General features: G+C 48.0%; 1 pseudogene; it reads left to right on the top strand.

Annotated features, from left to right (window-relative positions):
• Positions 1 to 52,458: 52,458 nt before the first annotated feature.
• LOC125507523 (putative serpin-Z12) lies at positions 52,459 to 53,697 on the top strand (annotated as a pseudogene).
• The last annotated feature ends 18,392 nt before the right edge of the window (positions 53,698 to 72,089 follow it).

The following is a 72,089-nucleotide window of genomic DNA, read 5'->3' as shown; positions in this document are numbered from 1 at the left end:
CCCTCGTGGGCCCCCTGTTGCTCCACCGACATACTTCTTCCTCCTATATATATCCACGTACCCCCAAACGATCAGATACGGAGCCAAAAACCTAATTCCACTGCCGCAACTTTCTGTATCTACGAGATCCCATCTTGGGGCCTGTTCCGGAGCTCCGCCGGAGGGGGCATCGATCACAGAGGGCTTCTACATCATCATTCAAGCCCCTCCGATGAAGTGTGAGTAGTTTACTTCAGACCTAATGGTCCATAGTTAGTAGCTAGATGGCTTCTTCTCTCTTTTTGGATCTCAATACAATGTTCCCCCTCTCTCGTGGAGATCTATTCGATGTAATCTTATTTTTGCGGTGTGTTTGTTGAGACCAATGAATTGTGGGTTTATGATCAAGTCTATCTATGAATAATATTTGAATCTTCTCTGAATTCTTTTATGTATGATTGGTTATCTTTGCAAGTCTCTTCGAATTATCAGTTTGGTTTGGCCTACTAGATTGGTTGTTCTTGCCATGGGAGAAGTGCTTAGCTTTGGGTTCGATCTTGCGGTGTCCTTCCCCAGTGACAGAAGGGGCAACAAGGCACGTATTGTATGGTTTCCATCGAGGATAACAAGATGGGGTTTTTTACCATATTGCATGAAACTATCCCTCTTCATCATGTCATCTTGCTTAAGGCGTTACTCTGTTTTTAACTTAATACTCTAGATGCATGCTGGATAGCGGTCGATGAGTGGAGTAATAGTGGTAGTTGCAGGCAAGAGTCAGTCTACTTGTCTCGGACGTGATGCCTATATACATGATCATACCTAGATATTCTCATAACTATGGTCAATTCTGTCAATTGCTCAACAGTAATTTGTTCACCCACTGTAGAATACTTATGCTCTTGAGAGAATCCACTAGTGAAACATATGGCCCCCGGGTCTCTTTCTCATCATATCAATCTCCATCACTTTATTATTGCTTTGCTTTTTTACTTTGCCTTTTACTTTTCACTTTGCATCTCTATACCAAAAATACCAAAAATATTATTTATCATCTCTATCAGATCTCACTTTTGTAAGTGACCGTTAAGGGATTGACAACCCCTAAGCGCATTGGTTGCGTTGAGCTATTGTTTTTGTGTAGGTACGAGGGACTCGCGCGTAGCCTCCTACTGGATTGATGCCTTGGTTCTATAAAACAGAGGGAAATACTTACGCTACTTTGCTGCATCATCCTCTCCTCTTTGTGGAAATCCAACGCAGTGCTCAAGGGGTAGCAAGAAGAATTTCTGGCGCCGTTGCCGGGGAGTCTGCGCAAAAGTCAACATACCAAGTACCCATCACAATCTCTATCTCCCGCATTACATTATTTGCCATTTGCCTCTCATTTTCCTCTCCCCCAATTCACCCTTGCCGTGTTATTCGCCCTCTCTCTCTCTATCCTCCCTCTCTTTCTCTATTTGCCTCTTTTTGCTCGCTTGCCTTTTTGTTTGCTTGTGTGTTAGTTTACTTGTTTGTCGCAATGGCTCAAGATAATACTAAATTGTGTGACTTCACCAATACCAACAACAATGATTTCCTTAGCACTCTGATTGCTCCTCTTACCGATGCTGAATCTAGTGAAATTAATAATACTTTGCTGAATCTTGTCATGAAAGATCTGTTCTCCGGCCTTCCTAGTGAAGATGCCGCTACCCATCTTAATAGCTTCGTTGATTTGTGTGACATGCAAAAGAAGAAAGATGTCGATAATGATATTGTTAAATTGAAGCTATTTCCTTTTTCGCTTAGAGATCGTGCTAAAGCTTGGTTTTCGTCTTTGCCTAAAAATAGTATTGATTCATGGAACAAGTGCAAAGATGCTTTTATCTCTAAGTATTTTCCTCCCGCTAAGATCATTGATGTCTACTACACAACCTTATTCTTGTAGACGTTGTTGGGCCTCCAAGTGCAGAGGTTTGTAGGACAGTAGCAAATTTCCCTCAAGTGGATGACCTAAGGTTTATCAATCCGTAGGAGGCGTAGAATGAAGATGGTCTCTCTCAAGCAACCCTGCAACCAAATAACAAAGAGTCTCTTGTGTCCCCAACACACCCAATACAATGGTAAATTGTATAGGTGCACTAGTTCGGCGAAGAGATGGTGATACAAGTGCAATATGGATAGTAGATAAAGGTATTTGTAATCTGAAATTATAAAAACAGCAAGGTAACTAATGATAAAAGTGAGCGTAAATGGTATTGCAATACGTTGAAACAAGGCCTAGGGTTCATACTTTCACTAGTGTAAGTCCTCTCAACAATAATAACATAATTGGATCACATAACTATCCCTCAACATGCAACAAAGAGCCACTCCAAAGTCACTAATAGCGGAGAACGAACGAAGAGAATTTGGTAGGGTACGAAACCACCTCAAAGTTATTCTTTCCAATCAATCCGGTGGGCTATTCCTATAAGTGTCACAAACAGCCCTAGAGTTCGTACTAGAATAACACCTTAAGACACAAATCAACCAAAACCCTAATGTCACCTAGATACTCCAATGTCACCTCAAGTATCCGTGGGTATGATTATACGATATGCGTCACACAATCTCAGATTCATCTATTCAACCAACACAAAGGACCTCAAAGAGTGCCCCAAAGTTCTACCGGAGAATCACAACGAAAACGTGTGCCAACCCCTATGCATAGGTTCATAGGCGGAACCTGCAAGTTGATCACCAAAACATACATCAAGTGAATCACGTTATATCCCATTGTCACCACAGATACGCACGGCAAGACATACATCAGGTGTTCTCAAATCTTTAAAGACTCAATCCGATAAGATTACTTCAAAGGGGAAACTCAATTCATTACAAGTGAGAAGAGGGGGAGGAGAAACATAAGATCCAACTATAATAGCAAAGCTCGCGATACATCAAGATCATGCCAAATCAAGGAAACGAGAGAGAGAGAGATGAAACACATAGCTACTGGTACATACCGTCAGCCCCGAGGGAGAACTACTCCCTCCTCGTCATGGAGAGCACCGGGATGATGAAGATGGCCACCGGAGAAGAATTGCCCCCTGAGGCAGGGTGCCGGAACGGGTCTAGATTGGTTTTCGGTGGCTATGGAGGCTTCTGCCGGCGGAACTCCCGATCTATTCTCCTCTCTGGAAGTTTTAGGATATGTGGGTATATATGGGTGAAAGGAGTACGTCGGTGGACTGAAGGGGTGGCCACGAGGCAGGGGGCGTGCCCCAGGGGGTGGGTGCGCCCCTACCCTCGTGACCTCCTCCTTCATCTTCTGACGTAGGGTCCAAGTCTATCCAGTAGGTTTCCTTCCAAAAATAACTTCTCTAGTTGATTTCGTTCCGTTTCGACTCTGTTTGATATTCCTTTTCCTCGAAACACTGAAATAGGCATATAACAGCAAATCTGGGCTGGGCCTCCGGTTAATAGGTTAGTCCCAAAAATAATATAAAAGTGGAAAATAAAGCCCAATATTGCCTAAAACAGTAGATAATATAGCATGGAGCAATCAAAAATTATAGATACGTTGGAGACGTATCAATCATCTCTCTTAGAAACGATATTATGAATTTTAAGAAACTTGATCATGAACATGTTGCACAAGCTGGGGGAGAATGAAATTAATGATACGTAATTGCCCTACTCATGGTTTAAACTTGTGGATGATTATACAAAATTTTTATGCCGGATTGAATTTTGCTTCTAGAAATCTTTTAGATTCGGCCGCGGGAGGCACTTTTATGGAAATCACTTTAGGAGAAGCTACTAAACTCCTACATAATATTATGGTTAATTATTCTCAATGGCATACTGAAAGATCTACTAAAAAGGTGCATGCGATAGAAGAAATTAATGTTTTGAGTGGAAAGATGGATGAACTTATGAAATTATTTGCTAATAAGAGTGTTTCTTCTCATCCTAATGATGTGCCTTGTCTACTTTGATTGAGAATAATAATGAATCTATGGATGTGAATTTTGTTGGTAGGAACTATTTTGGTAACAACGCGTATAGAGGAAATTTCAATCCTAGGCCTTATCCTAGTAATCCCGCTAATAATTATGGTAATTCCTACTACAATTCTTATGGAAATTATAATAAGATGCCCTCTGATTTTAAATCTAATATTAAATAATTTATTACTTCACAAAAGAATTTTAATGCTTTGATTGAAGAAAAATTGCTTAAGATTGATGATTTGGCTAGGAACGTTGATAGAATTGCTCTTGATGTTGATTCTTTGAAACTTAGATCTATTCCACCTAAGCATGATATCAATGAGTCTCTCAAAGCCATGAGAATTTCCATTGACGAGTGCAAAGAAAGAACCGCTAGGATGCGTGCTAAGAAAGATGCCTTTATAAAAGCGTGTTCTTCTAGTTCCTATGAAAATAATGATGAAGATCTAAAAGTTATTGATGTGGCCCCTATTAAATCTTTGTTTTGAAATATGAATCTTGATAATGATGGGACCGAATATGATCCACCTTTACATAGAAGGCGTTCCAAGAAATCTGAATCTTTTGATCTTGATGCTAAATTTGATAAAAGTGGGATTGAGGAAATTAAAACCCTAGATGTTGCTAAACCCAGTATTATGGACTTCAAGGAATTTAACTATGAAAATTGCTCTTTCATTGATTGTATTTCCTTGTTGCAATCCGTGTTAAATTCTCCTCACGCTTATAGTCAAAATAAAGCGTTTACTAAACATATCGTTGATGCCTTGATGCAATCTTATGAAGAAAAACTTGAGTTGAAAGTTTCTATCCCTAGAAAACTTTATGATGAGTGGGAACCAACTATTAAAATTAAAATTAAAGATCATGAGTTTTATGCTTTGTGTGATTTGGGTGCTAGTGTCTCTACTATTTCCAAAACTTTGTGTGATTCGCTAGGTTTTCGTAATTTTGATGATTGCTCTCTAAACTTGCATATTGCGGATTCCACTATTAAGAAACCTATGGGAAGAATTAATGATGTTCTTATTGTTGCAAATAGGAATTATGTGCCCGTAGATTTTATCGTTCTTGATATAGATTGCAATCCTTCTTGCCCTATTATCTTCGGTAGACCTTTCCTTAGAACGGTTGGTGCAATTATTGATATGATGGAAGGGAATATTAGATTCCAATTTCCATTAAAAAAGGGGATGGAACACTTCCCTAGAAAGAAAATAAAATTACCATATGAATCTATCATGAGAGCCACTTATGGATTGCCTACCAAATATGGCAATACCTAGATCTATTCTTGCTTGTTATGCCTAGCTAGGGGCGTTAAACGATAGCGCTTGTTGGGAGGCAACCCAATTTTATTTTTATTTCTTACTTTTTGCTCCTGTTTAGTAATAAATAAATTATTTAGCCTCTATTTTTGTTGTGTTTTTTTGTGTTTAATTAGTGTTTGTGCCAAGTAGAACCATTGGAAAGACTTGGGGAAAGTCTTGTGGAACTTGCTGTAAAAAACAGAAACTTTAGCGCTCATGAGAACTGCTGTCACTTTTATTTGGATAGTGCTATTTAGTTAATTATTTTTGCAGATGATTAATAGATAAATTCCTCACGTCCAGCAATTTATTTTAGAATTTTTGGGGTTCCAGATCTTGCGCTAGCTACAGATTACTACAGACTGTTCTTTTTTTGTGTGTTGTTTGCTTATTTTGGTGAATCTATGGCTAGTAAAATAGTTTATAATCCATAGAGAAGTTGGAATATAGTAGGATTAACACGAATATAAATAAAGAATGAGTTCATTACAGTACCTTGTGTTGACACCAGATTTTGGCGCGGTTAAGAACTTGATTAAGATGGCCTCAAATAGATAAGTGATCTACATGAAAATGTTTCATATTGTCGATATGAACATCTTTGAAGTTTGGGTTATCGCCATCCGACCTCATATCAAGGGCCGAAACTATGCTCAAAATTTGATGATTTTGTATTCAGAGTATTATTCGGCCAATTAGGCCTTCAAGACGACGTCCTATGGGAAAAGTTCCTATACGGATTGTCTTCGTCTCGTCGAGACGATCGATTTCGATATAAAAAACGTCTAAATCGGAGTTTGTATGCAAAAGTTAGAGCCAAAACAGTGTGCTGCATAAGTTTTCCCCGGAAGTTCCGGGCAAAACTTCCGGGGAGGTTCCGGGCTAAACCGAAAGTTTGCACGTGGTGCGCCTCGAAAACTGAAATTTTAACATTGTTTGCAGATTTACGGGGCCTATTTCGACATCAAGATGGCCCCGGATGAAAAAGTGATCAACTGAAGAGTTTTTGTCCATTGCAAGATCTACAACTTTGCTTTTGGGACCATTGTCATCCGAAGTAGTATGCGACCTGTAGATTCAGTGCAAGAGGGCTACTTGATATAATTTCAGCCTGGAAGTTCCGGGCTGACCGGAAGTTCCGGCCCTCGTAGTCCGAGTTAGGTTATTTTTTGATGTTTTGGACGGGATTTGAGTCCTTTTCTTGTACGGAAATTCCAGCCACCTCATATATATATGTAAGGGGTGACGGCCGATTGAATAACAACACACAATCGCAACGCATCTACCACTTTTTTCATCTACGTTTTGTCCTCCCCCCGTTCTTGCTCCCTCGTTCTTCGCCGTTCTTCGTGTTGGAGAGCTGCGAATCCCGAGGCTCTAGGGGCGGCTTGACCGACCTAGGGCAGCCCATAGCCGCCGCACTCCCCGACGGGGTCCCTCCCGGGAGTGTGGGGTTTTCGGTCCTCAAAAGCTCTCTTCGGTCGTCTTGCGAATTGCGCTTCTGGTGAGACTCCTTCGACGCGAGCTGCGGTGCATCACCCCCGGCGTCGAGGGTACACGTGACGTGTTCGTGTGCGAACACACTTTTTGGCGACTCCGCTGGGGACAAAGAGCAATCATCATCATCCATCATGGTCGATCTTCCCAAGCCATATGAAGTGGATGCCGATAACATCATCAAGCCCAATTTTGAGGAATTATCGATAGAACATCGCCAAGCTTTTGAGGAATACAAGAAGGCGCGTGAAGAGAAGGAGATGCAGGAGTTCCTTGCTAAGTTCAAAAAGGAGCGCCAAGGCAACATCACTTCAATTGAAGAAATCAAGTTTCCTCCTCTTCACAATGAGCAGGTAGAACCGGCTGTAAGCAAAATCTTCTCTCTTGAACAGTCGGCTGAAATTACTACTCTTATTGCTCAGAATAATGATCTTATTTACCAAGCTATCATAGACAATAATACTGCTCGAAATAATACTCCTCAGTCATATCATGGTAGTGGTAGTATGTCTGCTGGTGTGGAAAACTTTAGTCCAACTTTACCTATTTCTTCGACGCCGCCCGTGCCGTTTAATTCTTATCCCGGTCAGACAAACCAACTTGTTGCTCCACCCTTTAATCCTGCCATGAACATACCAAGTTCAGTTAATCCAACTGCATTGCTAGGTTACGGTTCGGCAAGTCCAAGTGGATTGCTGCCGAACTATGGTACAACATACACACCACCATCTCTTCCGACTAGCACTGTACCAACTATTAGAAATCATATTCACCATGCGCCAAAACCACACGCAACATCACTCAATATGAGTGATATTTTGGCTAATGTCAGAGAGGAAATATCTAGGGTGTTTCGAGAGCATTGTGGGATTGAACTACCTAAACCACGAATTTCGAGGAAACTATATCTAGAAATTTTTGATGCCGTGCCATGTCCTCCCGGATATAAAGTTCCAGATTTTGTTAAGTTTAGCGGAGAGGGAAAAAAGACTACATGGGAGCATGTTAGTCAATACTTGGCACAATTAGGTGAGGCAAGTTCACGAGACGAGTGGAAAGTACATTATTTTCCTTTATCTTTAACCGGTACTGCTTTCTCGTGGTTTTCTGCATTACCACCCGGTTCTATTACTACATGGTTTCAATTGGAGCAAAAGTTTCATGATCACTTCTACAATGGTGACAATGAGCTTAAACTATCCCATCTTACATCGGTTAAGCAAAAGCATGATGAATCGGTCTCCGATTATGTCAAAAGATTTAGAGATACAAAAAACCGGTGCTATACACTACTAGGGAAAACCTTATACACAGAATCTTAGCAGCGGCGCGGCATAAAAACGGGTGCTGCTGCTAAGTAGTAACAGCGCGGCTACGGAAAGCTCGCTACTGGTGCAAACTTAGCAGTAGCGCATGACACTTAAACCGCGCTGCTACAAAAATCCACCGACAGTACACAACGACATAAGTTTACCAGTAGCGCGGCGCCAGGGAGCGCGCTGCTGCTAATGCCATAGTAGCAGCGTGCTTTTTTGTCACCTCGCTGCTGCTAATTTTGAAATTGTGCACAGGGTTGGCCCGTTTAGCAGTAGCGCGTGACAGGAAAGCGCGCTGTTGCTACGCTCTTAGCAGCCGCGCGCTTTCTCTCCCGCGCTACTGCTAAGACGCAGCACCCACCACCTTTTCCACCTCCCCTCCCCATCTCCTCTCCTCCCTTTCCCCTACCTCCCACATCCTCCCTCTCTCACTCTTCTTCTTCCTCAATACTTCTCCCCCCATTACTCTCCCTCTTCTACCTACCTTTATCTCTCTTCATTACTCCTAGCTATAACTACACCACCTCCATTAATTCATCTCCTTTCTCTTTTTCCTCCCCCTCCACTAGTTGAAGTTGTCTCCTCCCAATTATCTAGCTAGGTAGATGTAGCATTTTGTTAAGTGACCTATTTGCCCCCTAACCAGATCTTTCTTTGTCAAGAAGAGCTTTGTGCACTTTTGACCTCCCTACATCATCATCTCCACCGTGTGCTCGATCTCGAGATAGAGGTGTGATTAATATTTCATACTTTTGCAAAATGGAAATATATGTTCCTATTTTGTATACACACTTAATTAGCCATTATTATGCATGGGTCCAATGATGTAATATATATATGTTCCTATTTTGTATACACACTTAGCTATTATTATGCAAGGGTCCAATGATGTAATATATATGTTCCTATTATGCTGAGGAAAAGAAAAAAAGGGAAACTGGTTATAGCAGTAGCGCTTTAGTGAAAAAGAGCCACAGTTAGTCAAGGTAGCAGTAGCGGTTTCTGCAGAAAATTGCTATAGCTGCTCGTAATAGTAGTAGCGCGTTTCGTGTAAACGCGCTACTGCTACGTCCACTTAACCCAAAATTCTCCCTCTCCCTGCTTCATCCCGCCTCTTTTCCCCCAAATCCCCACTCTCTCTTCCCCGGCCCCGTCGCACCGCCGCGCCCGCCCCCGACCTCGGCACGCTCGCCCCCGACCCCGGCGCGCTCGCCCCCGACCCCGCCACGCCCGACCCCGGCGCGCCCGCCCCTGACCCCGCCGCCCCCGGCGCCGGCGCTCGCCCCCGACCCGTCGGCCCTCGCCTCCCTCCTCTGCTTCCTCCCCTCCCAACCTTGGCCGTCGTCGGGCCTGCCTCCTCGCCCTCCCAACCTTGGCCGTCGTCGGGCCTGCCTCCTCGCCCTGCACCCTCTGTAAACCACCCCCCTCTCTCTCTCTGCTAGCTAGGGTTAATTTACTTAGGTTTTAGTTATGTTAATTAGGTTATCTATTTAGTTATGAATTTAGATATGTTTCAAAATTTTCTGAATTTATATGCAAATTTGAACTGGACATGTGATATGTGGATATGTCATGTTTTGGACATGTCATGTTTTGGTAAATGATCCGAGTTGCCTATGTTATGCCGGAATGTTGATTCATTTCCGTTCCGGTGAATTTCAGGCGCTCGATATGTCCATTTTTTAGCAAAGGTCATGCCGAAATTTCCCGTGAATAAAGGCATGATTTGTGCAACATAGTTGGCATATTAAGTGCTGGCACATAGATTTATTTTTTATCTCATTTCTCATTTATTCATACTTTTAGAAATAAATGAGGACACTTAATAATAGGAAACATGTTAAACAACGAAGAAACTCGGCCTTCTGACCAAGATGCAGACGAGATGGATTATGAGGCTGAACAAGACTACCTCGACTTTTTGACTGGTAAGCAAGGTTTGCAGGTCCGCCTCGATGATGGTACTGACGCCGACACCGACACCGACGGCGCCGACACTGATGGCGGCGCCGAGACCGGTGGGGAAGGTACCGCCGGGGAAGATACTGGCGCCGATGCCGGTACCGAAAAGAGGCATAAGAAGCAGAGGATACGAAAACCTAACAAACTAGGGATTGGACGACTTGTGATCACAAAGATGGCACCTGGCAAGTTTGAGCCGTTAGAGCTGGAAGAACCTCGCAAGTGCTATGGGAACCAACTAGGATGCATCCTACGGGAATGCGCGAGCATCAATGACGATGACTTAAGGAGTAAAGAACATTTGACACAGTTGCTCCTAACGAAGTTGCACAAGAGATTCAAGTTCCCGGATCGGGATGATAACATAGAACAACCGTGGGATGATCCGGAGATGAAAAACATTAACAATCACGCCATGGGCATGTTCAGCAATGATTTGGCCTCCTGGAAATCGAGGGTGAAACGAGCTATTGAGGCTGAGGAACCCCTGTCCATGATTCTGGAGGAAAATCCGACACTTACGGAAGAGGAGTTCGAAAAGTTCAAGGACACTTGCACTACCGAGGACGCCAAGGCTAAGGCTGCGAAATTCAAGAGCCTTCAGCAAAGGAACACGGGGAAGCATCGCCTCGGCAGCCGTGGCTACCTTGGTAAAAGGCCCATATGGGATAAGGAGGACACGGAACATGAAGCCGCGGGTCTCCCAGACCCCTTCGCGAAGTTCACCAACCCCTTGGAGCATGACTTCATCAGGGCCCTCTACAAGTGGGACAAGGAGAAAAAGGTTTTTTACATGGACAAGATCACGAGGAAATTGATTAGACTACTGGAGAAGCAACACCAGCTTGCAGGCGAAAACCCTACTTCTCCGATGAGGCCCAAGTGGGACACCCCTCTCAACTGGGCCTTGAACGAACTTAAGGGACTCCCTTTGGGCCAGCGGCCGCAATATGGTCGTGTGCATGGCGCTGGAGATGGCGCCACGTGGAAGGTGTTTTACAACGAGGGCCCGGAGGCCAAGAAGCAGAAAAAGAAGTTTAGTCAGGCGGACATCGACGCGAAGGTGAAGCTTGCGGTCGAGAAAAAAGCAGCTGAAACACGAAAAAGCAGCCGAGGACAAATATGAGTTGCTACAGCAGGCAGTCAATGCAGCTGTAACTGCCTGCAGAAATGATTTTGCTACTAACTTGGTTCCAGTTATCATCAACTGGACGAAGGAAAATCCAGACAAGACGGTACATGATTTCCCGTTGCCCAGTTTCGTCGGGAGCAACTCCATGAACAACAACACCATCACACCATCACTTGCTCACGCAACTGGGCCTCCTCTCGCAGCCGCTCCCGCTCATAGCAACCCATCCTCAGTCTCTGGCGCGCTTGGTGGGCCTTCGTCTTTGGTTGAGCTCGACGCCGTCACGGTAATTACATGTCGCACCAACATATATATATATATATATAATATTCCATTTTTGTTGCCTTTCGGATGTTTTACGCCATAGACATATGTGTTTGCAGGCGAAAGAAACCCCGTGCACCATACTCTACTTGATCAAAGGCCAGAAGGTGGACGTGGGAAAGGGGATGATAATGGACCCCTTGCAACCCACGTTCCACAACCAGCCGATCCCTGCTGGGAGCTTCAGGGTTAGCTTGTCCAGTGTGAAATCGGGGCACGAGGATTTGCCTCCTCCAGTACAGCATGTGGGAGCGGGCAACGAGACCCCGCCGCGGATTGGAAGCTGCAAGGGTTGGGTGCCGCTATGGCCGAAGGATCTTATTCGTCTGGAGCCGGCCGAGAGCACACCAATAACCACACATCAACAAGCATGTGCGGAGACCACCACCCCGCCTACGCAATTACCAGCTCCTATAGTGCCGGGTGAGAGCGGCGGATGACATGATGAAGGGGGTGCAATAGTGCTGGCTGATGTAATTTGTCGTGTAGAACAGAGAATGTATGATGAGACGGAGGTCGACCCTATGGATTTCCTCAATACAAACTTGTATGACTGTGACATAGAATTGATGAGTCAACCATATGACGAATCGGGCTATCAGCTTGCTAATGAGGATATGGATGATATGCCCAGGCAGGAAGGTCGTAGCAGGGATTGCAAAAAGTCTCCCTTCATGAAATCCTCACAGGACACGCCTGAAGATGCCGCCTCAACACAGGCTCAACTATCCCAGCACGAGGGTCGTACAGTACTTAGCCCAGGAACACTGGGGCAGGGGTTAAGGAAGGGTCTAGAAGGTGTGCCCAAGAAAAAGGAGAGAAAGAGATCGGGGAAGATAGCTGCCTCCAAACAAGCCAGAGCACATAGCGGCCAAACGATGCATTCTGAAGAGCGTGTACCTGTGAAAGGTGCGGCCATGTTCCATCTCACGGGCGAGCCGATGCTACCGCCGAAACCGCTAGAGGAACTATCAAGGGATCTCAGGAGACTGCACGACCATGTGCTGTCGACTGAGAAAAGCCTACTAGCCTCAAAGGATCCAGGATATCCGACATACGCGGCTCGTGTGCCTGAGGGGAAGTGCTACGTCGAGACACGACCCGCGGAGGTGTTCTTCCTGCGGTTTGACCATATCTTTGAGATGTTTCTGACAAGGCGGCTCGATTTTACAATCGTCCGCCTTTTTGCGCTACATATGAGCTCTGTCATGAACAGTGAAGAAGTCTCGCAAATCTGTGTGGCGGATCCGTACTACATGCACGAGTCTTTCTTGAGTCTCGGCGACTTTGAGCGTGAAACTGCTAGGGCCTACCTCCAAAACTTCATGGTACAGAATAAGGACCGGGAAATTGTCCTCGTGCCTTATCATCCAAAGTAAGTCAGTTTTGAACAACCCTTTCATACATTTCAATCATTCCTTCTCTCTCTATGGGGAATAATTTGAGGTGTCTTTTCCCTGCAGCAACGGGCGCGCCGTCCTTATCGTTCTTTATCTGCAAGTCTCCCACGCCGTGTATTTTGACCCTTCCAGAGACTACGAGAAAAAAGACTACACCCACATAATGAATATTCTAGATGATGCTCTCCAAGGCTTCAGCTTTAGAGGTGTCCACATGCAGATCAGGAAACAAAGGAACAAGAAGATGGGTTTCGCGCATAAAACTAACTTCTCCTGCATCCAAGTCCCAAAACCAAGAAAGAAGGATGGATTGTACATCCTCCATCTCATGATTCAGTTCAACACGGATCACCAAAAGCTTCGCATGAGAAGCAGAAATGATGATCATATCCACAAGTGGCTAGAATCTCATGGAGAAGCGGATTATAAACTTAGAGATGACTTCTTTCGCATCCAAAGCGACATTGCGACGATCATCATGAAAGAAGTCGTCGATGAGAAGGGGATGTTCCACCACGGCCCTATATCACGAGTCGACGTCCGAACTCGCATAGGCATGCAACGTCTAGGCCTCACGCCATTCAAGAAGCTAGGGTCCATCCTCGATGATATGGAATGATGGAACTTCTAGTGATTTATGATCCCGATGATGATGATATGTGTCGGTTGAACTTGTATACTATTTGTAGCGATGCAACTTTGTGATGTCCACGATCCCTGCCGAACTTGCGTAACGCTACTTTGTTAGTTTGCGTATGATGATCTGCGTACCTCTAGTTAATTAATTTGCGTACTCTATGTTGCATCTAGTTGCTAACCCTTTCTTTTTCGGTGTTCTCTAGTATATTTTGTTGCATATATATGATTGTACATCCTCTTCATGAACATGCATCTCTAACAGGTACCTAGTTTCTTGATGGCGAGATGGAACTGCTATGTCGTGTACAAAGGGAAGGTTCCGGGGGTGTACAACGAGTGGCATGAGTGTTAGGCGCAAGTGAATGGGTTCTCGGACGCCAGCCATAAAGGCTTCAAAAGCAGACAAGAAGGAGAAGCTAGTTACTTGAGGTTCGCGCTAGCGCGAGAGAGGACTCGTAACCGCCATCTCATGTACTGCATATTTCCGCTCTCACTCATAGTGATAGATCTTCTCGCATATACCTTTGTTTAGATGGATGACATTGTAGTTGCAAGTATTCGAGACTTGCATGTATCGCTATTTTCGAGATGATCACAAGATACCACTTTGTGTTGGATGATGATTATGACGAGACTATTTGTATGTATATGCTATGATTACAGTTGTGGTCTCGCAGGCATTTGTATGTGTATCATGATGACATTTTTATGTGCTAAAGATTCTTCTATAAAGCCTGTTCAAATACAAAACAAATATGCCAAAAATAACAAAAAACTACTAAAATTAGAAGTAGCGAGTGGAGAAAAGTTAGCAGCAGCGCGGTTGTAGCAGTAGCACGCACAGGGGAAGCGCGCTATAGCTATTAGCAGCAGCGAGGTTCCTTTAAGCGCGCTGCTGCAACACTTGTGTAGCAGTAGCGCGGGTGGACCAGCGCTACTGCTATACGTTAGCTGTAGCGCCTTATTAGTAGCACCGGCCCCCGCACTACTAAAAGGCCGAAAACCCGCGCTGCTGCTAGGCTTTTCCCTAGTAGTGATAGTTTGGTGATAACCGAGAGAGATTTGGCTGATCTTGTGCTTAGTGGTTTGAGAACTCACATTAGAGAAAGGCTAGAAGGACATGAGTTTTTAAATATCAACCACGCCTTGCAAAGGGCTTTGGCTCATGAAAGCCAAAGCAAAGATCTTAAAGAGGTGCATAGATATAAAACTGATCGTCCTAACATGAATATGGTTGAGTATGATAGTGATCACTCGGACGATGAGGGTGATATTCATGCTGCTGAATTTTTTTGGCCATCTAAGGCCAAACCGTTTACTTGCAATGATTTAAAGCCGATTCGTAAGAATCGTGATGAAGAGATGAAATTTACTTTCAACATTGCTAAGTGTGATAAAATATTTGATGCTTTGTTGCAACCCAAGATTATTAGAATATCTCATACTTTACCGCCATTCGAAGAGCTGAAACGGCGTGCTTATTGCAAGTATCATAATTCTTTTTCTCATGCTACTAATGATTGTAATGTTTTTTGACGATAGATATAATCGGCCATTAATGATGGACGATTGAATTTTTCTGAGATGCAAGTTGATAAGCAGCCTTTCCCAATGAACACCATGGATTTGGAGGGGAAGAGGATGTTAATTCGGCCCAACATAGACGAATCAGCTAATAAAAATAATATTGTCATTGGTGAGCCCAGGAAAAATAAGGAGAGCGACAAGATCTTGGGGAGACAAGTTGTGCTTGACAAGCGACCCGGTGGAAAGGACGTAATCAAGATCACCGTCAAGAATCCTACACTCGGGGGGGGGGGGCAACCACAAGTGCAAGAGAACACTCATGTCAAATTTGTTAAGCCCAAGAGTCCATAGGTTCGCAAGTGCAAGACGAATGAAGCTAAAGTGCAGCGCAAGAGAATGAAGCCAACTTTTGATATGCTGTCATCCAAGTATGCCAATCAAGCGGCCGATTCTAGCTCTGACCGGGCATTAAATTTGAAGCGCTCAAGGTCACCTCCTTGGGAAGAATTTTAGCATCACGCAAGGCCATATGGATCATGGGCACCAGGACCATGGATGGCGCCACCCCCTATGCGCCATACTACATGGGAGGCTACAATGGAGGATGGGGGCAACCCCCAATAGCCCCTTATGCTTTTCATCTGGGTTGGGATGAACCAAGGAGTCCCGTTCATGAGAGGCTTTTTATCCCACACGAGGCCGTTTGAACAACGGTGTCAATCAGCCAATGCAAGATAATCATGGAAGGGTTGGCAAGCAAGTGTGGTGTGCTAAATCACCAAGTACTGAAATTTCAGAGCCTGGCAAGCAAAAGGAGAAGAATACTAGTGCTGAAACTATTATGATAGGCACTAAAGAATTAACAATCAAAGAGCCAATTATTGGTGATAATCCGGCTGATTCTAATAAAGATGTGGCTGCTGTCCAGCAGGGTCCCATGGCTAATGATCACAAAGCTAGCACAAGCAAGGCCAAGTCGAGGGATCCAAAATATACTAAGCCTAAGTGGTGTCCTTCCAGTCTGACCAAGCCGCAAAAAAGGAGATTGCATCGCATGAAGAGTCATGAGAAGGAGGAACAAGAAGCAGAAAAGCTAAGGGATAAATTTTTCAATGAAAGTCGTCCCATGGTACCCCCAAAACAAGTGTGGTGGCCAAAGAAAAAGGAAAACATAGCAGCTTCTACATTGATCATAGTAACACCTACACCACCAACGGAGGACGATGCGGCTACTATTACATCGTCCACTTTGCCTACTACTTCCTCTTCCCTCGAAGATATTTCGGAGTCGGTGAACATGCTTGCGGAAGAAGATGAAATGCTTGATTATAAGTCTACACCGGTTCATGAAGGTATGGATATTAATATGGTGTATTACTTACCCGCTGAATTTCGTGCTATAGATGAAGAAGGGGAAGTAGCTCAGCTAGATTTTGGTCCTAAAAATGCTATATTCGAGAAGCCAAAAGAACCGGTGACGCACTTGAAGCCATTGTTCCTTAAAGGTCATATTAATGGATCGCCTGTTGCTAGAATGCTTGTCGATGGTGGTGCTGTGGTTAATCTTATGCCATATTCGGTTTTCAAAAAATTGGGGCTGCATGATGAAGAGTTAATAATGACCAACATGGTGCTTAATGGATTTGAAGGCAAAGAGAAAACTGAAGCCAAAGGTGTAATGTATGTGGAGCTTACGGTGGGAAGCAAAACTTTGGCTACCGCCTTCTTTGTCGCCGAGGTGCAAGGTAACTACAATGTGATATTAGGCCGCAATTGGGTTCATGCAAACCAATGCGTGCCATCTACTATGCACCAGTTTTTAATTCAATGGGTTGATGATGAACTAGAAGTCATTCATGCGGATAATTCGGCTTGTGTTGCTTTGGCCGATGCATTGGTGGGTTGGCAACATCCCAATGCTACCTGCCTGACGGGGCGCGACTTATCAGAATATGATTTTCTTAGTGCCACGAAAAGTGGTTTTGTGCCCGTTTCTTTAAAGCCGGTTGGCGGTAATCGGCTCCAAGGTATGATGTATTTAAATGGATCCTAACTCAGAGTGGTTACAGAAACGTCTTGTAGAATATCGGTCCGATGAGAACGATATGTATGAGTCCATAGAAGAGTTAGATGATATGGATAAACTAGGACAAGGTTTTACATCGGCCGATCCATTAGAAGAGATAGATATAGGAGATGGTTCAATTCCTAGGCCGACATTTGTAAACGAAAATTTAAGAGCCGATCATAAGGCTAAGTTGATCGAGCTATTAAAAGAATATGTTTGTTGCTTTGCATGGGAATATCATGAGATGCCAGGTTTAAGCCGACAGCTAGTGGATCATCGGTTACCTATAAAGGCCGGTTTTAGGCCATATAAGCAATCGGCCAGAAAGTTTGATCCAAAAACGTATGACCGGATCAAGGAAGAGATCGGTCGTTTGCTTAAAGCTAATTTTATTAGACCTTGCAGGTATGCCGAGTGGATTTCTAACATTGTACCGGTAGAGAAGAAAGGCTCCGGCAAGTTGAGGGTGTGCATTGATTTCAGAGATTTGAATAGAGCTACACCTAAAATGAATATCCTATGCCAATAGCCGATATGCTTATTAATGATGCTTCTAGACATAAGGTCATTAGCTTTCTTGATGGTAATGCGGGGTATAATCAGATTTTTATGACCAAAGAGGACATGTCCAAAACGGCTTTTTGATGTCTCGGTTTCCTTGGTTTATTTGAGTGGACAGTGATGACCTTTGGATTAAAAAATGCCGGTGCCATGTATCAAAGGGCTGTGAAGTTAATTTTTCATGATTTACTTGGTGTTATACTTGAGTTTTATATTGATGATATTGTTGTCAAATCAGATGCTTTTGAATCTCATCTAGCCGATTTGCGCTTAGCTTTTGAAAGAATGAAGAAATATGGGCTGAAAATGAATCCTTTGAAGTGTGCCTTTGGTGTATCGGCTGGGAAGTTTCTGGGTTTCATTATTCATGAAGATGGTGTGGAAATTGATCCCAAAAAGATATAAGCTATACAAAAAGTAGAGGCTCCAACATGCAGGAGAGATATGCAAAAATTCCTTGGCAAGGTCAATTATTTGAGGAGGTTCATAGCCAATCTATCAGGGAAGGTTGATGCATTTACTCCTATCCTTTGGCTAAAGAATGATGTTGACTTTACTTGGGGGGCAAAACAGCAAGAGGCATTTGATATAATTAAGAAATATTTGTGCACTCCTCTGGTTATGAAAGCGCCCAGGCACAGGGAGCCATTTAGACTTTACATTGCAGCGGAAGAAGGTGTTATTGGTGCTGTTTTAACTCAAGAGACCGAAGGGAAGGAGCATGTTATTACTTATTTAAGACGACGCTTATTGGACGCCGAGACAAGGTATACATTTATTGAGAAATTATGCTTATGCTTATATTATGCTTGTACAAAATTGAGACATTACCTAGTGCCAAGTACTTGCATTATAGCTTGTCAAACCGATGTCATCAAGTACATGTTGCATAGGCCAATTCTTAGTGCTAGAATTGGCAAGTGGGCTTATGCTTTAATTGAATATGATTTGGCTTATGAATCTCTGAAATCCATGAAAGAATCTCTAAAATCCATGAAAGGGAAAATCATTCCTAATTTTATTATTGAGCATCGGATTGATGACAAGCATGATATTGATATAAACCTTGTCTCGTTAGTATCATGGAGATTATATTTTGATGGTTCGGTTTGTAGCAATGGCCAAGGTGTTGGTATTGTCCTCATGGTGCTGTTTTTGAAGCCTCATGACGCTTAGAATATTTTTGCACAAATAATCAAGCCCAATATTAAGCATTGTTATTCGTCTTAGAGATGTTGCTTGCCATAGGTGCTACACTTATTGAGGCTTTTGGTGATTCGTTATTAGTAGTGCAGCAAATATCCAAAGTTTTTCAGTGTTTTGACGAATCACTTAATGTTTATCTTGATAAGTGTCTAGATATAATTTCTACTTTGGATTATTTTAGCATTGCTCATATATCTATACATGACAACTGGAAAGCAAATGGGTTGGCACAACAAGCATCCGGCTATCATGTAGATCATGGCATGTTTCATATTTCTCAAAGACCGATGTCTAGTCTTGCCAACAGAGGGGAGGCCAAACCAGAGCCCACCGTTTCGGCCACTAATGAAATATTCAATGCAGGAGAAAATCAAGACTGGAGGAAACCCATTGTTTATTATTTGCGTGATCCTAGTAGAAGGGTGGACAGGGCTGTTCGGCATATGGCTTTTAAATACACAATGAGAGATGATGGTCTCTATCGCCGAACAGTTGATGCTGTTCTTCTAAAGTGCTTGGACGAGGACCAAGCGAGAGTTGCTATGGGGGAGGTCCATGAAGGTATTTGTGGCACTCATCAGTCGGCTCCCAAGATGAAATGGTTGCTACGCCGCGCTAGATTTTATTGGCCGACTATGATTAATGATTGCTTCAGATATTACAAAGGGTGTGAAGCTTGTCAAAAATTTGGTGATATTCAGTTGGCTCCTGCTGCTATGTTACATCCCATTGTCAAGACGTGGCCTTTCAGAGGATGGGGTTTAGACTTTATTGGACAAATTCATCCGTCTTCCTCAAAGGGGCATCGGTTCGTATTGGTGGCAACCGATTATTTCACTAAATGGTCTGAAGCAGTACCTCTCAAGAACATGACACATGTGGAGGTAATTAAATTCATAACCGAGCACATTATTCATAGATTCGGCATTCCTCAAACATTGACTACAGATCAAGGCTCATCTTTTATGTCACACCAAGTCAGAGAATTTGCCGAATCTTATAACATAAAGTTGCTCAATTCCTTTGCATATTATGCCCAAGCCAATGGACAAGCTGAGTCTAGCAATAAAATTTTAATCAAACTCATCAAGAAGAATATTGAGGATAATCCAAGGAGATGGCATGAGCTACTGTCCGAAGCTTTGTGGGCGCACAGAATCTCAAGGCATGGTGCTACAAAGGTAACTCCATATGAGCTCGTATATGGTCAAGAGGCCGTGTTACCAGTGGAAGTGAATTTGAATGCTTTGAGAATAGCCAAACAAAATGATTTATCGGCGGTGGACTTCTATAACTTGATGATGGACAATATTGATGAAGTCGCCGATAAACGTTTGTCTGCTTTGAATGCCATAGAGAGAGATAAGTTGAGGGTGGCAAGAGCTTACAATAAGAAGGTCAAGTTGAAGAATTTTCAAGTTGGTGATCTTGTGTGGAAGGTGATTCTACCAATTGGTTCAAAAGATAGAAAATTCGGAAAGTTGTCTCCAAGTTGGGAAGGTCCTTTTAAGATTACAAGAGTGGTTCCCAGAAACTCATATTTGGTGGAATCTGTACAAGGCACATTATTAACTCGAGCTCTCAATGTCAAGTATTTAAAGAAATATCACCCAAGTGTGTGGCAAGAAGCCTAGATAGGCAATGGCCGATATGTCACTATCGTCCTAAGCAATGACATGGCTGATAAATAGCTATCACCCTTAGCATAAACATGGCCGATATATAATTATCGCCCTAAGAAACTATAAATGGCCGATGGAGTATTGACATCGTCCTTAGAACAAATACATTGAAAATTATTTTTTCAGCACACAAGTTTTGCCGAAAAACAGGGGGGCATGTGTTGACACCAGATTTTGGCACGGTTAAGAACTTGATTAAGATGGCCTCAAATAGAGAAGTGATCTACATGAAAAAGTATCATATTGTCGATATGAACATCTTTCAAGTTTGGGTTATCGCCATCCGACCTCATATCAAGGGCCGAAACTATGCTCAAAATTTTATGATTTTGTATTCAGAGTATTATTCGGCCAATTAGGCCTTCAAGACGACGTCCTATGGGAAAAGTTCCTATACGGATTGTCTTCGTCTTGTCGAGACGATCGATTTCGATATAAAAAACGTCTAAATTGGAGTTCGTATGCAAAAGTTAGAGCCAAAACAGTGTGCTGCACAAGTTTGCCTCGGAAGTTCCGGGCAAAACTTCCAGGGAGGTTCCGGGCTAAACCGAAAGTTTGCACGCGGTGCGCCCCAAAAACTGAAATTTTAACATTGTTTGCAGATTTATGGGGCCGATTTCGACATCAAGATGACCTCGGATGAAAAAGTGATCAACTGAAGAGCTTTTGTCCATTGCAAGATCTACAACTTTGCTTTTGGGACCATTGTCATCCGAAGTACTATGCGACCAGCAGATTCAGTGCAAGAGGGCTACTTGATATAATTTCAGCCCAGAAGTTCCGGCCCTCATAGTCTGAGTTAGGTTATCTTTTGATGTTTTGGACGGGATTTGAGTCCTTTTCTTATACGGAAAGTCCAGCCGCCTCATACATATGTAAGGGGTGACGGCCGATTGAATAACAACACACAATCGCAACGCATCTACCACTTTTTTCATCTATGTTTTGTCCTCCCCCGTTCGTGCACCCTCGTTCTTCGCCGTTCTTCATGTTGGAGAGCTGTGAATCCCGAGGCTCTAGGGGCGGCTTGACCGACCTAGGGCAGCCCATAGCCGCCACACTCCCCGACGGGGTCCCACCCGAGAGTGTGGGGTTTCGGGTCCTCAAAAGCTCTCTCCGGTCGTCTTACAAATCGCGCTTCCAGTGAGACTCCTTCTACGCGAGCTGCGGTGCATGACACCCGGTGTCGAGGTTACACGTGACATGTTCGTGTGTGAACACCTTGAAGTGGTCTTTTGTTTTCTTTCGCTAACGGAGCTCACGAGATTTTCTACTTTAAGTTTTGTGTTGTGAAGTTTTCAAGTTTTGGGTAAAGATTTGATGGATTATGGAACAAGGAGTGGCAAGAACCTAAGCTTGGGGATGCCCATGGCACCCCCAAGATAATCTAAGGACACCTAAAAGCCAAAGCTTGGGGATGCCTCGGAAGGCATCCCCTCTTTCATCTACTTCTATCAGTAACTTTACTTGGAGCTATATTTTTATTCACCATATGATATGTGTTTTGCTTGGAGCGTCTTTTATGATTTGAGTGTTTGCTTGTTACTCTACCACAATCATCCTTGTTGTACACACCTTTTGAGAGAGCCATACATAATTTGGAATTTGATAGAATACTCTATGTGCTTCACTTATATCTTTTGAGTTATATAATTTTGCTCTAGTGCTTCACTTATATCTTTTAGAGCACGGTGGTGGATTTGTTTTATAGAAACTATTGATCTCTCATGCTTCACTTATATTATTTTGAGAGTCTTAATAGCATGGTAATTTTCTTAATAATAAATATGCTTGGTATTCAATATTTGTAAAACCTTCTTTTGAAGTGCGTTGAATACTAAGAAAAAGTTGATGCTTGATAATTGTTTTGAGATATGAGGATGGTGATATTAGAGTCATGCTAGTTGAGTAGTTGTGAATTTGAGAAATGCTTGTGTTAAAGTTTGTGATTCCCGTAGCATGCACATATGGTGAACCGTTATGTGATGAAGTCGGAGCATGATTTATTTTTTGATTGTCTTCCTTATGCGTGGCGGTCGGGGACGAGCGACGGTCTTTTCCTACCAATCTATCCCCCTAGGAGCATGCGTGTAATACTTTGCTTTGATAACTTCTAGATTTTCGCAATAAGTATATGAGTTCTTTATGACTAAAGTTGAGTCCATGGATTATATGCACTTTCCTTCCTTCCACCATTGCTAGCCTCTCTAATACCGCGCACTTTTCGCCGGTATCATACACCCACCAAATACCTTCCTCAAAATAGCCACCATACCTACCTATCATGGCATTTCCATAGCCATTCCGAGATATATTGCCATGCAAATTTCCACCGTTCCTTTCATTATGACACGCTCCATCATTGTCATATTGCTAGCATGGTCATGTAGTTGACATTGTATTTGTGGCAAAGCCACCATTCATAATTCTTTCAATTATGTCATTCTTGATACATTGCATATCCCGCTACACCGCCAGAGGCATTCATATAGATTCATATTTTGTTCTAAATATTGAGTTGTAATTGTTGAGTTGTAAGAAAAATAAAAAGTGTGATGATCATCATTTTTAGAGCATTGTCCCAAGTGAGGAAAGGATGATGGAGACTATGATTCCCCCACAAGTCGGGATGAGACTCCGGACAAAACAGAAAAAAAAAGAAAATGAGGCCATAAAAAAGGAGAAGGCCCAAAAAATGAGAGAAAAAGAGAGAAGGGACAATGTTACTATCCTTTTACCACACTTGTGCTTCAAAGTAGCACCATGATCTTCATGATAGAGAGTCTCTCATTCTGTCACTTTCATATACTAGTGGGAATTTTTCATTATAGAACTTGGCTTGTATATTCCAATGATGGGCTTCCTCAAAATGCCCTAGGTCTACGTGAGCAAGTGAGTTGGATGCACACCCACTTAGTTTCTTTTGTTGAGCTTTCATATACGTATAGCTCTAGTGCATCCGTTGCATGGCAATCCCTACTCACTCACATTGATATCTATTGATGGGCATCTCCATAGCTCGTTGATACGCCTAGTTAATGTGAGACTATCTTCCCCTCTTTTTGTCTTCTCCACAACCACCATTCTATTCCACATATAGTGCTATATCCATGGCTCACGCTCATGTATTGCCTGAAGATCGAAAAAGTTTTGAAAATGTCAAAAGTATGAAAAAATTGCTTCGCTTGTCATCGGGGTTATGCATGATTTAAATACTTTGTGTGGTGAAGATAGAGCATAGCGAGACTATATGATTTTGTAGGGATAGCTTTCTTTGGCCATGTTATTTTGAGAAGACATAATTGCTTTGTTAGTATGCTTGAAGTATTATTATTTTTATGTCAATATGAACTTTTGTCTTGAATCTTTTGAATCTGAATATTCATACCACAATTAAGAAGATTTACATTGAAATTATGCCAAGTAGCACTCCGCATCAAAAATTCTGTTTTTATCATTTACCTACTCGAGGACGAGCAGGAATTAAGCTTGGGGATGCTTGATACGTCTCCAACGTATCTATAATTTTTGATTGCTCCATGCTATATTATCTACTGTTTTGGACATTATTGCGCTTTATTATCCACTTTTATATTATTGCCGGGGTACTGATCCACGGACACCTATGGGACCGGCGGACCGGGTCCCTTTCGGTCCGGCGGGGGCAGAGATCGTGCAAAGAGCAAATCGAGGCGAAGCACGCGAGCGATTTACCTAGGTTCGGGCCGCACGGATGCGTAAAACCCTACTCCTACTTTGTGGTTTGTATTGATTTCTTGCTCGGGAGCGCGAAGTGCTACAGTACACTTCAGCAGCTAACGAGACCGAGCGTGAGTGAGTCTGAGATAGCTAACCCCCCTCAACGTTGCACACGGGCCTCATTTTATATGCTCAAGGGGTCATCGACAGGTGGCAACGGAGGCAAAGGGTAGAAATGGAAAGGTGCTGTGGTAGGCACAGCTTCCTGCTACAGTGTATCATACCTAACCCTGAAGGCAGGGGACAAAGGCCTTAAATGCCTGTCTGTGTCGCCTAAACAGCGCGAAAAGGGACCGCCAAGGACGCCACAGTCCACCACGATGGCGATCTTGTCAGCGCCGCTTGCCACCGCACGCCCCTAGCTGCACAGCCTCTCGCCACGTACGCCCGGAAGAGCCCTAGAGCGACACGTCGGTGGATGTGCTGGAGCGTGGGCCCAGGGAGGTGGCTTGCCGCGGCAAGTGCCTTGCCACGTTCGTTGTCTTGTCGCATCCGGGAGCTTGTCGCTCACCGGGCCTTGCCGGGGCGCGTGGTGCGCCGCGGCAAGTTCCTTGCAATGCCTTGGGTGGCCTTCCCGGCAAGCTCCTCTTCCCGGGGTCTTGGGATACTTTCGTTAGCTTTCCCGGCAAGCTCCTCTTGCTGGGGTCTTGTCTTCTTGGCTTGGACACTTTGTTCTTGAATGGCTCCAAAGGAACCACAGAGGACCTTGGCGGTCACCCGGCAAGCCTTGCCGCGGGATGCTGCGACTGCTCGTACACAAGTTCGGGATACTAGGGTACCCCTACTCTAGTACACCGACAGGAGCCCCCGGGCCTGGGCCATACACGGTGCCGAGCGCTGTTGGGCCAGGCCCAAAACAGGGCACGGGCACGCGCGGCCTAGGTTACGCCCTATCTTACTCCGTATCCACCGCGCCCTCCCTTAACGGCACGCGTCGAATGCGGCATCGTGGGAGAGATCGTGGGGGTTTCTTTATTCGGAAATGCGGAACGTCCGCCCCCTCCCCCTTTATAAGCAGGGGAAACAGGAGCAGTTCGCACATTCGCCCGTTGCTGTTTCCAATCTCGGAAATCTCCGCCGCTCCCTCGCCTCCCCGAAGTAAAGAGAGAGAGAGAGCAGCGCTTCGCCCCCCATCGCCGCCAGCACCACCAACGCCATCGACCCCCTCCACTGCTCCCGCCATGGCTCCAAAAGCCGACAAGGGGAAGGCCGTGAAGTCGACCGAGGCGCAGCGGCTCGCGGCGCTGCGGAAGGAGCGGGCCGTCTTCCCCCCCAAGCTTGGCGCCAAGGAGCTGAGGGAGAACTACTATTTGTTCTGGTCGGCGAGGACGCGCGCGCATCCGCGCACAAAGGTACTCCCCGCCGCCGCTTGGAAGAAAGCCCCAAACGGATACCCATTCTTTGCTCTGTTCTTCTACTGCGGGCTCTGCCCGCCCTTCTCTGATTTCTTCTGCGACATCATGAACACCTATGGATTCCATCTTCTTGACTTCACCCCCAATGCCGTCCTGACAATGGCCGTTTTCGCACATCTCTACGAAAACTTTGTCGGAGTCCTTCCCAACGTAGCCCTATTCCACCACTTTTTCATACCCCGAGTAGAGAGAGGAGAGCCTTTATCCGGCGGAATTGCCTGGATCTCAAGGGCCGGCAAGAAAGAGACCTATCTGGAGGGAGAATTCCGCGGCAAGTGGGAGGAGTGGAGAGCTGATTGGTGCTGGATTGACGAGGAGAGCCCGCAGCCATTCACCACCCGGCGCCAAACCCCAGTAGCACGCGGCAGCGATTGGAGTGACGTGGCTCCAGAGGACGCCAGGCTGAAGATTGCCGTCACCAGGATCCTGCGCCTTAGGCTTGCCGGGCTTACTGTTGGCGCTGTTGGCGCATACATCCTTCGCCGCCGCATCGCCCCCCTGCAGGAACGGGGGAGGCCTACTTGGGAGTTTAAGAACGTGGCAGACATCATGAGGCTGCGGCCGGGCCTCAATTTCAACTTCATAGTCCTGGAGCTCAACGCAATGCTGCAGGAGCTGTTCAAATATGACCCCCAACATCCCGAGGTCTTCAGGTTGCCGGGGGGCGTTGTCCTGTTGTGCAACAACTCCTCGCTGGTGAGGGGTCCGGCGACCGCACTGACGGCCTTGAGGCCGCAGGAGCGCCAGGCGCTACACCGACCGCCGACCCGTCCGCCGCTATCGCAGCGCCAGGCTCCGGAGAGCCCCAGCCAGGCGTCTACCTGAAGGCCGGCGACGACATCTTCATCAATCTTCCCTGGGCATCAAGCTCCAGAGCGCCGGTCGAGGGGGAGATCTTCGACGGAGAAGTGCTTGCCTCCGCGGGGTTGACGCTGGTCGACGCGCCAAGCAGCAGCAGCAACGATCCCGAAGAAGAGCGGCTGCAGCGCAGGTTGATGTCGCTCTACCGCACGCGGCAAGCCAAACTGGAGTCCCGCGAGGCGCTCGTCGCGAAGGTGGGGGCCGATATCGAGAAGCGCGCGGAGGAGCTCGGGGGTTTCCACCGGGAAGCCCTCCGATCCCTGGCGGAGGAGCGGGAGCAGCTCGCTGAAGCGCAGAAGGCCTTCCTCCTCGAGAAGGCCGAAGCCGAAGAGCGGCAGCGGCTTGCCGCTGTGAAGCTAGCCGCGGAGGAGGGCGAGCTGGCGTAGCGGAAGGTCAACCTCGACGCTCACGAGGAGGAGCTTGCCGCCCGCGAGGAAAAACTTGGCGGAGCCCTCAAACAAGCAGAAGACGCCGCCGCCGCCGAAGCCGCCAAGGAGGAATTGAAGAAAAAGGTGGCGCAGCTAGAAGCCGATCTTGCCGAGAAGGGCAGAGAGCTCAGCGCCACCAAAGTCTCCAATGTGGATCTTGAGTTGAAGCTAACCACTTCGATCAAGACTCTAGACAGTGCTAAGAAGCGGGAGGCGGCCTTGAAGGAGGAAATCAAGGACGACAAGGCGCTGCTGGAGAGTGCTGCCGCCGCCCAGAACGCCTTCAGAGAGACTGTGACGCACTGGACGGAGAGTTTGGTGAACGCCGCCACAGATATCGACAAGGAGCTGGCGCAGCTGGGGATGGAAGATCTTGGGTATCCCTCCGACGACAACCTCCTGCCCAGCGCCAAGCTCGTCCTGTTCTTCAAGGGCGTGGCGACAGCCCTCCAGCGACTCCGGGAGAGGATCCCCAAGCAGCTGGCCGATGAATCGCGCAAGATCTGCGCAGGGGCCCTCCAGAAAGTGTTGATGAAGGTGGCCTTCCGCAATCCTGGCCTCCGCCTCACCAACATCCTCAGGACCTTGCCGCCGGAGGCTGATCTAGAGGAGCTCAAGGCCCTTGTCGCACCCATTGTGGACAAGGTGAGCGGGATCAAGAGGGTCGAAGGCGATCGCGTAGATTAGGCCGCCCATTTCTCCTTTCCTTGTCGCTGTCGATCAAGTTATGAAAACGATCTGTTAGAATTGCGACAGGCTATCTTTGTAATATAACTTTGTCCTGGGTATTATTTGCAATGTCATTCCCTTTACTTGACTCTTTACTCTGAATGCTTTTACCCTACGCTTTTAGGGAACTTGCCGGTGCAGGCACTTTTGCCGCGAGCGCTGAGTGCGGAACGTCAGCAGCCTGCTGGCGGTGCCGCTTCCGGCAAGAAACCTTGTCGCGACTAGTTGCAGCTCACTTAAGTTGTCGAGCGGCCTCGAAACAAAGTAAGGGTGCTAGCAGCTCACTTAATCTGTTGAGCGGACTCGAAACAAAGTAAGGGCGCTAGCAGCTCACTTAGTTTGTTGAGCGGACTCAAAACAAAGTAAGGGCACAACTAGCTACGAGTTGGTTCCTCCGCGCACAGGTTTTCCATACAAAGTGCGGTCGTTCAAGGGAAATAACTTAAAATTTAAAAATTTGATTGCTAAAACTTTGGCAACTTAGCTTTTCTGTTGTTTGCTTCCCGGCAAGGCGAAACTTTCTTGAACGACGCCTGGTCCATACCATCATCTCCTCCTCTCCCCCCCGGCAAACTTGTGGGTGAGGGGAACCTTCCTTTCAAAAGAAAGAAGAGACAATACAGATATGGAGCTTTACGGCTCGTTATTTCTTACCGTGGAGTAGGTGCTGCACAAAGTGTCAGTTAACACATGCAAAATATAGAAGGCATGAAAATGACAAAATGTGCGGAGCACATGAGCTTTACTTATGCATGGGGTCTGCGCCCGGCTTTGTACAAAGGATTACATGCAACAGCGGCAAGACTTGTACAAAAGGTGGTTGCCGGAACAGGTTCCGGCAACCGCGCCTTACGGGTAAAACTTACGGAGATGTTCAATATTCCAGGAGTTGCTAACCGGAATTCCATCTTCGGTCTCAAGGCGGACAGCGCCAGGCCTAGTGACTCGTTTCACCCGGTAAGGGCCTTCCCACTTCGGCGTCAACTTGTTGGAATTCTTGGCGGACTGAACGCGCCGAAGAACAAGGTCGCCTTCCTCGAGACTTCTGGCATTAACTTTGCGGCTATGGTAGCGGCGCAAAGCTTGCTGGTAGCGAGAAGCTCGCACAGCGGCCTGAAGACGGTCTTCCTCAAGGAGCAGCGCGTCATCTTGTCGCAGCTGCTCTTGCTCAAGCTCATCATAAGCGAGCACTCGAGGTGACCCGTATACGAGTTCCGTGGGGATAACTGCCTCTGCTCCATAGACTAGAGCGAAAGGTGTCTGTCCAGTGGCTCGATTTGGCCTCGTCCTGATCGACCAAAGAACCACCGGCAGCTCCTCGATCCAGTTTCTTACGCACTTGTGCAGCCTTTCGAAAGTTCTGGTCTTGAGCCCGCGCAACACTTCAGCATTTGCCCTCTCCGCTTGACCGTTGCTTCTCGGGTGAGCAAGAGAAGCGAAGCAGACCTTGGCGCCAAGATCTTGGACGTACTGCATGAAGGTGCGGCTCATGAATTGTGTACCGTTGTCGGTGATTATCCTGTTAGGGATCCCGAAGCGGCAAACAATCGACCTGAAGAACTTGACGGCTGACTGTGCGGTCACCTTCCTCACTGGTTCCACTTCCGGCCACTTTGTGGACTTGTCGATTGCAACGTACAAGTACTCAAAGCCCCCGACAGCTCGGAGAAAGGGGCCGAGGATGTCGAGCCCCCAGACCAAAAATGGCCAGGATAAAGGGATCGTCTGGAGAGCTTGAGCTGGTTGGTGTATCTGCTTGGAATGGAACTGGCACGCTTCACACTTGGTTACTTGTGCAGTTGCATCCTGGAGGGCTGTCGGCCAAAAGAAACCTTGCCGGAACGCTTTGCCGACAAGTGCTCTTGCGCCAATGTGGTGACCACATATGCCTCCATGTATCTCTGCCAACAGCTTTTGTCCGTCTTCCCGGTGAATACACTTCAATTTCACACCGTTGAGTCTTCTTCTGTATAGTGTCTTGTCGACAAACTGGTACATACTTGACTGCCGGGCTAGTTTTTCCGCTTCTTCTTGCTCTTCGGGAAGTTCTCCTGTCTGAAGGAAACGGACAATCTGCTGCGCCCATGTTGGAGCTTGTGGCTCGACAACAAGGACTAAAGGCAAATCTGCTGCTGCGGGAACATCCGCTTCTACGGCAAGAACCTGCGGCTCTGCCGGAGCTTGATGTTCCCCGACAAGCTTGCCGGAGCAAAACTTGTCGGGAGCTTCTGCTTCAACGGAACAAACCCTAGGGCTTGCCGGAGCAGACTGCTCCTCAGCGCTCTTGGCGTTGATCATGGGGACCTTCTTGGCGGCGGCTTCGGGAAGCTCTGCCGGCAAATAGTCACCAGAAATCAACCTCCTCTTCTTGCTCTGTCCAGTTGATGGCGTTACGGACGGTTGAGTCAGCTTGAGCACAAAGATCCCTGGTTCCACAGGTAGCTTAAGTGCGGCGCACTTTGACAGTCCATCAGCAATGGCGTTCTGAGCTCTTGGAACATGCTCCATTTGTAAGCCGTCAAAGCGCTCTTCTAGCTTTCTCACTTCGTCGACGTAAGCTTCCATCAACGGACTCTGATAACTCTTATTACTTGGCGGACGACAAGCTGTGAGTCACCCCTGACAACGAGCTTCTTGATCCCATGGTCTGCCGCGATCCTGAGACCGGCAAGCAATCCCTCATACTGTACAGTATTGTTTGTTGCCTGCTCCTTGGGAAAGTGCATCTGGACTACGTACTTGAGGTGCTCTCCGGTGGGTGCGACAAGCAGCACACCAGCGCCGGCGCCTTGCAGCGAAATGGCACCATCAAAGTACATCAGCCATTCTTTGCTTGCTTCCTTGACGGGGATGCTCGTTTCTGGAATTTCTTCATCTGGTGTTGGCGTCCATTCTGCTATGAATTCTGCCAATGCTCTACTCTGGATAGTTGAAGTGCTCTGAAACTTGAGGCCAAAGCTTGACAGTTCCAGTGCCCACTCAACAATCCTGCCTGTCGCTTCTGGATTCTGTAATATCCTCTTCAGTGCTTGGAAGTAATGGCGCAGCTTTCTCGAGGCCATGAGGAGGCCGAAAAGCAATTTCTGCACGCCAGAGTACCTTGACCTAGCCCCCTGCAAAAGGGAACTGACAAAGTAAATTGGGCGCTGCACCATTTTCTTCTGTATCTCCTCTCGCATCTGCGCAGATCCATCTTTGTCGGGACCAGAGCTTGTCGGGGATGCCCCATGCTTGTCGCTGGATGTGCTTGCCGTGGTTGCAGGCTGGTCATCTTCCTCCCTCTCTGCTACTAACGCAGCACTAACCACTTGATTGGTTGCCGCCATATACAGCAGCAACTTCTCTTGTGGCTTAGGTGCGACAAGTATTGGAGGGGAGGACAGGTATCTCTTCAAGTCTTGCAGCGCAGCCTCCGCTTCCGGAGTCCATCTCATTGGGCCTGCCTTTTTCAATAATTTGAAAAACGGCAGGGCGCGCTCAGCAGACCGAGAGATAAACCTGCTGAGACCAGCCACACAACCGGCAAGTCTTTGTACATCCTTGACGCGCTTTGGTGCTTCAATCTGCTCAATGGCCTCGATTCCTCGCTGAGACACAAAGAACCCGAGAAGCTTGCCGGAGGGGACTCCAAACACACACCTCTCTGGGTTGAGCTTGAGGCTGATCTTGCGCAGATTTGCAAAGGTCTCGTCTAAATCTTGGATCAGGGTTGCTCTATCTTTGCTCTTGACCACTATATCATCCATGCAGGCTTCCACATTTCTGTGTATTTGCGGCTCAAGGGCGACATGGACTACTCTTGCAAATGTTGAACCAGCATTTTTTAATCCGAAAGGCATTCGTACGAAACAGTACGTGCCACATGGAGTAATAAATGCGGTCTTCTCCTCATCCTCTTCTGCCATGAAGATCTGATGGTATCCTGAATATGCGTCAAGAAATGAAAGCAAATCACATCCGGCTGTGGAGTCAACAATCTGGTCAATGCGCGGCAAAGGAAATGGGTCTTTGGGACAAGCTTTGTTAACATCGGTAAAATCGATACAAAGTCTCCATTTCCCGTTTGCCTTGCGCACGACTACAGGATTGGCCAACCACGTAGGATGGAGCACTCCTCTGACAAGGCCTGCTGCTTCTAACTTCTTGATCTCTTCCGTAATGAATTCTTGGCGCTCCACTGCTTGCTTCCTGACTTTCTGCTTGACGGGCCGCGCATGAGGACAAACGGCAAGGTGGTGCTCAATCACTTTCCTGGGAACACCGGGGATGTCAGACGGTTGCCACGCAAACACGTCGACATTCGCCCGCAGGAAAGCAACGAGCGTGCTTTCCTATTTAGGGTCGAGAGTGGCACTGATGGTGAAGGTACCACCAGTGCCGTCCTCCTTGGCGGACACCTTTTTCATCTCTGGCGGAGCTGCCATCGTCTTCTTACACTTGCCGGTGGAGCTTGATGGTGCGTCCTCGACGGCAGCGCAACACTCCGAAGAGGTGCGCTTGCCGGAGTGGGCACCAGAACTCTTGCCGGACTTGGTCTTCTTCCCCCCGGGAGCTTCAGCGGCAAGTGACTCGCTCTCTGCTGCGGCTGCTGCTTCCCGGTAGATCTTGTCGGCACAGATAAGAGCATCTTTCTTGTCGCCAGGGACAGAGATGACGCTTATCGGGCCTGGCATCTTCAGCATGTTATATGCGTAATGAGAGGCTGCCATGAACTTGGCGAGTGCTGGACGGCCAAGTATCCCATTGTAAGGCAATGGAATATCGGCAACGTCAAAAGTGACCCTTTCAGTCCTGAAGTTGAGCTCGCTGCCAAATGTTATGGGCAGCGTGACTTTCCCCTTCGGCTTGCTCCTTCACCGGTTAATTCCTTGGAATGTGTCGGTCTCTTCGAGCTCGCTGTCAGGGATCTGAAGTTTCTGGAGTACAGTGGAGGCAATCAGGTTCAAGCCGGCCCCGCGGTCAACTAACATCTTAGTGACCTTGAGGTTGCGGATGGTTGGTGAAACCAACATCGGCAGGCACCCGACCGCAGTTGTGCGATCAGGGTGATCCTCAATGTCGAAGATGATAGGCGTGCTGGACCATTTCAGAAGTTTGCGCGATTCGACAGGTGGTTCTACTACATTGACTTCCCCCACCCACTGCTTGAGTTGGCGGTGTGAAGTGTGCAGAGAAGCACCGCCGTCAACGCACAAGACCTCTGTGGCTTTCTGAAACTCCTGCTCACTAGTCTCAACATCATCCATGTCTTCATCGTCGTCCTCGTCTTCATCGTTGTCGCGGCCGCGGGGAGGTCTGTCTCCTTGCCGTTGCTTGGCCTTGCCGCGGCGTCCTCCCCGGCCGATGCGCTTCTTGCCGGATTCTCCAGCACCTCCTTGGTCCCTCTCCTTGTCTCGCCGCTCGTACTCAGCCTTTTGCTGCTGGACAAGCTGCTCGACCTTCTTGCAGCTCTGGAGATCATGGCCCTTGGTGCGGTGAATCTTGCAGTACTGCTTGTCGGAGCCGTCCTACTTGTCGGCGACCGCCATAGCCTGGCAGTTGGTGCACGCGGCAACTTCCTTGCCGGAGCTACCAATTTTGGCCTTGTTGGCGCTACCTTCGTTGCCGGACTGCTCAACGACCAGCACCTCTTTGCCATTCTTCTTCCTGTTCCGCCGCCGGTTTTTCTTTGCTGGGGCGGCATCCTCACTGTCAGATCCTTCTGCTCCGGTCTTCTCTCCGGGAAGTCTCATCCCTTCCTCAGCACGTGCACACTTGTCGGCCAGGGCATACAGCTCACTGACGTCTCTGATTCTGCACATCGCCATCTCCTCTCGCATCCTGCGGTTACGCACGTTCTGATGGAACACGCTGATGACCGCGGCGGGGTGGACGTCTAGGATGTTATACTGTACACGGCTGAACCTCTGAATGTACTTGCGCAGGGGCTCTCCTTCCTTCTGGGCGAGCAGATGAAGGTCACTCTCTTGGCCATGAGGTTTGTGGCCGCCTGTAAAGGCGCCGACAAACTGATGGCATAGATCAGCCTAGGAGGATATGGAGTTGTCCGGCAAGTGCATGAGACAGGACCTGACGTTGGGCTTGAGCACCAAAGGGAAGTAGTTGGCAAGGATCTTGTCGTCTCGCCCCCCGGCAGCCTGCACCGCGATGGTGTAGATGCTGAGGAACTCCGACGGATGCGTCTTGCCATCGTACTTCTCTGGTACATCTGGTTTGAAATTCTTCGTGCTGGGCCACTGGACTTGCCGCAGCTCACGAGTGAACGCAGGGCAACCTACGGCGTACGGCAAGTCGCCTGGTTCCCCTGGCGCATGCATGTCAACAGAGGGCCCAGCGCGCTGGTATGATTGACGTCGCGCTTCTCTTTGGCGCTCGATGCGAGTACGAGCGTCTTCTTGTTGTCGTTCTTGAAGAACTTGGCGCTGATCGCGACGAGCTCGCGGATCTGACGACGCGGTGGAGTCACTGTCGAGGTGGATCCGGCGAGTCGGCGATCTCGGCCTTCGGGGCGGAGAGTGCACAGTAGTTGCACCCCCACCAGTCTTGTCGTCTCCGGCTCGTGCCTGGCTGGCTTGCCGCGGCTGCGACGTGCTCGACTGCCGTGGAGTGTCGCCGTTGGCAAAGCCGATGAGACTCTGGATGGTGGCCCTCCAATCGTCGATCTTGTCCGCCGTTGGAGGGTAGTCTAGGAGCAGCTGAGCTCGCGCCAAAGCTTCTGCTGCAGTGGCGGGCGGTGGTGGCGAACGGTGCGAGGAGTGGGATATGCTCGGACTTCTAACCACGTTAGAAGGAGCAATATCCTGTCCAGGCGACCGTGCGTCGCTCGTGCCAGCATGTTGGCGTGCATGGTGGTCCTGAGCGCTCCGAGATCCACCAGCCCGGTCTTGGTCTAGCAAACGCATGGTACCGTGAGTACCATGACGCTGCCGGTCCCGCGCCTCCTGAGATGGGCGCGGTGCATGCATGGACGCCGAGGTCTTGGAGTGCGCTCGGTCGTTGTGGGAGCCAGCTACACCGCCGATGGGCAGCGCAGCCTTGTCCTTGGACCTGGCAGCACTGTGAGCTCCCTCACCGATGCCCGTTCTTCCGCCGGCGCCTGCTCCATCAACCGTTTGCTCCGGCGATGGTGGGTTCGGCGCGGACGGAGCAGCCGCCTCCGAAATCTTCTTCTTCGGCGGCATGTTGATGAAGATGATGAAGATCTAGCTCGCGAGAACGCCGGATCTGGTTCACACAACTTCGACGCCCCCTACCTGGCGGGGTACTGATCCACGGACACCTATGGGACCGGCGGACCGGGTCCCTTTCGGTTCGGCGGGGGCGGAGATCGTTCAAAGAGCAAATCGAGGCGAAGCACGCGAGCGATTTACCCAGGTTCGGGCCGCACGGATGCGTAAAAGCCTACTCCTGCTTTGTGGTTTGTATTGATTTCTTGCTCGGGAGTGCGAAGTGCTACAGTACACTTCAGCAGCTAACGAGACTGAGCGTGAGTGAGTCTGAGCTAGCTAACCCCCCTCAACGTTGCACACGGGCCTCCTTTTATATGCTCAAGGGGTCATCGACAGGTGGCAACGGAGGCAAAGGGTAGAAATGGAAAGGTGCTGTGGTAGGCACAGCTTCCTGCTACAGTGTATCATACCTAACCCTGAAGGCAGGGGACAAAGGCCTTAAATGCTTGTCTGTGTCGCCTAAACAGTGCGAAAAGGGACCGCCAGGGACGCCACAGTCCGCCACGATGGCGATCTTGTCAGCGCCGCTTGCCACCGCACGCCCCTAGTTGCACAGCCTCCCGCCACGTACGCCCGGAAGAGCCCCAGAGCGACACGTCGGTGGATGTGCTGGAGCGCGGGCCCAGGGAGGTGGCTTGCCGCGGTCGTTGTCTTGTCGCGTCCGGGAGCTTGTCGCTCACCGGGTCTTGCCGGGGCGCGTGGTGCGCCGCGGCAAGTTCCTTGCAATGCCTTGGGTGGCCTTCCTGGCAAGCTCCTCTTGCCGGGGTCTTGGGATACTTTCGTTAGCTTTCCCGGCAAGCTCCTCTTACCGGGGTCTTATCTTCTTGGCTTGGACACTTTGTTCTTGAATGGCTCCAAAGGAACCATGGAGGACCTTGGCGGTCACCCGGCAAGCCTTGCCGCGGGATGCTGCGACTGCCCGTGCACAAGTTCGGGATACTAGGGTACCCCTACTCTAGTACACCGACAATTATTTTGGGGACTAACCTATTAACCGGAGGCCCAGCCTAGAATTGTTGTTTTTGGCCTGTTATAGGGTTTCGAAGAAAAGGAATATCAAATGGAGTCCAAACGGAATGAAACCTTCGGGAACGTGATTTTCTCACCGAATACAACTCAGGAGACTTGGACCCTATGGCAAGCCAATTAATAGGAGGGCACGAGGTAGGGGGTGCACCTGCCCCCCCTCTCCCAGGCGCGCCCTCCACCCTCGTGGGCCCCCTGTTGCTCGACCAACGTACTTCTTCCTCCTATATATATCCATGTACCACCAAACGATCAGATACGGAGCCAAAAACCTAATTCCACCACCGCAACTTTCTGTATCCATGAGATCCCATCTTGGGGCCTGTTCCGGAGCTCTGCCGGAGGGGGCATCGATCACGGAGGGCTTCTACATCATCATCCAAGCCCCTCCGGTGAAGTGTGAGTAGTTTACTTCAGACCTACAGGTCCATAGTTAGTAGCTAGATGGCTTCTTCTCTCTTTTTGGATCTCAATACAATGTTCTCCCACTCTCTCGTAGAGATCTCTTCGATGTAATCTTATTTTTGTGGTGTGTTTGTTGAGACCGATGAATTGTGGGTTTATGATCAAGTCTATCTATGAATAATATTTGAATCTTCTCTGAATTCTTTTATGTATGATTGGTTATCTTTGCAAGTCTCTTCGAATTATCAGTTTGGTTTGGCCTACTAGATTGGTTGTTCTTGCCATGGGAGAAGTGCTTAGCTTTGGGTTCGGTCTTGCGGTGTCCTTTCCCAGTGACAGAAGGGGCAGCAAGGCACGTATTGTATCGTTGCCATCGAGGGTAACAAGATGGGTTTTTTATCATATTGCATGAAACTATCCCTCTACATCATGTCATCTTGCTTAAGGCGTTACTCTGTTTTTAACTTAATACTCTAGATGCATGCTGGATAGCGGTCGATGAGTGGAGTAATAGTAGTAGATGCAGGCAGGAGTCGGTCTACTTGTCTCGGACGTGATGCCTATATACATGATCATACCTAGATATTCCCATAACTATGCTCAATTCTGTCAATTGCTCAACAGTAATTTGTTCACCCACCGTAGAATACTTATGCTCTTGAGAGAAGCCACTATTGAAACCTATGGCCCCCGGGTCTCTTTCTCATCATATCAATCTCCATCACTTTATTACTGCTTTGCTTTTTTACTTTGCCTTTTACTTTTCACTTTGCGTCTCTATACCAAAAATACCAAAAATATTATTTATCATCTCTATCAGATCTCACTTTCGTAAGTGACCGTGAAGGGATTGACAACCCCTAAGCGCGTTGGTTGCATTGAGATATTGTTTTTGTGTAGGTACGAGGGACTCGCGCATAGCCTCCTACTGGATTGATACCTTGGTTCTCAAAAACTGAGGGAAATACTTACGCTACTTTGCTGCATCATCCTCTCCTCTTCGGGGAAATCCAATGCACTGCTCAAGAGGTAGCATAGTGATGATAGCAATAGCAACGTAAAAGTAAATAAGCGAAGAACAATATATGGAAAGCTCGTAGGCAATGGATTAGTGATGGAGAATTATGCCGGATGCGGTTCATCATGTAACAATCATAACCTAGGGTGACACAAAACTAGCTCTAGTTTATCAATGTAATATAGGCATGTATTCCGAATATAGTCATACGTGCTTATGGAAAAGAACTTGCATGACATCTTTTGTCCTACCCTCCCGTGGCAGCGGGGTCCTTATGGAAACTAAGGGATATTAAGGCCTCCTTTTAATAGAGTACCGGAACAAAGCATTAATACATAGTGAATACATGAACTCCTCAAACTACGGTCATCACCGGCAAGTATCCCGATTATTGTCACTTCGGGGTTAACAGATCATAACACATAATAGGTGACTATAGACTTGCAAGATAGGATCAAGAGCTCTCATATATTGATGAAAACATAATAGGTTCAGATCTGAAATCATGGCACTCGGGCCCTAGTGACAAGCATTAAGCATAGCAAATTCATAGCAACATCAATCTCAAAACATAGTAAATACTAGGGATCAAACCCTAACAAAACTAACTCGATTACATGGTAAAGCTTATCCAACCCATCACCGTCCAGCAAGCCTACGATGGAATTACTCACGCACGGCGGTGAGCATCATGAAATTGGTGATGGAGGATGGTTCGCGATGACGATGGCGACGGATTCCCCTCTCCGGAGCCCCGAATGGGCTCCAGATCAGCCCTCCTGAGAGGTTTTAGGCTTGGCAGCGGCTCCGTATTGTAAAACGCGATGAATTCTTCTCTCTGATTTTTTTCTCCCTGAAACACAATATATAGAGTTGGAGTTGGAGTCGGAGGAGCTCCAGGGGGCCCACGAGGTAGGGGGGCGCGCCCCCACCCTCGTGGACAGGTGGTGGGCCCCCTGGCCTTCATCTTTTGTAGGTATTTTTTATATTTTCCAAAAAGTTGCTCTGTGAAGTTTCAGGCCATTCTGAGATCGTTTGTTTCTGCACATAAATAATAGGGACAATTGCATTTTTGCCCCTAGTTGGTTCCTATTCACGGGTTTTGCCCTTACTTTTCGAGCCTGCTCAGTTTTGCCCTTACTTTTTCTGTCGAGGTCCCTCGAATGCCCTTTGACAGTTTGACCAAAACTTTGAAAATTCATAACTAATTCATATGAACTCAGAAAAATGCAAATAAGATATCAAAATGTTCAGATAGACATTACCTGTATGTGCATATCATTTGTATTCAGGACAAAAGCACCCTTTAAACTACCTAAGGTAATTAATGTTATTAACATTATTAAAAATAAGAAGGTAAAACAATATTTTTTCATGAATAAAAATTACATGCAAATGTAGGTGATGTTTCTTGAACATCCTGATATCTTATTTCCGTTTTTCTAAGTTCGTATCAATTCGTTATGAAGTTTCCAAATAATTGCCAAAGTCATTAGAACATTCATAACAAGATGATACGAACTCAGAAAAATGCAAATAAGATATCTGGATGTTCAGAAAACATCACCGACATTTGCATGTAATTTTTATTCATGAAACAAATATTGTTTATACCTTTTTATTTTAATAATGTTAATAACATTAATTACCTCAGGTAGTTTAAAGGGTGCATTTGTCCTGAATGCAAATGATATGCACATAAAGGTAATGTTTATCTGAACATTTTGATATCTTATTTGCATTTTTCTGAGTTAATATGAATTAGTTATGAATTTTCAATGTTTTGGTCTAACGGTCAAAGGGCATTCGAGGGACCTCGACGGAAAAAGTAAGGGCAAAACTGAGCAAGCTCGAAAAGGAAGGGCAAAACCCGTGGGTAGGAACCAACTAGGGGTAAAAATGCAATTGTCCCTAAATAACACCATGGTAATTCTGCTGAAAACAACATCAGTCTGGGTTAGTTCCATTCAAATCATGCAAGTTAGAGTCCAAAATAAGGGCAAAAGTGTTTGGAAAAGTAGATACGACGGAGACGTATCAGTCGTCTCGCCAACTATTGCTTCTACGACTATTGCTACCGCTTACTGATAAAGTAAAGCAATTACAGGGCGATTGCATTGCATACAATAAAGCGACAACCATATGGCTCCTGCCAGTTGCCGATAACTCCGTTACAAAACATGATCATCTCATACAATAAATATAGCATCATGTATTGACCATATCACATCACAACATGCCCTGCAAAAACAAGTTAGACGTCCTCTACTTTGTTGTTGCAAGTTTTGCGTGACTGCTATGGGCTGAGCAAGAACCGTTCATACCTACGCATCAAAACCACAACGATATTCCATCAAGTTAGTGCTGCTTTAACCTTCACAAGGACCAGGTGTAGCCACACTCGGTTCAAGTAAAGTTGGAGAAACTGACACCCGCCAGCCACCTGTGTGCAAAGCACGTCGGTAGAACCAGTCTCGCATAAGCGTACGCGTAATGTCGGTACGGGATGCTTCATCCAACAATACCGCTGAACCAAAGTATGACATGCTGGTAAGCAGTATGACTTGTATCGCCCACAACTCACTTGTGTTCTACTCGTGCATATAACATCTACGCATAAACCTGGGTCGGATGCCACTGTTGGGGAAAGCAGTAATTTCAAAAAATTTCCTACGCACACGCAAGATCATGGTGATGCATAGCAATGAGAGGGGAGAGTGTTGTAGACCATAAGCGGAAGCGTTATAACAACGTGGTTGATGTAGTCGAACGTCTTCACGATCGGCCGATCCTCAGTACCGAACGTACGGCACCTCCGCGTTCAGCACCCGTTCAGCTCGGTGACGTCCCGCGAGCTCACGATCCATTCGAGCTTTGAGGGAGAGTTCTGTCAGCACGACAGCGTGGTGACGATGATGATGTTCTACCAACGCAGGGCTTCGCCTAAGCACCACTACAATATTATCGAGGTGGATTATGGTGGAGGGCGGCACCGCACACGGCTAAGAGATCCAAGAGATCAATTGTTGTGTCTCCAAGGGGTGCCTCCCTCCCCGTATATAAAGGAGTGGAGGAGGGGGAGGGGACCGGCCACTCTAGGCGCGCCCCATGAGGAGTCCTACTCCCACAGGGAGTAGGACTCCCCCTTCCATGTGGGAGTAGGAGAGGAGAGGGAAGGAGAGCGAGGGGGAAAGGAAAGGGGGGCGCCGCCCCCTCCTTGTCCAATTTGGACTGGGGGGAGGGGGCGTGGCTGCCCTTGGCCGCCCCTCCTCTTCTCCACCAGGGCCCAATAGGCCCATTAGTCTCCCCGGGGAGTTCCGGTAACCCCTCGGTACTCCGTTATATGCCCGAAACTCCCCAAAACCATTCCGGTGTCCGAACATAGTCATCCAATATATCGATCTTTATGTCTCAACCATTTCAAGACTCCTCGTCATGTCCGTGATCACATCCGGGACTCCGAACTACCTTTGGTACATCAAAACACATAAACTCATAATATAACTGTCATAGAACTTTAAGCGTGCGGACCCTACGGGTTCGAGAACTATGTAGACATGACCGAGACACATCTCCGGTCAATAACCAATGGCGGAACCTGGATGCTCATATTGGCTCCTACATATTCTACGAAGATCTTTATCAGTCAAACCGCATAACAACATATGTTGTTCCCTTTGTCATCGCTATGTTACTTGCCCGAGATTCGATCGTCGGTATCTCAATACCTAGTTCAATATCGTTACCGGCAAGTCTCTTTACTCATTCTGTAATACATCATCCCACAACTAACTCATTAGTTGCAATGCTTGTGAGGCTTAAGTGATGTGTTTAACCGAGTGGGCCCAGAGATACCTCTCCGACAATCGGAGTGACAAATCCTAATCTCGAAATACGCCAACCCAACAAGTACCTTCGGAGACACCTGTAGAGCACCTTTATAATCACCCAGTTACGTTGTGACGTTTGGTAGCACACAAAGTGTTCCTCCGGTAAACGGGAGTTGCATAATCTCATAGTCATAGGAACATGTATAAGTCATGAAGAAAGCAATAGCAACATACTAAACGATCAAGTGCTAAGCTAACAAAATGGGTCAAGTCAATCACATCATTCTCCTAATGATGTGATTCCGTTAATCAAATGACAACTCTTTGTCTATGGCTAGGAAACATAACCATCTTTGATCAACGAGCTAGTCAAGTAGAGGCATACTAGTGACACTCTGTTTGTCTATGTATTCACACATGTATCATGTTTCCGGTTAATACAATTCTAGCATGAATAATAAACATTTATCATGATACAAGGAAATAAATAATAACTTTATTATTGCCTCTAGGGCATATTTCCTTCACTTATCCCACTAGGGCCCATTAGGCCCAATATACTCCCCGGGGGGTTCCGGTAACCCCCCGGTACTCCGGTATATGCCTAAAACCTCCCGAAACACTTCCGGTGTCCGAACATAGTCGTCCAATATATCGATCTTTACATCTCGACCATTTCGAGACTACTCGTCATGTCCGTGATCATATCTGGGACTCCGAACTACCTTCGGTACATCAAAAACACAAAAACTCATAATACCGATCATCACAGAACTTTAAGCGTGCGGACCCTACAGGTTCGAGAACTATGTAGACATGACCGAGACATGTCTCCGGTCAATAACCCATAGAGGAACCTAGATGCTCATATTGGTTCCTACATATTCTACGAAGATCTTTATTGGTCAAACTGCATAACAACATACGTTGTTCCCTTTGTCATCGGTATGTTACTTGCTCGAGATTCGATCGTCGGTATCTCAATACCAGCTCAATCCCGTTACCGGAAAGTCTCTTTACTCGTTCTGTAATGCATCATCCCGCAACTAACTCATTAGTTACATTGCTTGCACGGCTTATAGTGATGTGCATTACCGAGAGGGCCCGGAGATACCTCTCCGACAATTGGAGTGACAAATTCTATTCTTGATCTATGCCAACTCCACGAACACCATTGGAAACACCTGTAGAGCACCTTTATAATCACCCAGTTACGTTGTGATGTTTGGTAGCACACAAAGTGTTCCTACGGTATACGGGAGTTGCATAATCTCATAGTCATAGGAACATGTATAAGTCATGAAGAAAACAATAGCAGTAAACTTAAACGATCAAGTGCTAAGATAACGGAATGGGTCATGTCAATCACATCATTCTCCTAATGATGTGATCCCGTTTATCAAATGACAACTCATGTCTATGGTTAGGAAACATAACCATCGTTGATCAACGAGCTACTCAAGTAGAGGCATACTAGTGACACTCTGTTTGTCTATGTATTCACACATGTATTATGTTCTCGGTTAATACAATTCTAGCATGAATAATAAACATTTATCATGATATGAGGAAATAAATAATAACTTTATTATTGCCTCTAGGGCATATTTCCTTCACTTCCTACTCAATTAGCTGTTGCTACCTTTTGGTGATTGGTTGTGTGTTAATTTGGAAATGGTTAACTATTACAGGCATCCCCATGGGTGATTAATCTATTAAGCGACGGGGATGTGCTAGATTTAATGCCCATAGGGAAGCTGGTGGGTCAAATATCTTACTCAACGTGCAAGACGGGGATGGGGATGGGACAGCATTACCCATGCCCCTTACCTGCCTTACCGATGAAGACCTTACATGTGGTCTCTAAAATTAGTATGCCCCATGTAGTTCCCACCCTTACCGACCTAAATTTACTACCACCCACCCATTTGGCCAAAAATCCATAAGTAAACCCTAACCTAGCCACAACATATTATTTACTATGCTAAAATGCTATTTTTTTCTACTGAAATGCTATCGAAAGTTGTTGTTGATTGCATGCATGGGTTTCCCCATGGGGATAAAAACTTGACGAGGATGGGGGTGAGAATATTTCTATCCCCGCAGACAGGTATGGGGATGGGATCGGGCATGGGAAGGTTTTCACGGTGATGGGAATGGGAGTCCAATACTTGCCTGGGTAATCCCATTGCCAGCGTGAGTTGTGTGCATCTTAGTTATGGAGAGGTTGCATGTTACTAATCATGCTTTGTGTCCTCTTGATGCTACATCTTGAGATAACGAATGCGCCATTTATCAGAAAAAAAGTTGTTGCTACCACCTCCCTCTCATCCCCACTGCGACACTAGTGACGCCCGACACCTCGTCCAATCGTGCTAGTGTGTGAGTTTTTCTGCATTTCCGTGTCAAAGAATAGTGAATTGAATCAATTGATGTCATTTACTTGCGGTCAGCTTGGCATTGTTTTACTTATGTAGTCAGATCTCATATGTGTGACTCGATGCTATTTACTTACTGAACCTGAATATAAAGTTAATTTGGCATATGAATTGATGTCATTTACTTCTTGAACCTAAATATGTGGTCAATTTCGCATTGTGATTGTTTAGTCACCGGTTACATGTATGAATTGATGCCATCGTGTAGTCACTACTCAACTATTGCGTATTGATTCTTATTTTTCTTGTGCCTTTTTTGTAATCGTAGAACTGAAAGTGAAGAGGAACGGTGACATTATGTCATTTTTTGGAATTTTGAGGCTAGAACAAGGAAGGTTGTAGCCGAAGTGTAAAATGAAATTGAAGATACTGGAATACATTGTCCTGATTCCCAACATCTAGTTCATTTTGATGTAGACATTGACATTGATAAATCGGGAATAGGATGTGAGAGTTTTCTTGGGGTTGTTCATGTTACCAATACATCTTCATTGCCACTTAATAAAGATGCAATTCAAATCTTGCTTAAAGATCATCATTTGACTCATAGTTAAATACGTGGGCAGGGATATGAAGGGGGTGGCAACAGATCATGGTTTATTCTCCCTGTGCGTATTACATAGATCATGGTAGATTCTCCCTGTGCGTATTACATCCATTTCTTTGCACATTAACTTCAATTGGTCTTATTGTGTGCCAACGGACAATGGATTATGTATGTGTGTGGTTTTTTGATCATATTTCTTACTTGCTCAATATTGTTGGGGTTTCTTGTAAGTGCCATGACTCACGACATGTGTCGAGATGTTAGAGCTCAAACAGTTTTGGTACCACATGTAGGTGAGGGTGGTTTTGATCCACCCTCGCGTGTTTTCAGACGATGCCCATCCATGGGCCCCGTGTAGTTTAGGGCTTTGACTGGCAACAAGATGGGGTAGACCATGGTGAATTACTCTTAGTTTGTGATAGGGTAGGTCATGCATGGTGTCATGCCAGGCCAAGTTTAAGCAATACCCCACAACTTCAAAGTGGCAAAATGCTGGTAATTAATTGGACAGAGATCGTGAAATTGGAGCATAGAAAGGGTGATGAAAACTAACCCAAACAGAATGGATAAGGAAAAGGAAAAGAAATAACATGCAATGCGCCACATTATAAATCATTTTTGAACTAAAAAATAGGTTTGGAAAAAATAGAGTACCTGTAAGCCGAGTGTCGTTTATCGGGTAACCACCTTACTTCTAGCTCCATCACGAAGATGTCTGTGGTGTACATGATCTCCACATGGAAACGATCATTGCCGAGCCCTAATTGCAAGCCGAGTGCATTTTTTCTATATGTCGAGTGTTGTACAAAAGCCAAGAACCTTTTTTTACCCACCTCGACTTATTTAGACATAATCCGTGTTGCCTTTTGTTGTTGTGTGTTTGCCATTCCATACTTGCTTATGTGAATGTAAGTCGAGTACCCATGTTTCTACACTCGACTTATGGCATTGTAGTGGATACTATCATAGTAGGGGGCTGCCAAACTAATTTTACATGTCCTTGATGTTAATCTGAGATTATCTCAGTAGGCAAGATTAATGCATGTCTATGTGTTACTCCCTCCGTTCCTAAATATAAGTCTGTTTAGATATTTTAATAAGAGACTACATACGAAGCAAAATGAATAAATCTATACTCTAAAATATGTTAATATCCATTCGTATGTAGTTCATAATACAATATCTAAAAAAACTTATATTTAGAAAGAGGGAGTAAATGTGATAGGTTGTCCTGCCGTATACATATGAAGATGCGACCGTCGATCTACAGAGATGACGCAGCAAAGCGTGTGACAAACTTCTAGTAGAGATGAATAATGGAGGAAGTTGACATCTGAAAGGAAGCGAGAAGCGGCTGAAGTCGGTCAAGTTTGTCCTTTCAAGGATAAGTCGGTTATTTCCTCAAAAAAAGACAAGTCGGTTAAGGTTTTTTTTAGGGAAGTGTTAAGTCGGTTAAGGGATGTTTCCATAAATAAATTGATAATTAGGCTAACAGCCTATTAGTAGTTCATTGTGCACCTGACCCTAATCCAGATGCGAGATAGGAGAGGTGTTTAACTTGTACTCGTATTAGATTCTATCTCTTCTTCTGTTCTAACTCTTCTACGGAGCTTCTGTAATTCCATGATGAATCCTAAGCGATCTCCTTTCGTGTAAGCCACGGCTGTTCTCTTATTAATACAAACCACACGCGGCCCTTAGGGGTTACACACTTGCATCATACTCCCTCCGTCCCAAAACAGCGATTGTTGGAATTTTGCTAGTAGGCCTTTGGCCCAAAGCCCAACTAAAATTCTGAAATTCTCTTGGCCCATTCATGCACACATGTGAGTGGAGTGAGTGAGGCTAAAGTTTAGTCCCACCCCGAAAGTTAAGAGAGAGTTGCACCTCTTTATAAGGTGAGCTCTTTTACCACTTGTATGAGCATGAGAAGAGCAGACCTACACGCGCGCTCCTCCTCCTTGCTCGCCTCGCCACGCCACGCCACGCCTCGTCACGACGCGCCGCGGGTTGCGTGTTGCGGGATTGAGCTGAGCCGAGGACAGAGCTATGCACGTTGTCTATATTGTTGCTGCATGGGAAAATTAATGAGTCATTAATTAATAATTAACGGACGAGTTAATTACTGAACCGTTTCCGATTCTTTTGGATCGTGACGACTCGGACGTGGGGTTTACTCCCACGACCTTCGCGGCCCGCACTATATAGTCAGGCAGACGTCTACCCTAGCGGCCGCCGCCTCGTATAGTTTCTCACCACCGTTCCAGATCATTGCGCCGCCAAGCAAGTCTTCTCCATCCCTCCTTCCGGCGTGCACCGCGAGAAGGGACAACAGGCCCCTGGAACCCCGCCTCTCGTGATCCTGTACGGGAGAGGGGCGATCAGGTTTTTGGGGAGCGCACTCGCGCGACTGCTGGCAGCGACGACTTTGCGAACGACGACATCTTCCCCGACCTCGGCAACCTCGTCCTCAACGACATGGGCGACAATGTCAACGCCGGCGGTGCTGCACCCGCTGCACCATATGTGATTCTATCCTTCCTGTTCGAGATCGTGGTAGAATTGATGCTTCTAGTATGTGCCCTAGATGTGATATGTTCATCTGCTATGCTAGTTCGCATAATTAGTTTAATCTCTGTTGTTGTGGTCATGATGTATCTTCTGTTTATTCGGATTAAATCTCGTAGTAATTTGCTCATATTTCCAACAATCCAAAAACCTGATTATAGGCAATTTAGTCCGAGTGGTTTTTCTGCGCATCTGAAGCCGCCTGCATTTAAGGGGGAGCAATATAAGAGGTGGCGCACGAGAGCAGTCTACTGGTTTCATACCATGGGCTGCTATGATGCCACCAAGGGCAAGCCTGAGGGCGATCTTAATCCAGCACAGCTGGAAGCTTTTGAGAAGATCGATACCCTCTTTAAAGGCGCTCTTCTGAGTGTTCTTGATGACTCCATTGTGGATTCGTATATGTCGTTTGACAACGGCAGGGACATGTGGGCTGCGCTCAAGGCCAAGTTTGGTGCCTCGTACGCCGCAGCGAGTGGTACGTCATGGAGCAATTCTATGACTACAAGATGACTGATGAGCACCCTGTTGTACAGCAGGCTCATGAGATACAGTCGCTCGCAAAAGAACTTGAGTACTTCAAGTGTGTGTTGCCGGACAAATTTGTTGCCGGAGGCATCATTGCCAAGCTTCCACCTTCGTGGAACAATTTTGCTACTTCCCTGAAACACAAGAGACATGAGTTTTCCGTTGCGGATCTAATTGGTACTCTTGATATTGAAGAGAAGGCGAGAGCAAAGGACACACGTGCTCGAGTTGTTGAGGGAGGTTCTAGTGCCCACATGGTACAGAAGAAGAACTCCCAGCCCAACAAGTTCAAAAACAATAAGAACAAAACTCAGGGCAAAGGCAAGTTTGATACAAAGAACAAGCCATCACATTCTACCAACTTCAAGAAGAATTCTCATAAGAAGGGGAAGGGACTTTGCCATGTCTGCGGTGATCCTAATCACTGGGCTCCGAAGTTTCCTAACCGCTTTGAGGAGCACGAACATGAGAAGAGCGGCAAGTCCGCTAATGTTGTCATCGGTGATACTGATATGAAGGAATCAGGTTACGGTATTTTTCCTACCATCCTTTCAGTATTTCAATCCCCTGATTGGTTAATTGACACCGGTGCCAATGTACATGTTTGTGCTGACGCCTCCATGTTTTCTTCTTACAAGGCAACAGGGACTTCACCCGTGCTGATGGGGAACGGGTCACATGCCATCGTTCGAGGTGTTGGTACGGTCGATCTGAAGTTTAATTCGGGGAAGACTGTGCGTCTGAAGAACGTTCATCATGTGTCGTCCATCAATAAAAATCTCGTTAGTGGTTTCCGTTTATGCCGAGATGGTTTTAAGTTGGTTTTCAAATCCAATAAAGTTGTAATTTATAAGTGTGGACAATTTGTTGGAAAAGGCTATGAGTGCGGAGGCTTGTTCCGCCTATCTTTGTCAGATATTTGCACTAAAGTTATTAGTAATGTTTGCCACAATAATGAGTCTGTTATTTGGCATTCATGACTCTGTCATATTAACTTTGGTTTCATGACGCAGTTAGCCAATATGAATTTAATTCCGAAAATCTCTACTGTCAAAGGCTCCAAGTGCCAAGTATGTGTGCAAGCTAAGCAACCTCGCAAGTCCCATAAGACTGCAGAGGCAAGAGACTTGGCGCCACTAGAGCTTATACATTCTGATCTTTGTGAGATGAATGGTGTGTTGACAAAAGGTGGAAAGAGATACTTCATGACGTTGATTGATGACTCCACTAGATATTGTTATGTGTATCTTCTGAAACCAAAAGATGAGGCTTTGACTTTCTTTAAAAACTATAAAGCTGAGGCAGAGAACCAACTTGATCGAAAAATTAAACGGCTTAGGTCTGATCGTGGTGGAGAGTATTTTTCCAATGAATTTGATCTGTTTTGTGCGGAACATGGTATAATCCATGAGAGGACGCCTCCCTACTCACCCCAGTCAAATGTGGTAGCCGAAAGAAAGAACCGAACTCTAACTGATATGGTTAACACCATGTTAGACACTTCAGGTCTATCCAAGGAATGGTGGGGGGAGGCGCTAATGACTGTGTGTCATGTCCTAAACCGAGTTCCCACAAAGCATAAGACCATGAATCCATTTGAGGAATGGGAAAGGAAAAGGTTGAAACTCTCTTACCTACGTACTTGGGGTTGTTTGGCGAAAGTCAATATACCAATTCCCAAGAAGCGCAAGCTTGGACCAAAAACCGTGGATTGTGTTCTTCTGGGCTATGCTTTTCATAGCATCGGCTATAGATTTTTGATAATAAAATCTGAGGTATCCGACATGCATGTTGGTATGATTATGGAATCAAATGATGCAACTTTCTTTGAGGACATATTTCCTATGAAGGATATGTCGAGTTCATCAAATCAGGAGATACCTACTCCATCTAGTGAGGAATTCACTGTAATTCCTGAACCCACCATTGTGATGGAACACGTTGAGAATCCTGTTGAGGGTAACAATGGAACTCCTGTGAGGAGTAAGAGACAGAGGACTGCAAAGTCTTTTGGTGATGATTTCATTGTGTACCTCGTGGATGACACACCCAGGACTATTTCAGAAGCCTATGCATCTCCTGATGCTGACTACTGGAAGGAAGCTGTACATAGCGAGATGGATTCCATCTTAGCTAACGGTACCTGGGAGATCACTGACCGTCCTTATGGGTGCAAACCTGTAGGATGTAAGTGGGTGTTCAAGAAGAAGCTTAGACCTGATGGTACGATTGAAAAGTACAAGGCACGGCTTGTGGCCAAGGGTTATACCTAGAAAGAAGGTGAAGACTTCTTTGATACTTACTCACCCATGGCTAGACTGACCACAATTCGGGTGCTACTATCACTGGCTGCCTCACATGGTCTTCTCGTTCATCAAATGGACGTTAAGACGGCTTTCCTTAATGGAGAGTTGAAGGAGGAAATTTACATGGATCAGCCAGATGGTTTTGTAGTACCTGGTCAGGAAGGAAAGGTGTGCAAGTTATTAAAGTCTTTATATGGCCTTAAACAAGCTCCTAAGAAGTTGCATGAGAAGTTCGAAAGAACATTAACTGCTGCCGGCTTTGTAATAAACGATGGTGACAAGTGCGTGTACTATCGCTATGGTGGGGGCGAAAGAGTTATTCTTTGTCTGTATGTCGACGACATATTGATCTTTGGAACCAAACTTGATTTAATCAAGGAGGTTAAGGATTTCTTATCTCGCTGTTTTGAGATGAAGGATCTAGGAGTAGCTGATGTTATCTTAAACATCAAGCTGTTGAGAGATGAGAATGGTGGGATCACACTGCTTCAGTCTCATTATGTGGAAAAGGTCTTGAATCGTTTTGGGTATAGCGACTACACGCTTTCTCCAACTCCATATGATGCTAGTGTGTTGCTTTGAAAGAATCAACGGATTGCTAGAGATCAACTGAGGTATTCTCAGATTATTGGCTCGCTTATGTATTTGGCGAGTGCCACGAGGCCTGACATCTCTTTTGCTGTGAGCAAGCTGAGTCGGTTTGTGTCAAAAACGGGAGATGATCATTGGCATGCGCTTGAGAGAGTTATGCGCTATTTGAAAGGCACCGTGAGCTATGGGATTCACTACACCGGGTATCCAAGGGTACTGGAGGGTTATAGTGACTCAAACTGGATATCTGATGCTGATGAGATTAAGGCCACAAGTGGTTATGTTTTTACACTTGGTGGTGGCGCTGTTTCCTGGAAGTCTTGCAAGCAGACCACCTTAATGAGGTCAACTATGGAAGCAGAACTCACAGCATTAGACACTGCCACTGTTGAAGTAGAGTGGCTTCGTGAACTCTTGATGGACTTACCTATGGTTAAAAAACCAATACCCCCTATCCTGATGAACTATGATAATCAAACTGTGATCGTCAAGATAAACAGTTCTAAGGACAATATGAAGTCCTCAAGGCATGTGAAGAGGAGACTAAAATCTGTCAGAAAATTGAGGAACTCTGGAGTTATTACGTTGGATTATATTCAAACATCGAAAAACTTGGAAGATCCCTTCACAAAGGGTCTATCACGTAATGTGATAGATAATGCATCGATGGAGATCGGTTTGAGACCCACCGCATGAGTTGTCCATAGTGGTAACCCACTCTATGTGATCGGAGATCCCGTGAAGTAGAAGTGGGAGACAAGCTGTTGGTCAGCCGGGAGGAGAGTATCCCTATATTAATTATCCCACTCCGTGAAGATGCAATACTCTCCTAATCTGCATGGCAGGTTGATACTTATCTTAATGTGTTCCAAGTGGCTTATTCGGGTAAGCAGAGATGTTGTCCTGCAGAACATCTTCTGAGGAACACACCTATATGAATTTGACTGTTAACGTCGTAGTCTGTGAGAATTGGGTGTTCTTTAATAAATTCATGAAAGGCCCTGGAGTATGACGTATACGCTCCACCCGCGGGGAAGCCTTGTGGCAGCCCAGTATCGGTCAAGAATTTGTGTGAAACTAGTTTCACCGAAAACTTGTAGTTCAATGCATAGTCCACTATTCAAGTTGTGATCTAGTGTAGCATAAATTTCTAAGTGGAACTTCAACTTCACAGTCTCCACTAAGCACCGATATATAAAACAATGTTTTGGAACTAAATGATGAGATGTGCCAATGAGACTTTGTGGGGGATTGTTGGAATTTTCCTAGTAGGCCTTTGGCCCAAATCCCAACTAAAATTCTGAAATTCTCTTGGCCCATTCATGCACACATGTGAGTGGAGTGAGTGAGGCTAAAGTTTAGTCCCACCCCGGAAGTTGAGAGAGAGTTGCACATCTTTATAAGGTGAGCTCTTCTACCACTTGTATGAGCATGAGAAGAGGAGACCTACACGCGCGCTCCTCCTCCTCGCTCGCCTCGCCACGCCACGCCTCGCCTCGTCACGACGCGCCGCGGGTTGCGGGATTGAGCCGAGTCGAGGACAGAGCTATGCACGTTGTCTATATTTTTGCTGCATGGGAAAATTAATGAGTCATTAATTAATAATTAACCGACGCGTTAATTACTGAACCATTTCCGATTCTTTTGGATCGTGACGACTCGGACGTGGGGTTTACTCCCACGACCTACCCGGCCCGCACTATATAGTCAGACAGACGTCTACCCTAGTGGCTGCCGCTTCGTATTGTTTCTCACCACCGCCGCCAAGCAAGTCTTCTCCATCCCTCCTTCCAGCGTGCACCGCGAGAAGGGACAGCAGGCCTCCGGAACCCCGCCTCTCATGATCCTGTACGGGAGAGGGGCGATCAGGTTTTTGGTGAGCGCACTCGCGCGACTGCTGGCAGACGACTTCGCAAACGACGTCTTCTTCCCCGACCTCGGCAACCTCGTCCTCGACGACATGGGCGACAACGTCAACACCGGCGGTGCTGCACCCGCTGCACCGTATGTGATTCTATCCTTCCTGTTCGAGACCGTGGTAGAATTCATGCTTCTAGTACGTGCCCTAGATGTGATATGTTCATCTGCTATGCTAGTTCGCATGATTAGTTTAATCTCTGCTGCTATGGTCATGATTTATCTTCTGTTTATTCGGATTAAATCTCGTAGTAATTTGCTTATATTTCCAAAAATTCCGATGTCGCCCTTCAGGAAGTTCTTGTTCTGCTTGACCCTGCTCGCCCCATGGCGCCTCAGCTCGACCCTGTTCACCGAGGCGCCTCCAGCTCCTGGTGTCGACCCCGCCTTCAGGAACGCATCGTGCCTGGCTCTCGCCAGGGAGGCCGGCGTCCGGGCGGAAGGCGGCATGGGGAGCAACTTCGTCATCTCGCCGCTGTCCATCCACGCGGCGCTCGCGAAGGTGGCCGCTGGCGCGCGGCGTGACACGCTTAACGAGCTCCTGCGGTTCCTTGGGTCGGCATCACTCAACGAGCTGCACCGCGCGATGGCGACCGAGCTCGTCGGCAGGCTCAACAGCATAGCGCAGACGTCCTTCGCCAGCGGCGTGTGGGTGGACCGGATGCTGGCGCTCAAGTCAGAGTTCACGGCCATCGCCGCGTCGCGGTACAACACCATGGTAGAATCCGTGGACTTCGTGTCGGGGGCTGAGCAGGCGAGGCAGCGCGTGAACGCCTTTGTGGCGGACGCGACCAACAAGCAAATCCTCCAAGTCCTGCCTCCGGGCTCCGTCAACTCCGGCACGGCGGTCGTCCTCGCCAACGCGCTCTACTTCAAAGGGGCGTGGACACAGCCGTTCGACGTCTCTACCGCGCCGTTCCACATCCCAGGCGGCACCACCGTGCGCGTGCCATCCATGACGACAAGCGAGTCACAGTAGATCGCGGTCTACCCGGGCTTCAGGGCCCTCAAGCTGCCGTACAAGAACGATGTGCAGCAGCAAGCTGAATTCTACATGCTTATCCTACTACCGGACAGCGAGACTGAGATCGTCGATCTGTACGACAAGGCTGTGTCGACGCCAGAGTTCATCAAAGACGCACACGCCGACAAAGAAGGTTCCAGTCGGGCAGTTCATGGTCCCCAAGTTCAAGTTCACATCCGAGTTCGAAGTGTCATCCGACATGCGGAAGCTGGTGTCACTAGGGCTTTCCAAGGCGGCGACTTCTCGGGCATGATGACCGGCGGGGAAGGGATTTCCATCACCGGGGTGTACCATAAGGCCACTATCGAGGTGGACGAGGTAGGCACCGTGGCCGCCGCTGCCACGGCCGTCCTCTGCTTTGGTAGTGCGGCTCCTGGGGCACCACGGGATCTGGTCGATGTTGTGGCGGATCGACCTTTCTTATTTGCCGTGGTAGAGGAGGGGACAGATGCAGTTTTGTTTCTTGGTCACCTGGTTAATCCTCTCGCTCACTAGATGAATAGTAAATGATTATTCTATAAAATGTGGAATCCTTTGTACAGTATTGGAATCAAATCATTAGGGGTTTGATGTGCAGTATTGGAATCTTATGGGTTTTTTTTCTTCATAGAATTCATTTGTACTCTATTTTGATGGGGAAAATTTTCCTTCCAGTCAAACCTCTTGCAAAAATTTCTTTGTTTTTTCTGGGCTACCAAATACAATTCTATCCAAATTTCTTTAGTCTTGTAATCCTATATAGAGAATACAAAAGGACATGTCACTCTACACCCGCATTTTTTCCTATTCATGTATTTTGAAAATCCGGCAAATTACGACAGATAAAGAGAACCAAACATGGCACAAATTTTCCGTACAACAACAAAACAATTGATAGGTGATGATATATACAAAAACTAGCTAGCCCGGTTACGAACACTCCTCGATCTAAATCATGTATTTGTTATATATTTTTCAAGTGCTTGATCCGCGGAATTGAACACTCACTATCAGTCAGGACTCTAGAGTCTAGACTGACGCAAAACCGCCGAAGGAGAGAACTTGTGAGTTGGGGGTAAAAAATCTCAGAGGAAAGGTTTCAACTAATCTATATCTATATCTATACCTATTAATAAAGTAAGGTGCGTTTTTCCAATTTTTTCATCCGTTCACCTTCGAAAGTATTTTTTTATCTGAGGTGGTACTAAACTTTTGTGCATCTATCCGCTAGAAAGAAAAAAAATTGTCCAGGATTACGTATTTGGGCCACGCACGCTCTGGCCCACAAAATAATATTTGTTTTAGTGACATGTTCACAAATCCAAAATAATATTTTCGTCTAAGAATTTTTTTTAATGTTACCCATTTAAAAAGATCAACAAATCGAAATTTTTGTGTTTTTATAAAAATTTCATGTTTTCAAAATATTTTTTGTGAATTTCAAAAATTATTAATGTTTCTAATTTTCTCCTTTTTTCCAAATATATTGGAATTTCCCAAAAACAATTGTCGCATCTTTTGAAAATTGTTCGGGATTAAAAAAATTGTTCACGTTTCCAAGAATATTCACCAATTCATATTTTTTCGAATGTCAAAAAAATATAAAAAATCTAATCTGACGCTATAGTATTTTATTAAATATTCGCGCTGGCCATTGGTTAGCGGTGCATGGTCGTTTTATGCTGGTTGACTATAAATGAAAGAAATTGTGGGCACATGTTAATAAAAGAGAATATGTTGCTTGGCTTTAATTATAGAAAAATTATGGGCACTTGAGCATTAAAATAATCAAAGAGAATAAGCCCTAAAAAAGGGACATTCATGCCTTATTATGCTAATGAAACATGATTAATGCGTTGCAATTAATAATCCACCTGGTTATGCCGGCGTAGGATAGAGTGGTCGAAACAACCGTGTCCCGAAGATCGCCGTGCAGCCACTAAATGAGTAGGCAGGCACAACCTGAAGATAGAGGCAGACCCAGATGGAAAAAAACATGAGTTGGGTGCTCGCCACCAATCCAACCAACCCCATCACTATCGAGATTTCCTGTGTCAAACATGTCCAGCGAGAAGACCATAACTCCTCTGTCGCCTTCCATTGTGGATACCCTTTTTTTGGACCACACATCAATTCTCTTTCTCGTTGCTTCTCACAGAAAACTCTCTTTAGTTGCAACGCACGAGCATAGTGCTAGTAAGACATTAACGGAAGGTAATGCTACAATGTCACATATCATTGGCTACCGAATTATGACATATGTGAGCTAAACAATGGTAATGCATGGTTCGGTGCATTCTTATCGTGGCCATAATAAGAACCTAACCTTTTGTAGAATTGACGCCATTTGGCACATTATTCAATAGGCGAAAGCATGTCTGACTGCACACACTCAATCAGGCAGCCAAGGATTACATTGGAAAATAATAGAAATGTTTAAAGCATGCCTAGCTAAGCGGTGAGCCGCTGAATTAGTGAGACGGCAACAGAGACGCCACTCTTATCCCTAGAACATAGCACTAACTTCCTTCATCTCCCTTAAAATATGGACGCCGATCGATTTCTGGTGTGACTCCCAGAGTTGTTGGATTTCCTGACAATTTGTTTCAAGCACCACCCTTCGTAGCCGATGTCATGTGCCAAAATAGAACGAAACTAGAGACACGTTAATTCTACACATGGTCTATGTGTATGTTGTCTGTATAATTTCATGTATAAGTCAAATTTGCACTGTGGATGCAGGGAAGAAACTTGACTAGTTCGGGTTGAGGCCTTGAGGGTGCCTTAGCTCGGACCACCGCTCGAAGTAGATAGCTACCTCGATTGAGACGGGGACGAATCAAAGAGGCGAGGCAAGGATGGGAGGAGTGTTGGAAGCTGGAGTCCGACGCACGTGAGGAAATGTGCCAAGGTTCAAGGAACTCTTAGAGGTGTGGATTTAAATTGAACGGCTCAAGAAAATCAACCTACACAGGAAAAAAATGTGAATTCCACATTTTACCCCCTAGATATGAATTTGTGACATTAATTACCCGTCGAGTGAAAATTCGTCTAGAATACCACTTTTAGAAACTTTGAACTCTCATTTTCTGATGCATGTCCATTTACGCAAGGTGTGATGTGATGTTTGGGGTTCAAAAATATCTGGACGATGACAAGGAATGGAACAGATGGACAAAGGAAGTCTGGACATGATCGCCAATGATGGCCTCAGATCTTTCAAAAGAAGTCTGGACGCATTTTTGTACAGATCATTGACGCAGCTTGTCGATCCTATCTACCATAAACAAGCAAATTGAAAAAATTTGGTAAAACCATGTTAGAAGTCTCCAAAATCTGATATTTCAATAGAAGTTCTACTAAATGGGGTAATATGTGTCACAAATGTACAAACTACAGGGTAAAAAATCGAATTCACTAAAAAAATCACGGTAAGCATAGCCAATCTCTTAATTCGAGGAGAGATTGTCTTGTGCAACAAGGGAAAAAAGGTTTTGTTTGCGGGAAACAAAGAAAAAAATCATTACATAGTCAATCCCTTAATTCTTGTACCAGAACCAAACTACCCGCCTCCTCCATCTAAACCACTCCGTGGATCCATATCGGTGCAACTAGTTAATTCCTTCCCCTTCACGACCGATCACGAGCAGGGAGTCTATCAGGAGGAGATGCCGTCGCCATGGGAGAGTACGGCGGTCCTGGTGGACGCGAGGTTCTGCAAGGGCCACACGACAACGTTAACGGTGACCAGATCGAAGTCCTCGCGGGGCTACGGGGTTGGCCGTGGTCGCCACTGGCGGCGCGGTCGTGATGTAGGTGGAGTCCTCCTACTTCGGTGGCGACCGCGATCTGCGTTCGTTCCTCTTCCTTGACGCCGTGTTGGGTCGCCCCTTGCTCTTTGTCGAGGAGTGCCCGTCGTCCGTGTGGTGCGTGGGCCGACGGGCCGGCTGTTCCTCGCTATGGATAGGGCGGGGATTTTCGAGATGACGACCAATGTCGACGTGTTCCTCGGCAACAACTCCTCCGTCAAGGAGGCGCCTGATTTGGCTGTTGAGAGCAGCCACTACGGCAACGTGATGACCATCTCCCGCCGTGCCTCCGCCGTTGCCCAGATCGACAAGAAGAGGAGCTGCTTTTGGGGTGCGCTGGGTGGATAGCACACGTAGAGCGTGAGGGTGAGTGAGGGAGTCCTGGATTAGGGGGTGTCCGAATGGCCGGACTATACCTTCAGCCGGACTCCTGGACTATGAAGATACAAGATTGAAGACTTCGTCCCGTGTCCGGAAGGGACTTTCCTTAGCGTGGAAGGCAAGCTTGGCGATACGAATATGCAGATCTCCTACCATTGTAACTGAATCTATGTAACCCTAACCCTATCCGGTTTCTATATAAACCAGAGGGTTTTAGTCCGTAGGACAACATACACATCAACGATCATACCATAGGCTAGCTTCTAGGGTTTAGCCTCTCCGATCTCATGGTAGATCTACTCTTGTACTACCCATATCATCAATATTAATCAAGCAGGACGTAGGGTTTTACCTCCATCGAGAGGGCCCGACCCTGGGTAAAACTTCGTGTCCCTTGCCTCCTGTTACCATCCGGCCTAAACGCACAGTTCGGGACCCCCTACCCGAGATCCGCCGGTTTTGACGCCGACATTGGTGCTTTCATTGAGAGTTCCTATGTGTCGTCGCCGTCAGGCTCGATGGCTCCTACGATCATCAATAGCGATGCAGTCCAGGGTGAGACTTTCCTCCCCGGACAGATCTTCGTCTTCGGCAGCTTCGCACTGCGGGCCAATTCACTTGGCCGTCTGTAGCAGATCGAAAGCTACGCCCCTGGCCGTCAGGTCAGATTTGGAAGTTTAAACTACACGGCTGACATCCGCGGGGACTTGATCTTCGACGGATTCGAGCCACTGCCGAGCGCGCCGCACTGCCCCGAGGAGCATGATCTAGCTCTGCCGCCGAATAGTGCCCTGGAAGCCGCACCCGCATCAGCTTCGACCCTTAATTCGGAGCCAACTGTGCCGATCGAGGATGGGCGGTTGGACGCCACCTCAGGGGCTGCGATCTCAACGGCGATTGAGCCGAACACCAGCCCCGTACTCTGCAAGACTCGTGACTCCAAGGAGGCGGACTCCTCTCCGGACTCCGAACCCTCCGCGCCCCTGCCAATCGAATCCGATTGGGCGCCGATCATGGAGTTTACTGCCGCGGACATCTTTCAGCACTCGCCTTTCGGCAATATCCTGAAGACACTGAAGTCTCTCTCTTTATCAGCAGAGCCTTGGCCGGACTACGGTCAGCAAGGTTGGGATTCGGACGATGAAGAAATTCAAAGCCCACCCACCACCCACTTTGTAGCCACTGTCGACGACTTAACCGACATGCTCGATTTCGACTCCGAAGACATCGACGGTATGGACGCCGATGAAGGAGACGATGAAGAACCAGCGCCTATCAGGCCCTGGAAAGCCACCTCGTCATATGACATATACATGGTGGAAACCCCAAAAGAAGGAGATGGCGATGGAACAGCGGAGGATGACCCCTCCAAGAAACAGCCTAAGCGCTGGCGTCAGCGGCGCCGCTCAAAATCCTGCCAAAACAAATATGGTGATTCCAGCACGGGAGATAATAATACTCCGGAAAGTGCCAAAGAAAACCCCCTCCAGCAAGATTTAGCACAGGAGGATGGAGAAACCAGCCCTCATGAGAGAGCGGCAGATAGAGAGGTCGAGGACGATAATTATATGCCTCCCTCCGAAGATGAGGCAAGCCTCGACGACGACGAATTCGTCGTGCCAGAGGATCCCATCGAGCAAGAGCGTTTTCAACGCAGGCTTATGTCCACGGCAAGAAGCCTCAAGAAAAAATAGCAACACTCAGAGCTGATGAAGATTTGCTAGTCGACAGATGGACTGAAGTCCTCGCGGCCGAAGAGCATAAACTCGAACGCCCCTCCAAGAGCTACCCAAAGCGCAGGTTGCTACCCAATTAGAGGAGGAAGCACTTGATGCGGCCGACTGGCCACCTCCTGGCCGCGATAGAGAGGCCTCTCGGCCCTCCACTCACGCCGCACCCCGTACCAAGGCATGGGAGTATGCGCCGGACTTACGAGATATGTTGGAGGACAAGGCAAGGCAAACAAGATCGATCTACGGATCGCGTGGGCGCCCCACGGCTCGAGACGGTAACCGTCACGCCGGCCACAAATTCGGCAGGGCTGAACACAGTAGACAAAGCTCATTGGAGCTACGTCATGATATAGCCCAGTACAGAGGCGCCACACACCCACTATGCTTCACAGACGAAGTAATGGATCATCAAATCCCCGAGGGTTTCAAACCCGTAAACATCGAATCATATGATGGCACAACAGATCCTGCGGTATGGATCGAGGATTATCTCCTTCATATCCACATGGCCCGCGGCGACGATTTCCACGCCATCAAATACCTCCCACTCAAACTTAAAGGACCAGCTCGGCATTGGCTTAACAACTTGCCAACAGGATCAATCAGTTGTTGGGAGGACCTAGAAGCCGCATTCCTCGACAATTTCCAGGGCACTTATGTGCGACCCCTAGACGCCGATGACCTAAGTCACATAATTCAGCAGCCAGATGAATTGGCCAGGCAATTCTGGACATGGTTCCTAACAAAGAAAAATCAAATGGTCGATTGTCCGGACGCTGAGGCCCTAGCAGCCTTCAAGCACAATATCCGTGACGAGTGGCTTGCCCGGCACCTTGGACAGGAAAAGCCGAAGTCTATGGCAGCACTCATGACACTCATCACCCGTTTTTGCGTGGGGGAAGACAGCTGGCTTGCTCGTAGCAACAATATGACCAAGAACCCAGGTAATTCGGATTCCAGGGATAGTAGTGGCAGGTCACGTTGCAACAAGCAGAAGCGCCGCATTAACAGCGACAATACTGAGGATACGGCAGTTAATGCTGGATTCAGAGGCTCTAAATCCGGTCAGCGGAAAAAGCCATTCAAAAGGAATCCTAGGGGCTCGTCCAGTTTGGACCGAATACTCGACCGCTTGTGCCAGATACATGGCACCCCCGAAAAGCCGGCCAATCATACCAATAGGGATTGTTGGGTGTTCAAGCAGGCAGGCAAGTTAAATGCCGAAAATGAAGACAAGGGGCTGCATAGCGATGACGACGAGGAGCCCCGACCGCCGAACAACAGTGGACAGAAGGGTTTTCCCCCACAAGTGCGGACGGTGAACATGATATACGCAACCCACATCCCCAAGAGGGAGCGGAAGCGCGCGTTAAGGGACGTATACGCGATAGAGCCAGTCGCCCCAAAGTTCAACCCATGGTCCTCCTGCCCGATCACCTTTGATCGAAGGGACCATCCCACTAGCACCCGTCACGGCGGATTCACCGCATTGGTTCTAGACCCAATTATTGATGGATTTCATGGCACTAGAGTCCTTATGGACGGCGGCAGTAGCCTGAACCTGCTTTACCAGGATACAGTGTGGAAAATGGGCATAGATCCCTCAAGGATTAAGCCCACCAAAACGACCTTTAAAGGCGTAATACCAGGTGTAGAGGCCAACTATACAGGCTCAGTCACACTTGAAGTGGTCTTCGGATCTCTGGATAATTTTCGAAGCGAGGAGTTAATCTTCGACATAGTCCCATTCCGCAGTGGCTATCATGCACTGCTCGGGCGAACCACATTTGCCAAGTTCAATGCAGTACCGCACTACGCATACCTTAAGCTTAAGATTCCAGGCCCCCGAGGAGTAATTATGGTCAATGGAAACAGCGAACGCTCCCTCCGAACGGAGGAGCACACGGCGGCCCTTGCAGCGGAAGTACAAAGCAGCCTCTCCAGGCAGTTCTCCAGTCCGGCCACCAAACGACTGGACACCGTCAAACGCGCCCGGAGTAACCTGCAACAAGACCGCCTGGCACGATCCGAGCAGGCGTAGCAATGCGGCCCCAAACCCAGCCCTAGCAAAAAGGCGACGCCAGTGCTTCGCATATATAACTACGCTCTAGAAATACCATGGGTACAGGGGGAGGGGCACCATCACGGCACGCCCAAAGCATGGCTTAAACCGCACCAGGGGCTGCCGATTTTTTAATTTTCTCTTACTTTCAGGACTCCATTCTTCGGAAGGCATGTTCGGCAGTTCAATTGCCGCACAAACGATGCAAGAACCAGGGAAGCAGACAAGCCACGCCGCATTACGGAACTCATAGGTGGTCTCTATCACAAGCAGTATACCTGTTTCGCATATTATTCCGCAACTTGCCCCTGGAATGGACATGTTACCTAGTCCAACCTTTCACTTATCGCATTATTTGTATCGTTCTGCTTTGATCACAGCCCTTTTTAATAAACAATGCATAGCTTTCATCTAATTTTGCATTACCTTTTTTCTTTATATGTTCCTTAACGACATGTTGCACCCGTACACGTTGGTACGGCCAAAATACGCCAGGGGCTTTAGTACCCCTCAATATGGTGTGAGAAGTCCGAACACTTTAAACAAGTGCGGCACCCCGAACTTATAGCATTATATGCATCGGCTTCGAATCATGTCTTGGGTTAATAGTTGGGTTTGCCCGGCTCCTATGTTTTGGTGCCTTACGTTCCGCTATATGGGCTAAGGTAGCACTAGGAGAACCACTGCGATTGTGCCCCAGTTGAGCTGGGTCGAGCACCTCAGTGGAGAAAGCTAAAACTGACTGTCTTGATGAAGCGAGAGCTGGTCGCTGTTCGAGAGGTTTTTCGAGTCCCTAAAGACTTATGCCGCTTAGGGCGAGGAGCCGGCTCTATCCGGCCAAGGGGTGTATAGCGCCCCGAACTCGGTCTTCCGAATACCAGGGGCTTTGCCGAAATTTAAAATTATAGAATTCTATGGCTAAGTGAGAGTGTTCACGCATTATAGTCCGATTGCCTTGTTCGTTGGGCTGAGCGCCTCCCTCGGAGGACCCCAAACATGGGAAAAAGAGCGCTCAGGTTTATCCCCGAACACCCTAGCACTAGCGGCACGGGGGCAGAAGCCGACGACTCGCCATCTCTCAGAATTGATAAACAGCCGCACAGAAGGTAATATTTTAAATTCCAACAGCATTGCTTAGCGCATATGAACAAGTTTTCAGCGCACAGGACAAAACGAGCAAATTTCACTCAAAAATTACTTCCCTAGAACATTCATCTGCCACAAGGCAGGCACCCTTCAGAACATCCTTATAGTAATTCTCGGGCTTGCGATGCTCTTTCCCCGGCGATGGCCCGTCCTTCACAAGCTTCTCAGCATCCAGCTTGCCCCAGTGCACCTTAGCACGGGCAAGGGCCCTACGGGCACCTTCAATGCAGACGGAGTGCTTGATGACTTCGAGCCTTGGATAGGCCTCCACCAGCCGCCACACCAGCCCGAAATAGCTCCCAGGCAGAGCCCCTCCAAGCCACAGCCGAACTATGAGGCCCTTCATGGCCTGTTCGGCCGCCTTGTGGAGCTCGACCAGTTGCTTCAGCTGGTTGCTCAGGGGCACGGGGTGTCCGTCCTCAGCATACCGAGACCAGAACACCTTCTCTATCGAGCTGCCCTCCTCGGCTGGATAGAATGCGGCGGCATCAGACGCACTCCGGGGAAGATCTGCGAACGCTCCTGGAGAGCTCCGGATTCGGGTAAGTAACAAGTAACTCACGTTTATGTGTTTGCTTTGCATAAAGAATGCCTTACCCGCTGCTATCTTCGTCACCTCATCCAACTCCTGGAGGGTCTTCTGGGATTCGGCCTTGGCAGACTTGGCATTTTCAATAGCCACCGCGAGCTCGGACGCTCGCATCTTTGAGTCAAGCTCCAAACTCTCATGTTTTTCCATGAGAGCCTGGAGCTCTTGCCGCACCTTTCCAACCTCGGCCTCATACTTCTCCCGCTCGGTGCGCTCCGTGGCCGCCCTCTTCTCGGCCTCAACCAGCGCTTGCTTAAGGGTCGCCACCTCAGACATGGCCCCTACAATAGCCACGATAATCCTGTCATTTTTTGCAATTGCACCTTTTTATATATATATATTTAAACAAGGTATTTCTTACCTTCATTGTCCTCGAGCTGCTTCTTGGCATGCCCGAGCTCTTGCTCGGACCGCTCGAGGTTCTGCTTTAGTGTGTCCACTTCCGCAGTCAGTGCGGCGGACGCAAGCAGAAAAGCCTGCATACGCATATTGACTCCTTTTTGTTAGACTCCTGCGAATTTTATTTGATCCTCTATTCGGCTTTTCTTCCCGAACACCAAACAAAGCATCAGGGGCTACTGTCTATGCGGTAATATTATTTACACATTCTTTACTTACCTCAAAGCCTGTTAAAAGGCTAGTACAAGCTTCAGTCAGTCCGCTCTTTGCGGACTGAACCTTCTGAACCACCACACTCATAATGGTGTCGTGCTCCTTGTCGATGGAGGCACCTTGGAGCGCCTCAAACAGATTGTCCGGCACCTCCGATTGGACGGGGGTCACCGGCACGGTGGGCTTGCTCCTCTTGGAAGGAGGTCCCTCGCCGGACTCTGGAACCTTTGAAGGTTCCGGAGGGGTGTCCGGCCTAGAGCCGAACTTGGAGCCCTAGGGGGTTTCATCCCCTTTACTCCTAGAGTCTGGGAGGTTGCCTCGCGGCGCCTCCAGGACCACCTCCTCCCATAGGGCGGGGGGAGGAAGCCGTCGGAAGCGAGTTCACATCCGACGAGTCCAGTGAGCCGCTCGACGACGCGTCGAGCCGGTCTTTGGGTGGGCTGCATAAGCATAATCGACATAAGGGAAAGCTGTGCAATAAACGAATACTATGAATTACTCTGGTATCCGGATACTTACGATTTGGCCAGGGGCTTGGCCCTGGGCGCCCACTCCTCTCCGCCGTCGCCGGCGTCGGTGGAATAGTCCGGAGGAAGGGTTTTCCCCTTCTTGGACCCTTCGGTCTCCCCAGTTGGGGCGGCCTTTCTTTTCTTCCCTTCCCCCGCTGCAGGGGGAGGGGTCTCTTCTTCCTCCACCTCGTCTTCGCGGGAGGAGTGCATCTTGGATTCGTCAGATGATGAATCCGACACCTCCGGGCGTCGGGCACTCTTTTGAGTCCCCGTGGCCTTCTTCTTGACCTTCTTCTCCGGCACCACATAGGGTGCCGGAACCAGCAGCCTCGCCAAGCGAGCATCTGCTGGGCCTGCAGGCAAAGGATCTGGATAGTTGATCTGTCCGGACGTCACCTGCCAATCCTATCAAAGGTAAGGGAGCATAGATCCCGTATGGAGTCAAACTATGAAAAACTGATACCCTGTAAAAGGAAAAAACAGCTTACCGCAAGAGCGTGATGGTGCGCACTGAATCCACGATCCTCAGTAGCGGATGCGGGAGCCTCGGTGCCCTTGAAAAGCACCTTCCAGGCATCTTCATACGTCGTGTCGAAGAGCCTGCTCAGAGTTTGGTGCCGCGCCGGGTCGAACTCCCACTGGTTGGAAGCCCGTTGTTGACACGGGAGGATCAAGCGGATGAGCATAACCTGGACTACGTTGACAAGTTTGAGCTTCTTTTCCACCAGGGTTTGGATGCATGATTGGAGTCCGGTCAGCTCTCCTTTTTTACCCCACGACAGGCCCATCTCCTTCCAAGAGGTGAGCCGCGTAGGGGGTCCGGATCGAAACTCGGGGGGTGCGACCCATTCGGCGTCGCGTGGCTCAGTGATGTAAAACCACCCCGATTGCCACCCCTTCAGGGTCTCCACAAAGGAGCCCTCGAGCCATAGGACGTTGGCCATCTTGCCCACCATGGCGCCTCCACACTCCGCCTGGTTGCCGCACACCACCTTCGGCTTGACATTGAAGGTCTTGAGCCATTGGCCGAAATGGGGGCGAATGCGGAGGAAAGCCTCGCACACGACGATAAACGCCGAGATGTTGAGGACAAAGTTCGGGGCTAGATCGTGGAAATCCAGGCCGTAGTAGAACATGAGCCCCCGGACAAATGGGTGGAGAGGGAAGCCCAGTCCGCGGAGGAAATGGGGGAGGAACACCACTCCCTTAAGGGGCCTAGCGGTGGGGATGAGCTGCCCCTTTTCGGGAAGCCGGTACGCGATGTCGTTAGACAGGTATCCGGCCTTCCTCAGCTTTTTGATGTGTCCCTCCATGACGAAGGATACCATCCACTTGCCTCCCGCTCCGGACATGGCTGGAGAAGGTTGAGGTGGGGAGTGCAGACTTGGGCGCTGGAGCTCGAGTGCGTAAGAATGGATAGGTGAAGGAGGAAGAAGGCGTAGGTGAAAAGGTGGATCCTTATCCCCTTATATGGGTGGATGCGACTACATGTCCCCACCAGCCTGGTAAAACTCGCTTATATCCAAGCGCCGTAATCAATGGCGCGGTTGGGTTACCCATGCCCGTATTGATGAGAATCCCGGGATAAGGGGACAAGATCTCTGCTTTAACAAGACATGTCAAGGAAACCGCCTCGCATGACGCGCTGAGGTGGGATAATGAAACGACTCGGATAAAGGCTTGGCCGTGGTGTGTCACGCTACGGAATACGTCAGCAGATTAGATTTGTGTAAATATTATTCTCTCTACGGCAATATGTGGAAACTTATTTTGTAGAACCGGACACTACCTTTGTGTTCAAAATCTTCTATGAAGTACTTGGAGGAGGAACCCGCCTTGCAATGCCGAAGACAATCTGCGTGCCGGACTCGTCGTCATTGAAGCCTGGTTCAGGGGCTACTGAGGGAGTCCTGGATTAGGGGGTGTCCGGATGGCTAGACTATACCTTCAGCCGGACTCCTGGACTATGAAGATACAAGATTGAAGACTTCGTCCCGTGTCCGGAAGGGACTTTCCTTGGCGTGGTAGGCAAGCTTGGCGATACGAATATGCAGATCTCCTACCATTGTAACCGACTCTATGTAACCCTAACCCTATCCGGTGTCTATATAAATCGGAGGGTTTTAGTCCGTAGGACAACATACACATCAACGATCATACCATAGGCTAGCTTCTAGGGTTTAGCCTCTCCGATCTCGTGGTAGATCTGCTCTTGTACTACCCATATCATCAATATTAATCAAGCAGGACGTAGGGTTTTACCTCCATCGAGAGGGCCCGAACCTGGGTAAAACTTCGTGTCCCTTGCCTCCTGTTACCATCCGGCCTAGACGCACAGTTTGGGACCCCCTACCCGAGATTCGCAGGTTTTGACACCAACAGTGAGCCCGGGCGTCGACCAAGCATTTGTCGTGGCACTCATTGGTTCTTGACCAGATGCATAATCTTGATCATCGTCCACGCTGTTCATGGTCCACGCTATTCATGTGGACCGGTCTAGCTGGCAGCCGGGCGCTCGCTGCCGCTCGCAAGCGGCCGGCCTCTGGTCCACACGTCTAGTCACTGCCACATATTAAAAAAAGCAAAATTATTGTAATTCAAAAGTGCTAAAAGGACATTGCTAACTAATTATCCCTATGTGGTTTTTTCTCACGTGATGGATGTCTGTTCCCCATATTCGTCCCTAGTGCATTAATTTTTTGTTTTCAAAATTATAAAAGGCACATCTTCTAAACCGTGTATCGAAATTCAGATCCGTTTTCATCGTTGAAACCCTCGCGACGTGCTCTTCAAAAGTAGATCCCGCATGGGGATTGTCGGTGTACTAGAGTAGGGGTACCCTAGTATCCCTAACTTGTGCACGGGCAGTCGCAGCATCCCGCGGCAAGGCTTGCCGGGTGACCGCCAAGATCCTCCGTGGTTCCTCTGGAGCCATTCAAGAACAAAGTGTCCAAGCTAAGAAGACAAGACCCCGGCAAGAGGAGCTTGCCGGGAAGGCCACCCAAGGCATTGCAAGGAACTTGCCGCGGCGCACCACGCGCCCCGGCAAGGCCCGGTGAGCGACAAGCTCCCGGACGCGACAAGACAACGACCGCGGCAAGGCGCTTGCCGCGGCAAGCCACCTCTCCGTGCCCGCGCTCCAGCACATCCACCAACGTGTCGCTCTGGGGCTCTTCCGGGCGTACGTGGCGGGAGACTGTGCATCTAGGGGCGTGCGGTGGCAAGCGGCGCTCACAAGATCGCCATCGTGGCGGACGGTGGCGTCCCTGGCGGTCCCTTTTCGCACTGTTTAGGCGACACAGACGGGCATTTAAGGCTCTTGTCCCCTGCCGTCAGGGTTAGGTATGATACACTGTAGCGGGTAGCTATGCCAACCGCAGCATTTTTCCATTTCTACCCTTTGCCTCCATTGCCACCTGTCGGTGACCCCTTGAGCATATAAAAGGAGGCCCGTGTGCAACGTTGAGGGGGGTTAGCTAGCTCAGACTCACTCACGCTCAGTCTCGTTAGCTGCTGAAGTGTACTGTAGCACTTCGCGCTCCCGAGCAAGAAATCAATACAAACCACAAACCAGGAGTAGGGTTTTACGCATCCGTGCGGCCCGAACCTGGGTAAATCGCTCGCGTGCTTCGCCTCGATTTGCTCTTTGCACGATCTCCGCCCCCGCCGAACCGAAAGGGACCCGGTCCGCCGGTCCCATAGGTGCCCGTGGATCAGTACCCCGGCATCTTTGGCGCGCCAGGTTGGGGGCGTCGAAGTTGTGTGAACCAGATCCGGCGTTCTCGCGAGCTAGATCTTCATCATCTTCATCAACATGCCGCCGAAGAAGAAGGTTTCGGAGGTGGCTGCTCCGTCTGCGCCGAACCCACCATCGCCGGAGCAAACGGCTGATGGGGCAGGCGCCGGCGGAAGAACGCGCATCGACGAGGAAGATCACGGTGCTGCCAGGTCCAAGGACAAGGCTGCGTTGCCCGTCGGCGGTGTAGCCGGTTCCCACAACGACCGGGCGCACTCCAAGACCTCCGCGTCCGTACATGCACCGCGCCTGCCACAGGAGGCGCGAGACCGGCAGCGTCATGGTACTCACCGTACCATGCGTTTGCTAGACCAAGACCAGGCTGGTGGATCACGGAGCGCTCAGGACCACCATGCACGCCAACATGCTGGCACGAGCGACGCACGGTTGCCTGGACAGGATATTGCTCCTTCTAACGTGGCTAGAAGTCCGAGCATATCCCGCTCCTCGCACCGTTCGCCACCACCGCCCACCACTGCAGCAGAAGCTTTGGCGCGAGCTCAGCTGCTCCTAGACTACCCTCCAACGATGGACAAGATCGACGATTGGAGGGCCACCATCCAGAGTCTCATCGGCTTTGCCAACGGCGACACTCACGGCAGCCGAGCACGTTGCAGCCGCGGCAGGCCAGCTAGGCACGAGCCGGACACGACAAGACTGGTGGGGGTGCAACTACTGTGCACTCTCCGCCCCGAAGGCCGAGATCGCCGACTTGCCGGATCCACCTCGACAGCGACTCCACCGCGTCATCAGATCCGCGAGCTCGTCGCGATCAGCGCCAAGTTCTTCAAGAACGACAACAAGAGGACGCTCGTACTCGCATCGAGCGCCGAAGGGAAGCACGACGTCAATCAGACCAGCGCGCTGGGCCCTCTGTTGACATGCATGCGCCAGGGGAACCAGGCGACTTGCCGTACGCGGTAGGTTGCCCTGCTTCACTCGTGAGCTGCGGCAAGTCCAGTGGCCCAGCACGAAGAATTTCAAACCAGATGTACCAGAGAAGTATGATGGCAAGACGCATCCGTCGGAGTTCCTCAGCATCTACACCATCGCGGTGCAGGCTGCCGGGGGGCGGGACGACAAGATCCTTGCCAACTACTTCCCGCTGGTGCTCAAGCCCAATGTCAGGTCCTGGCTCATGCACTTGCCGGACAACTCCATATCCTCCTGGGCAGACCTATGCCATCAGTTTGTCGGCGCCTTTACAGGCGGCCACAAACCTCCTGGCCAAGAGAGTGACCTTCATCTGCTCGCCCAGAAGGAAGGAGAGCCCCTGCGCAAGTACATTCAGAGGTTCAGCCGTGTGCAGTACAACATCCCAGACGTCCACCCCGCCGCGGTCATCAGCGCGTTCCATCAGAACGTGCGTAACCGCAGGATGCGGGAGGAGATGGCGATGTGCAGGATCAGAGACGTCAGTGAGCTATATGCACTGGCCGACAAGTGTGCATGTGCTGAGGAAGGGAGGAGACTCCCCAGAGAGAATACCGGAGAAGAAGGATCTGGCAGTGAGGATGTTGCCCCGGCAAAGAAAAACTAGCGGCGGAACAGGAAGAAGAAAGGCAAAGAGGTGCTGGTCGTTGAGCAGTCCGGCAACGAAGGTAGCGCCAACAAGGCCAAAATTGGTAGCTCCGGCAAGGAAGTTGCCGCGTGCACGAACTGCCAGGCTGTGGCGGTCGCCGACAAGCAGGACGGCTCCGACAAGCAGTACTGCAAGATTCACCGCACCAAGGGCCATGATCTCCAGAGCTGCAAGAAAGTCGAGCAGCTTGTCCAGCAGCAAAAGGCTGAGTACGAGCGGCGAGACAAGGAGAGAGCCCAAGGTGGCGCTGGGGAATCTGGCAAGAAGCGCGCCGGCCGGGGAGGACGCCGCGGCAAGGCCAAGCAGCGGCAAGGAGACAGACCTCCCCGCGGCCGCGACAACGATGAAGACGACGACGATGACGAAGACATGGATGATGTTGAGACCAGTGAGCAGGAGTTTCAGAAAGCCACAAAGGTCTTGTGCGTTAACGGCGGTGCCTCTTTGCATACTTCACACCGCCAACTCAAGCAATGGGTGCGGGAAGTTAATGCAACAGAACCACCTGTCGAATCGCGCAAGCTCCTGAAATGGTCCAGCACGCCTATCATCTTTGACATTGAGGACCACCCTGATCGCACAACTGCGGTCGGGTGCTTGCCGATGTTGGTTTCACCAACTATCCGCAACCTCAAGGTCACTAAGATGTTAGTTGACGGCGGGGCCGGCTTGAACCTGATCTCCTCCGCTGTACTCCAGAAACTCCAGATCCTTGACAGCGAGCTCGAAGAGACCGGCACATTCCAAGGAATCAATCCGGGAAGGAGCAAGCCGAAGGGGAAAGTCACGCTGCCGGTAACATTTGGCAGCGAGCTAAATTTCAGGACTGAGAGGGTCACTTTTGACGTTGCCGATATTCCATTACCTTACAATGGGATACTTGGCCGTCCAGCACTCGCCAAGTTCATGGCAGCCTCTCATTACGCATATAACATGCTGAAGATGCCAGGCCCGATAAGCGTCATCTCTGTCCCTGGTGACAAGAAAGATGCTCTTATCTGTGCCGACAAGATTTACCGGGAAGCAGCAGCCGCAGCAGAGCGCGAGTCACTTGCCGCTGAAGCTCCCGGGGGGAAGAAGACCAAGTCCGGCAAGAGCTCTGATGCCCACTCTGGCAAGCGCACCTCTTCGGAGTGCTGCGCTGCCGTCGAGGATGCACCATCGAGCTCCACCGGCAAGTGTAAGAAGACGATGGCAGCTCCGCCAGAGACGAAAAAGGTGTCCGCCAAGGAGGACGGCACTGGTGGTACCTTCACCATCAGTGCCACTCTCGACCCTAAATAGGAAAGCGCACTCGTTGCTTTCCTGCGGGAGAATGTCGACGTGTTTGCGTGGCAACCGTCTGACATCCCCGGTGTTCCCAGGAAAGTGATTGAGCACCACCTGGCCGTTTGTCCTCATGCGCGGCCCATCAAGCAGAAGGTTAGGAAACAGGCAGTGGAGCGCCAAGAGTTCATTGCAGAAGAGATCAAGAAATTGGAAGCAGCAGGCCTTGTCAGAGGAGTGCTCCATCCTACGTGGTTGGCCAATCCTGTAGTCGTGCGCAAGGCAAACGGGAAATGGAGACTTTGTATCGATTTTACTGATGTTAACAAAGCTTGTCCCAAAGACCCATTTCCTTTGCCGCACATTAACCAGATTGTTGACTCCACAGCCGGATGTGATTTGCTTTCATTTCTTGACGCATATTCAGGATACCATCAGATCTTCATGGCAGAAGAGGATGAGGAGAAGACCGCATTTATTACTCCATGTGGCACGTACTGTTTCGTACGAATGCCTTTCGGATTAAACAATGCTGGTTCAACATTTGCAAGAGTAGACCATGTCGCCCTTGAGCCGCAAATACACAGAAATGTGGAAGCCTAGATGGATGATATAGTGGTCAAGAGCAAGGACAGGGCAACTCTGATTCAAGATTTGGACGAAACCTTTGCAAATCTACGCAAGATCAGCCTCAAGCTGAACCCAGAGAAGTGTGTGTTTGGAGTCCCCTCCGGCAAGCCTCTCGGGTTCTTCGTGTCTCAGCGGGGAATTGAAGCCAATCCCGACAAGATCAAGGCCATTGAGCAGATTGAAGCACCCACGCGCGTCAAAGATGTACAAAGACTTGCCGGCTGCGTGGCTGCTCTCAGCAGGTTTATCTGTAGGTTTGCTGAGCGCGCCCTGCCATTTTTCAAATTATTGAAAAAGGCAGGTCCAATGAAATGGACTCCGGAAGCGGAGGCTGCGCTGCAAGACTTAAAGAGATACCTGTCCTCCCCTCCAATACTTGTCGCACCTAAGCCACAAGAGAAGTTGCTGCTGTATATAGCGGCAACCAATCAAGTGATTAGTGCTGCGTTAGTAGCAGAGAGAGAGGCAGATGACGAGCCCGCAACCACAGTAAGCACATCCAGCGACAAGCAGGGGGCTTCCCCGGCAAGCTCTGGTCCCGACAAAGATGGATCTGCGCAGATGCACGGGGAGACGCAGAAGAAAATGGTACAGCGCCCAGTTTACTTTGTCAGTTCCCTTCTGCAGGGGGCTAGGTTAAGGTACTCTGGTGTGCAGAAGTTGCTTTTCGGCCTTCTCATGGCCTCGAGAAAGCTGCGCCATTACTTCCAAGCACATGAGATCATAGTTGTCACTCGCTTTCCGCTGAAGAGGATACTGCAGAATCCAGAAGCGACAGGCAGGATTGTTGAGT

This window comes from Triticum urartu, chromosome 5A (genome assembly GCF_056163025.1).
Source record: "Triticum urartu cultivar PI428250 chromosome 5A, HENAU_Tu73, whole genome shotgun sequence".
Taxonomy (NCBI): Eukaryota; Viridiplantae; Streptophyta; class Magnoliopsida; order Poales; family Poaceae; genus Triticum; species Triticum urartu.
The sequence above is the reverse complement of the archived record's forward strand: the minus strand, read 5'-3'. Positions and strand labels throughout refer to the sequence as shown.